Source organism: Camellia sinensis, unplaced genomic scaffold (assembly GCF_055761805.1).
Source record: "Camellia sinensis isolate YWXY unplaced genomic scaffold, ASM5576180v1 Unanchor4, whole genome shotgun sequence".
Classification (NCBI taxonomy): Eukaryota; Viridiplantae; Streptophyta; class Magnoliopsida; order Ericales; family Theaceae; genus Camellia; species Camellia sinensis.
The window spans coordinates 10,230,749-10,281,595 of NW_028129277.1; the positions used below are offsets into that span (position 1 = coordinate 10,230,749).

At 36.6% G+C, this 50,847-nt stretch overlaps 1 protein-coding gene across 1 annotated transcript; it reads right to left on the bottom strand.

Moving 5' to 3' along the window:
* Nucleotides 1-30,533: 30,533 nt before the first annotated feature.
* LOC145816761 (uncharacterized) lies at nt 30,534-32,592 on the bottom strand. The gene is made up of 4 exons (XM_082912713.1): nt 32,175-32,592; nt 31,303-31,834; nt 30,851-31,020; nt 30,534-30,589 (listed from the first exon to the last, which is right to left on the bottom strand). Exons 1-4 carry the CDS (start codon nt 32,590-32,592, stop codon nt 30,534-30,536), a joined length of 1,176 nt encoding a protein of 391 aa, XP_082768839.1.
* Nucleotides 32,593-50,847: the final 18,255 nt, after the last annotated feature.

Consider the following 50,847-nt stretch of genomic DNA (forward strand, 5'->3'; position numbering starts at 1 on the left):
TGAAACCCTTGAATGAAGCGGTTGTATTCGAACCCTAGGTGGTTTGGTGTAAGGAGGAAATGGGCAAGGACTTATTTTAACGTCTCTTTTGAGGTCATCGATTGGCGCTATGCGGTATGTAACCATTGGTAGGCATCTGGGGTAAGGTCTGCAAAGCAGAATCTGCGTCCGATTCTCGAGATTGGCAGAATGAAATCTATTTGGGGGATTTCTAGACTACTAACAACTAACCTTGTAACTTGTGTTATTTACTTGAATGTCATGTTCCTTTCCCCTATTGTTGAAATTGCCAATGTGTATTAGATTGGGAAAAAGGGACGGGTGTGTATGCATTTACTGGGCATTCAACGCTCACGGCGTATCATGCCAGGTACTAAAGAGGAGCTTGCAGCAGAAAATAATGAGCCAGAAGCCTTCGAAGACTTTTGGCTGTCCTAGAGAAGTTGGAATTTTTCTGTCTTTTGTATAGTCCATCTGAACTTTCATTTTTGGGATGTAATATTGATGGAACTAATTTTTGTAACTAAGTTCATTTTGTATCTATTCTCTTATTATTATTATAAGATTTCCCTTCTTTTTTTTAAGCCAATATAGTTCCCTATGTTGCTTATGAAACCTTGGATCAATGCCTTTTATGATCTGTCAAAAGGGTAGTGCGCTACTTGAGAAAGCTAGACTTAGAAGGGAGGCTAATTTGACTCCAGCAATTTGGGATCTTACTTTGTCATTGGCCATGTGACTCATTAGTGACTTTCCTTTGACTACAACACTTAGTATAGATTTTGAGGCGTCACAACTTGGTATCAGAGCCTAGGTTCAACCCTTAGCCCGCACAACCCGATACATAACTCTAGAATCCCTTACCCCTATACACTAGTGTATTTTACTATCACACTATTATATCTATTAAAAGAGACTAACAATTAAAGCCTTTTCCCTCCACCATAGGATGTCATCAAAAATTCGTCAAACAATCAACACTAGCCTCGACACATGGGGAGCCTTTTGCATGCAAGGTAGGAGGGCCCTGTCCGTCAATACCTACTTTAGCTGACGACGATGCGAATTTGCCATCAAGGAGATACGGAAAGTGGAGACGGACTACTCTTACTATACGAAGGAGCAAAAGAGATCCTTGGTTCGACACCATCTGTAGTACTTGAGTTACGTAGCAAAGAGCACAGTTCTTTCAATTACATGCAAATGGTCCTACAAAATGATGAATTCATCTTCCTACATGGATTAACTTCTTGAATTAAGGATAAGAATCTTACTAAGAGCTTGAATTTGGCCTTGACTAAGCTTATTCTCTACAATCTCTCTTGTCTTCTCTTGAATTCTTTTCCTCTCTCTCTACAATGTCGAATTCTCTCAATTTTTAATGTCCAAAATGAAAGCATGTTTAGCATATATATAGGGTGATTAGTGTTAAGCTAATTAAGTTTGATTAAGACTAATAATTTGGCTTAAGTCTAAGCAATTATACTTAATCTATTCTAATTATTTTGATCCGAATCAAATTTTAATTAAACATTCTATAAAGTTCTAAATATTCCAACTAACCTATTGGTTTAAGCAATTTTAGTTTCTGAGTCCGTTTGGGCTTTCAATTTTGAGTTCTATATTGACATTTAAACAAATAGTTTATCAACAAACATATAATCATCAAATAAACACATAATTATGCAATTTATACCTAATAAAATATTATGGAAAAATAGTACAAAGGTTGGGGTCATTACAAATAGGGTGGAGAAATCAACGAATAATGGAGTATTTGAGGTTTTAAGCAAGAACTAAAGAGAGAAAATAAAGAATTAGGGTTTGGAAGGTTTTAGAGAGAGAGAGGAATGAAAAAGTGATCCAAAAATCCTTTTTTCTAAACTAATATACGGACAGACCACTCGAGCGACTAAAACACCGCTCAAGCGTCAGACACAATAAGTGAAACCACTCGAGCGACCAAAACACCACTCGAGCGCACAATGACCCCTTTCCAGAAGTTTTGTAGATTGCAGAAGATCACTCGTGCACAAGAAAGACCACTCAAGCAAGCAACACCATATTCCTAGAAGTTTGGCAAACTTCCAAAAATACTAGCAGATCTCAAAGACCGCTTGAGTGAAGAAACAAAAATCTGGACAACATGTCATGACCTGAACTTGTCCCTATAGATTAAGATCATAACCGGCCAATAATCATAAGATTACCTACAACCTCAGATAGAAATCAAATCATGATTAATAATAGGGCGCCAAAAGCGGAAGCAAAATGTAAATCATTGTCCAATGTGTTTGTGCATAAATGGCATGGAACAAAAACTTTTTAATCATATTAATAATAACTCACACATTCATACAAAAACATCATACATGTCTAGGAACATTCATAACATAGTCTTCCAAGCCAAAAACTTATATACATAAACGGTCATATGTGATTGACAAAAGCAACCCAAGAACAAAACAAAAGAGTAAAAGCAAAGCACCTTGCGTGAGACATCCCGGGTTGACTCCACAAAACTTGGTTGTCTCACAAGATCACTAAGGCTAAGGCTAGACATCCCACTGCTTACCTACATACATATGGATAAAGAGTAAGCTAACGCCAAGTGAATAATACCAGAGAAAAGAGGTTATATGAATGAGACTCTTAAATAGGTAAATCATACTCATGAGCAGCACATGTAGATCATTATCAAAACAAAACAACCTCAGGTCCATTCCATTATGTTCAAGGCATATCAAAGGAGCAAAACGACCTGGGGTCCAAACATTTATTCATAAACTGACCTCAGGACTAATGGATCCATAAACAAATGACCATCCAATCCTTCAAAACACATGTACAAAATGACCTCGTGTAACGATCCCAAAATGCGTATAAGAAATTATCTTTATTTAATTACGGGTTCATGTGTTTTAATTTAATTATATCTGTTTGAATTGAGGAATTATTTGTTGAGTCACGACTTTGAAACTAAAATTGCCAACTTTCATGGGTTCAGAAACCGAAATACAGTACATGGATATATTAATGGGAATTTTTAGAGCTATTTGGGAAAGTTCATTCAAAATTTATTTCGTCTGATTCTGTAATGGCCCCAAAATGCGTATAAGAAATCATCTTTATTTAGCTATGAGATGATGTGTTTTACTTTAATTATATCTTTTGGAATTAAAGCATTATCTGTTGAGTTACGGATTTAAAATTGAAATTACCGACCTTCAGGTGTTCAGAAATCAAATTGAGTACTTGGGTAGGTTAATGGGAATTTTTATGACTATTTGGGAAAAATTAATTTGAAATTTAATTCATCTAATTCGTTAATGCACGCGTAGGTGGTTAACTTTGTACTGCAAATTGAAGGCCTTAGAGGTTTCAGAAACCAGAATAGGGGGCATATTGATGATCGGCGTAATTTTTAGAGTCATCTGAAAAGTTTAATTGAAATTTAATTTCGTGCGATTCGTAAGGCCACGTTTGGCTCTCCCTTGTGTTAAGCTTGTGTGTGTTGTATATTGATATATAGAGATGTGCCATATGAGTTGGGAACTCATCTCTTTGGGAGTCAAAAACAAAATATCTAAAGAGAGAGTAAGGAAACCGTGAAAGGGAGAGAGGGAAGAGAGTCAAACTTTCTCAACATCCATGGAGGCTTGTAAGAGGATTGAAGAGAATTGAAGGAAAAGAAAGAAGATCACCCATGGAACATGGGGGGAATTGAAGAGAGCTAAGAGGTAGACAAAGATTGAGCTAGGTATGATAATCTATCTTGAAATCTTGTGTTTAAAGTATCAATTTGGTGAAATCATAAAGATCTTGGAAGATTTAAAACCATTTGGGGTTAAGGTTTTGCCTATGTCTTTGCTTGAGCTAATTTGAGGAATTAGAAATTGAGTTCTCTAATTTTGTTTATGAGTGGAGCTCAAGCTCTTGGATATCATGAAATAAACTTTAGATTATGCAAGAATCAAGTGAATTTATGGGTTGTGGGTTGTGTGTTTTAAGAACCTTGAAGATCATGAAAGATTAGGCATTAATCTTGAACTTTGAGACAAAGATTGAATTGCTTGAAATGAAATTACACTTGGTTGATGTTATTTTATCATGTTATGGGGCAATTTTACATGTTTTTGAGTGATTTATATTAGGAACCAAGCTTAGAAATGGATAAATCAAGTATTGGAGCAAAAAAACCCATTTTCGAATTGTTTGGTTCTGCCCAGACCGCACGAGCGGACATGAAGAAGAAAAAAGAGGTTTCCATTCTGCTTTTGACCGCACGAGCGGCCGATTTTCTCCACTCGAGCGGAATTGGGCCGCACGAACGGCCAAAGTGGGCGCACTAGCAGCCCCCCCTGTTTCAGCATATACCTTGTAACTTTGAACAAGCATATCTTTTGCTTCCGGACTCCGTTTTGAGTGATTCTTGAGTCTAAAATCAAGCTCCAGAAGTCTATTTTCCAATGGCGGTGGTCTCACCCCCAAATTCTAAGTACAGATATAGTTATGCTCAAATTAGTGATGACTGTTCACTTTTGTTTACTGGATTCGTACCGTTTCTTCGTCTGAACCTTCCTCCTATCGATTCCTCCTATCTTTTAAGGCGTGGGTTATATCTATGGAGGACTAATAAGTCTAGAACCGCCATAGCTATTGAGTGAGGAATAAAAAGAGATTAGTTTTATTCTCATAATTTGTTATGTGCATTGTGTTTGTAGGTCAAGATGAGGACATCGTTCCACCACTATCAAAGACCTACCACTGTGAGTAATAGTACGGTTGTTACTAACGCCTTAGCCTTGTAAGTGATTACACTAACAGTTATGTCAGTTGGAAATCAATGTGAATGTTGAAAGATTTACATACGTCGGTATGACTTTGGAATCATTTTGTTCTGTCAATAACGAACATTAACTCTATGTTATCTATAAATGAACTATGTCGTCTTTTAAGAATAAAGGGAACTTATGTTCATTTTAGAATGATGAAATTTGGGTGAATTTAAGATCATTCTGGGTTGCCACTAATGAATCAAGATTATTCTGTTATATGACACATGAACTTGAGATCGTTCAGATCCTATGACATAAATGCAAAGGTCTAATGTTATCATATAACCCACGTCAGAATGTGAAGTGTTCTATCCTCATGAAATGCAATGGAATGGCATGTATGCTCTCTATTAATGGTATATTCGCTCTTGATCCTCGTTAATGTTTATGTTCTGCTATTTACGAGACAACTATGCTGATAGTTAATATGCACATTCTGTTATCTGCAAGTTAGTGGCATTAATTCATGATGAACAAGTGAAATGTGGGTACATTATGAAACTACAATATTTAAGTACCTTTGGAATCGCCCAATCTGTTAATGGTTGCTGTTAGCACTTTGTTAAATGTAACTTAATTATGCTAACTCGTTTGAATGATAAAAAGAAACCGTGTGCCTCTATATGACTATAAGACTAGTCTGTTCTGATAATATTTGTGGATATTCCGTTATGATGTTCGATTCGTTTATCTTATGACATGATGAGACTTATTGATTTCTGGTATGGAACAAAGTGCTGTACGAAACTAAGTGCTACACTTTGGTGGGAGCCACCTCTAGAATCCGTGCGAGCCACCTCTTGAGTCCATACATATATGAACTGGGCTTAAATCCGTTCTGTTATTTCTGGGCTTAAAGTCGTTCTGTTATTTCTGGGCCAATGGCCGTTCTGTTATTTCTGGGCCGATGGCCGTTCTGTTATTTCTAGGCCAATGGCCGTCCTGATATTTTTGGGCCTATGGCCATTCTGTATCTGTTAGGCATATGGCCGCTCTGTACATTACTAAGCTTAAAGCCACTCTGTTAAGCAAACCGAACCCATGGCTGTTCTGAAAATAATTACAAAAAGAAGTTAATCATATATCTCTGCAGTTATATGCTCTATCATTCAAGTTAACCATTACATTATTTATATACTATTATTCACTGGGTTTTACTCACTCTGTATTTTGTCTGTTTCTGTAGGTAAGCATCTGGGAGGCCAGTCCTAACCCTTAAGGCTCGTCTCTCTCTTGTCAACCCCAGTGTGTCCAGGCACTTAGATGGAACCATACATTTTGCAAGGTTTCACTAGGTTTTTGGTTTATGTTTTAATTGTCCATCTAAGGTCGAAGTGTATATAATCCTTTTACCTTTCAATATTCTTGTTATGCGCCCAATCTTGAGGGCTGGGTCTGTATATGTATATGTACATAGCCGAATTCTCAGATGCACGTCATTGTATGTTTATCTGCCTCATGTTCTGTTTGCGATCCTGGCATAGTAGTAATAGCTCAATGGATGTTATGTATGTTATTATATGATATTAAATGCTTCCGTTCAGACCCCCTATGATATGTATATCAGATTTAGTGTCCGTTTCCGAACAAGTCATGCCCAAACTTTTAGGGGCGGGTTTGGGGCGTGACAGATTCGTTAAGGTATGTTTGGGTGGTTAACTTTGCACTGCAAATTGAAGGCCTTAGAGGTTTCAGAAACCAAAATGGAGTACATAATTATAATTAGCATGATTTTTAGGATTTCATATGAAGTTTCGTAAAAATCTAATTCATAACGAATTAAATTGGTTTCTTTTAAATATTTTATATATATATATGTATATTTGGCTCAACAAAAAGGAAGAGAAGAGAGAGAGAGATGTTTTGAGGAGGGGTTCTGGAGAAGAATCGAGAGAGAGAGAGAGAGAGAGAGAGAGAGAGAGAGAGAGGAAGAGAGAGAAAGCTTCTAGAGAAAGAGAGAGAGCTCAACATCCATGGAATTTGAAGACAAAATTGAAGAAGAGGAACTTGAAGAGATTTATGAGAAAATCAAGGATTTGAATTGAGTTATGTAAAAATCAACTTAACTTCTTGGGATTAGCCTATTATTTGTGTGAATTCATGACTCAAGATGAAGATTAAACTCCTAATTGAGTTAGGGTTTTGAAGTACAAGCTTAAATGAGCTCTCTTCATGGAATTGAATCTTGATTCCTTAGAGTTGCTTGATTTAAGAGTCAATTTCATTATTTTTGCTTATCTTGAAGTTGATTATGAGAAGTTGAACCTTAATCTTGAGGTTTTGTATGGTTAATTACATATGAAATGAAGATCTATGTGAATATGGAAGAAGTTTGAAAAAGAACTAAATAAGGAGATTGATCTTCCTTACTTGAAGATTCATTGTATTTGTAATGTTTTGATTTAGAAAACAATCAATCTCATGCTTTCCATTAGTTTTACATGATTTTAAGTGATTTGAGTTAAAATCTAGCTTGAAAAATGGAAAAACAAGTGTTAGAACCAACAGAGATTTTCGGACAGTAGATTTTGCCCATAGCCGCATATACGACGGGGCTTCCCGCACGTGTGGTGTAGACACCCTATTTTTGACCGTCCTCAAGACTTGGACATCACCATTTGAACAGTCGGTGATCATCCATGTTTGTGTTCGTCCTGAGTTCTCGGAGGTCTCGGCCACGTGCCTTGCCTCAAGACCTCTCGACTTGCCTGTTTTGTGTTTGGTTTTGCACCAAACACTTGTTGTTTGCTTCTGAGGGCAAGGAATGGCTTGTTGGCCATCCCCACACCTCACCGGCCATGGCTTGAGGCCACCGGCCATGTTTTGTTTTCACCGGCCATTGGTAATGGCCGGCCAACACTATTTATGGTCAGCCGACCATTGTTTTGGTCAATTTGTCATTTTTGGCTGGCCGATCACTGTTCATCTGCCTTTGGCAGATATTTTATGCCAGCTGTGATAGCTGGCATCCACAATGCACCCCTTCCATACACGTGTATGGAGGGATTTCTCTATTGCTTAGCTTGTTTTGTAAGCTTTGCAAGAGTGAATCTTTATAAAGGGAGAGCTTCTCCTCCCTCCTCAAGGGTTCCAAAAAGTTCCAGAGAGGGTCTGAGATTAGGGTTTAGGATTTGTATCTCTCTATCTCTATATCTCCCTCTATTTCACTCTTGTGTGTGTATAAGGTGTATTTGTTCTTAGTTTTGCACTAGGACACCTAGTATCACACCTTACCTTGGTTGTTGAGGTGCCAAAGGGTTGTTCTTGAAGTTTTTGAGTGGATTTAAGCTTGGAAAGGCTGCTGGAGCCTTGTTCTTGAAGGTGGTCTACAATGGTGAGATTCTTGCTCTTTATTCCCCATTTTTGCATAAACTTTTTGCCTATGTTGCATCTGTTTTTGAGCTTAGTCTATAATTGATAAAAGTTCTGATTTCACTTTCTTAAAATAGTTGTTTGAGGTTATTTTGGTGTTTAGGGTTGTTTACCCCCCCTTAGGCCTTGTTTGGCCTCCTTTTTGTGCTATTTTTGGTGAGCTTCGGGACCACCTTGTATTGGCCTCCTCACCATTGAAATCCAAAGGGATTTTAGTGGTGAGGATAGTGTTTTGAAGTCCTAAGAAGGAGAGGGCCATTCCCTCTCCTTGTTGTCTTCAAAACTTGTCATTTTAGCCTCATGTGTGAGCACCTTTCTTAAGTTCATGTTGGCCATGTCTTAGCTGGTATTTGTGGTTATTTTTCCATGTTATATCTCTGTTTCAAGTTGGTTTAGACACACCATGCATGCTTTGCATACTTGTCTTGTAATGCCATGAAATTGCCTTAACATGCTTTGTGCTTTGAGCCTTGTTTATAGCATGATTTTGGCTTAGCTTTGTGAAGATTTTATGCATATTTCGATATGCTTGAGGTTTGATTTTGGTTATTTGGGTCGTCCATGACCTGCTCTATATAGCTATCATGCAACCTAGCTTGTAGGCTTTGAGTATTGGATCCTCTAGCATGCTTTACCTGCACTTTTTCAGTGGTTTGGAACCACTTATCATGTCATTTCAGTCCATACAGCATGCTTGTATACTTGCATTTATGGCTCCTTTGATGCTTCAAAAGGTTTATGTTTTATGCTCCGTGTTTGGACCTTTATGCATGCCTTTAGACTTAGGCCATTTAGATACCATCTAAGTGTGTTTTGGGCCTTGTCTCGACCTACATTGGGACTGTTTTGAGTTCCCTCGACCCTTTGGGACTCGCCTTGCATAGCCATGGTTTGATCCCTTAGATTAGCCTTAGGCCTTGGGCCTGGTTGTATGCTATGGTTGCCTTGTTTAATTGGTTTGGCACCTTTTCTAACATGATTTCAGAGCTTGCTATTCTTGCCATATGTCCATGTTCATCCCTTTTAAGTGTGCTTAAAAGTCCCTCTTTGTGCTTAAGTGTTGGACCATGTCCGCATGCATGTTTGTATGTAAATTTGCCTTCATTTTCATAGCATTTTGGCTACTTATTTAGACATGGTTGAGGCTTGTCCATATTAGTTTAAGTCCACTATTTGCATGTTGTTCAAATGTTGTTACATTGCTTCATGCTTGCATGTTTTGGTTGCATAGTGTTTTGCATGCTCATTGCTTGCATTATTGATACATGTTTAGCTATTGCATTTTGTTGCATTGCTTGAGCTATATGGCATGTTGTTGCATGCTTAGGTTGTAATGCATTTGGCATGCATTCTCTCTTTTAGTTGCCTAATATGTTGTTGCATGTTTTGCCATTGATATGTTGTTACATGCTTGCATGTGTGCATGTTTGCCCTCATGTTCATATTGCATGCTTAGCTTGCATTCTTAGGTTGCATTTAGCATGCATGCCTTGTCTCTTGAATCACCATGATAGAGGTTGGGCCCCTTAGGTGTTTGTGTGCATTTCATTTGACATCAAAATGCACAACTTGACACCTCAGACCATCATGCATTGAAATGCACGATTGGTGGTCCGAGAGTCGAGGACCAAACTCCCTTGAGTTCATAACATGATAGGGAGGGTGGTGGTACAAACATTTGCTTGAAAATGCATTGCCATGCCTAGTTTGCCCTCTGCTGCTGTCAAAACAGGATTCTGCAGGAAGATATGGTCGACCGACCATATTGAGTGCCGGCCGACTAAATATATTTGGCCGAGAGCCATACCAATGGTCGATGACCAGTTTCCCCTGGCCGGTGGTGTTTCCTCTTGGTCGGTGACCTTCCACAGTGATCAAAAAGTGATTCTGGAGCATCATTGAGACTTACACAATTTTCAGAGGAGCTGAGCAGGGTAAATAGAGGCAGCTTGTGCATGGTGGTGGATTTCCGAGCAAAGCCGAGCACGCATGTATTGGACCCTCTTCCTGAGACTGTTTTATCGCTTTATTAGCTTAGTTAATTTGCTTAACTAGTTAAGTGGTCTGTAACTATTTAATTAGCTTGTTAGTTAGTTAAATTTGTATTATTTTTGTGGTCCCTCCGAGAGAGGGCGAATTGTGTAATAAGCGTGCGTGTGTGTGATGCATGTCTTCCAACCCCCACTTCTTTCTCCCTTTTACTTACCTGCTTTGATGGTTAGTATTAGGGCATATTTTAATTAGCATCCCTATGCTATGCATGTGTGCATTCATTCATCAGTACTGCATGCACTAGGCTCGGCGCATCATGCTAAATGCATAGTATTTCAAATCTAACTTGAATACATGTTATCTGTTGCAATGCACATGCCATCCATAGATTAGCCGAGCCTATTCTAGCTGCATTTTGCCTGCGATGCATTAGCCATCTTAACATGGACTTGGATCATACATTTGATTACTAACATGTTCCTTGATTTGGCTTGGAGTACTAGGTGAGTGTTTATGCTTTAGCATCTCGCATGAATGTGAATGTTAACATGAAAGTATGCTTGCCATGAGGCTAACCGCTTAGTTGATTTACTGCCTGAATGCCTGTGGGTAAAGGTTAGATTGTTTGAATTGGAATAATTCATCGAAATCCGTATTTTAGCCTACTTGCAAGTAGCAAACCTCAAACCATTTCCAAACAATGAATATGCGATGCTTTGTTCCAAATTAGGCAATCTAGTCTATACTTTTGTGTTGTGCACGTCACATAGTAATTCTAGGCTAATAACCGGAATAAGAACACATAATGTTTTCAAAACTTGATATCATGGTTGGTAGAGGCCGATCTTTGATCGGGCGAGTGGGGGTGCTCATAGCTGACCTTCCCCAATTGTACCCAAGTTCCCGAGCCGAAGCAACTTTGGTGATGACGGACACGTGGCCTTAGGCAAACGAGTCAGGGTTTCCTAAATTCTCCCATAAAAAATATTTAGGTGGCGACTCTGTATCTGGCAAAGCAGTCCATGTATGGCACTTCTTTCTAAAAATCAGTTTTCCAAACGATTTGCCGGATTTGGACTCTTTGGTGATTTATTAGTCTTGCATTGCACTTTGCAAGATCAGATTAAGAACCGACACAAAACGAGTCCGAACGGTGGAAGAGCACAGGGCCCGAGGGCGCGTCCACATGTGGCAGTCCACTTCCAGCACCTAAATTGATTCTGAAATAAAAGCACATTGTCCAGCACGTGCGGCCCTGTTTCCCGCAGGTGATGGCACCTTTGTTTCGGCCCAACTTCAAATAAGCATATCTCTCTCATCCAAACTCTGTTTTAAGTGATTCTTGAGCCTAAATTTAAGCCCTGGAAGTCTAGTTTCCAATGGTGGTAGTCTTACACCCAAATTTTGATTACACAAAGAGATATGTTCAAATTAGTGAAGGTGGTTCACTTTCTGTCTACTCGTTTCATTCCATTTCTTCTCCTAACCCAGTTTCCTTCCGTTTCTTCCTATTTTCCTTGATATGAATTATGACCCATTGAGGACTAATGATTTTAGAACAAGCATAAATGATTGGTTAAGGCAAAGTAAGGGTTCGGTTTATTTGATTAATCAAAGATTAAGAAAAGTAACTTTGATTAAGAGAATAATTCTATGTTCGATATGTTATGCTATGTAATTTGTAGGTCAAGACAAGGACATCGCCTAACTACTACCAGAAGCCCGTCATTGTCAGTAATAATATATTGTAAAGACATGTTCATTTATATTTATTTTGATACATAACTGTTGTGATGTTCTAGAATTATGTTTTATGCGAATGAATGAGTTAACATGGCCTATGATATGGAATATGGATATGAAATGTGAATTATTTATAATATGATGTGGTAGGCCCAAGGCCGTTCCATTTATCCGTTCCGTTTATGCTATGACACGATATGAATTGTTCAATCTTTAAGACCTATTGATTTCTGGTATGGAACAAAGTGCTGTACGGAATTAAGTGCTACAGTGGGAGTCACCTCTACAGTCCGTACGAGCCACCTCTTGGGTCCATACATACATGAATTGGGCCCAAGGAGAGGTGGAGACATGTCAATGTTCCATCTACTCCATGATCAGATACAGTGATACGATATGATATGTTTGGACCTAAGGTCGTTTTGATATATGATTGGACTCGAGGCCGTTGTGATATATATGGGCCCAAGGCCGTTTTGATATATGATTGGGCCCAAGGCCGTTTTGATATATGTGGGCCTGAGGCCGTTCTGTTACATGATGGGCCTAGGGCCGTTTTGTAAATATGATTATGAATAATGTTGTGAATGATGTAATTTTTAAAGAGTATTGTGTTGTACTTCTTTTAAATATAGATTATTCACTTGATTCTCTTTACTTTATTATTACTCATTGAGCTTTGCTCACTCCTTATTTTATATGTATGTAGGTGATCAACCCAGGAACCAACCTTAGGTCCACCTCAGAAGTTCTTTTGTGAACCTGCTATGTCAAGCCACCCAAGATACGCCTTTGTGCCGAGGCTTTAACCTTGTATTGTTAGAATTTTGTATTTTATTGAATTTATGTATATGAGTGTGAGATATGTATAAGCCTTGTTATTGTATATGTAAATATGGAAAGTGTAGTCTAATGTTTTAATTATTCTAGTCGTCATGTATGCACAAGCTCAAAGGACATTATTAGTTTATTTTTTTTTATTTTGCTTCTGCTTTAGGCTCCAATATGATTTTAATATTGTGAAATTTTGTTTTGAGGCCTAAGTATAGGCCTTTCATGGACCAAACTTTCAGGGGCGGGTTTGGGTCGCGACACCTCAGGTTCATCATTTCCAAATTCTTACTCGTGCTCACGTTTGTAGTCATGGTCATGTTCACATTCGTATTCATATTCAAAATGACCTTTGGTCTAATCAATTCCATGGTCATTTTGATAATCATGATCGTGTTCACATTTGTATTCATATTCAAAATGACTTTTGGTCTAATCATTTCCTTATTCAAAATGACCTTTAGACCATTTAAAAAACATACAAAACGACTTTTAGTCCAATTCATATATAAGATGACCTTAGGTCTATCTTGTCAAACATTCTAAATGGCCTCAGGCCCATTCCGTGTCCTTGTCAAATATACCAAATGGCATTGGGCCCAAGATTCTCATCAAACATACCAAACGGCCTTGGGCCCATTTTTGTATTCGTATTTATCAATCACTTTACAGATTCCTTTACGAATTAGACAGATGGAATACTCATTCATAACATAGATTCACAAGTCCAGAAAACTTACATGTAGGTAGTATTCAGAAAGTAATATACCTGAAAATATCTTTACTAAGATATTACTCACAGTGTTCAGTTGGTTGATTCATCCTTAGAGTTGACCCTACACAATTCATAACACATACAGAAATTAGGTCACAATACGATTCAATCCGTTCTTTAATTCATTTATCTTTCTTAGGCTTCTTCCTAACTATTTAGTTCATATAGGATGCTCATGCTCAGAAATGAAATAGAATGGAAATTGAAACATAAAACAACTTTTCAAAGTTTTTTGAAACAGGGCACTTTGCTCAAGCACAACATTGGTCACTCGAGTGAACCCTTCAATCTGTAAAAGTACAAGATGCTCTCATTTTATGCTTGAGCCAAGACTGAAAATAAAGAGTGGCCGCTCGAGTGGTCTTTTGGTCACTCGAGCTAACCTCCAATGTCTATAAAACTATTGGATGCTTGAAATGTGCGCTCGAGCCATCTTTTGGTAGCTTGAGCGACTATCAAATTTCTAGAATTTCCACAATTCTGTTTGAGGTTCAAACATATGTCCAAGGCTTCAAATTCATGCATGACTCACTCAAATATGCAAGAACGCTCCCAAATACATATATTTGAAGCTAACTTCAACCCATAGTTCAAAACTCCATGAATTCAACAAGATTCAAACCTTTAACTTTATGTTTGAAAAATCCATGTTTTATATCTTGCATTCACAAGCTTCACAACTTAAAATTGAACTTCAAAACATAACAATTCATCTATGCATGTGTCAAACAATTCTCAATTCAACATAGATTATATGGTTCATGCTCTACAATGAGATTTCATAACAAATTCATGCATGCATGTGCAAATTGATATCAAATTCATCAAACTTAGCTTGATTCATGTGCTTAACTTCATAATCTTCTTGAATTCATATAGCTATGGACTAAAACTCATGAATTGAGGTTCAATCTCTTACCTTTGAACTTCAATGAGCCTAGGGTTCAATCTTTTACCTATGAACTTCAATGAGCCTAGGTGTAGCAAATTCTTGTGCCTAGCTTCACTATCATCAATTTCTAAGTTCTCCTCTTTTCTCCTTTGAATTATCACTTCACTCTCTCGCTTTCTCTCTCTGTCTCTCTCTCTCTCTAGTGTATATTTTCAGCCAAATATTGAAGATGAGCTCAAGTTATGAGCCTAGGCACTAAGTTAACACATATATATAGTGAATGATTATCTTAAGCTAATTAACTAAGGTTTAGTCTAATTAATTAAGGCTCATTATTGAATTCAATCTAATTAATTTGATCTGAATCAATTTTTATTTCACCGTAGGCTCTAAACATTATGCTAATCACAATGGCACAGTCAATTTGGTTTTTGTCGCGTCTACGGTCCTTAATTTCAGTTTATTACAGAATACCGAACATATTTTCCTATGATGAACATATATGAATTCACAAACATACATATTTACATGATTAGCATCCAAGATCACATAAAGCATATAATCACAAGTATAATTATGACTTAATAGTATAATATGGAACATGGTTGTCCCATTCTTCTCCCCTTTTAGGAAGTTTGGTCCTCCAAACTTATGTTATCTCAATTCAGAAACAGATGTAGGTAACGTTGTCGCATCTTATCTTCTTTATCCCATGAGGTTTTCCTTCCATAATGCTCTTTCCATTCCACTTTCACCATTGGAATGGATTTGTTTCTCAGTTGTTTCACTTGCTAGTCAATGATTTGTTCTGGCTATTCTTCATATTCCATATTTTCGTCAAGAGCTATCCGGTGGTAATCAATGACATGAAATGGATCACAGAGATAACCTCTCAACATTGATATATGGAACACGTTATGCATTTGTTCCATGCTCGGCGGTAAAGCAACTCTGTAAGCAACTAGACCGAGCCTCTACAGAATTTGAAACGGCCTAATGTAACGGGGTGACAACTTACCTTTCTTGCCAAATCTTGACTGGCCCTTTATTGGAATTACACAGATGAATACATGGTCGCCAACTTCATATTCAAGTGGTCTTCTTCTAACATTTGGATAGCTCTATTGTCTGCTCTATGCTATGTTGAGCCTTTGTTGAATAACTTTGACCTTTTTGGTGGTAGATTGCACAATTTTAGGCCCAAGCAAGACCTTATCCCCAACTTCTGTCCAGCAGACTGTTGATCTACATTTTCTACCATATAAGGCTTCATAAGGTGCCATGCCAATGCTGGAGTGATAGTTGTTATTATATGCAAATTCTGCCAATGGTAAGTAATCTTTCGAACTCCCTTGAAATCTAAGGCACACATTCGGAGCATATCTTCCAAAGTTTGTATAATCTGTTCCGATTGCCCATCAGTTTGTGGATGGAATGTGGTGCTAAGTCTCAATTCCATTCCATTGCTCTTTATAGGCTTCTCTAGAATCTAGACACAAATTTTGAATCTCTATCTGACATAATAGACACCAGTACTCTATGTAAATGAACAATTTCATCAATATAAATTGTAGCCAGTCTATATGCATCATAAGTGGTTCGAACAGGAACAAATGTGTAAATTTAGTCAGTCTATCAACTATAACCCAAATACAATTCATACCTCTCGGGGTCCAAGGTAGTCCGACAATAAAGTCCATGGTTATGTGCTCCCACTTCCATTCCGAAATAGGGAGAGATTGAAGTAGACTTGCTAATTTCTGGTGTTCAGCTTTAACTTGCTGACACTAAAGGCACTTGGACACATATTCGGCAATTTCCCGCTTCATATTTGGCCACCAGTAGTTTTGTTTCAAGTCTCGATACATTTTATTGTTACTCGAGTGTATAGAAAATTTTAACTTATCGGCTTCATCTAGAATTCTCTTCTTTAAATAAAAAATGTTCAAAACACACAATCTGTTTTGGAATTTCAGCACTTCAGTTTCAACACTATACCCTAGTTTTGGATTTGCTTCGAATTCATCAATTAACTTCTTGAGGAACTTATCCTTCCTTTGTTTCTGTTTAATCTTGTTACTGATCGCCGACTGAACTGCAATGGTGGCCATCAATCCACTTTGTTCAGTAAGTAGACAAGCCAAATTCCTCGTTGATTTTCTACTTAAAGCATCGGTAACTATATTGGCTTTCCTTGGGTGATACTAAATATGAATATCAAAGTCTTTGATCAATTCCAACCACCTTCGCTGCTGCATATTCAGTTCTTTTTAAGTAAAGAAGTACTTTAAACTTTTGTGATCGGTGTAAATTTCACACTTTGCCCAATACAAGTAATGGCACCAGATTTTTAGAGCAAACACAACTGTAGCCAATTCCACGTCATGCATTGGGTAGTTCTTTTCATGTGGTCTCAATTGTCTGGAGGCATAGGCAATTATTCTCCCACTCTGCACTAACGCACAACCAAGACCCTTGTAAGAAGCATCACTAAATATTACAAAAGTTTATGTACCTGAAAGTAATGTCAACACTGGTGTCGTAATCAATCTCATTTTTAGTTCTTGGAAGGTAAATTCCCTTTCATCATTCCACTCAAACAATTGCCCTTTTCTAGTTAGTTGGGTAAGTGGTATAGCTAATTTTGAAAAGTCCTTTACAAACAGTCTATAGTACCTAGCTAAGCCCATGAAACTGCGGACTTCCGTTACATTCGTCGGTGTAACCCAGTTCACAATTGCCTCTATCTTCTGTGGGTCTACAAAAATCCCGTCTCTGTTGATGACAGGCCCTAAGAAGACAACCTCATCCAACCAAAATTTACATTTCTTTAGTTTAACAAATAATTTTTTTTCTCTAAGTGTTTGCAAGACAATTCTCAAATGTTGTTCATGTTCAGTTCTACTCTTTGAATATATCAGAATATCATCAATAAAAACCAGGACAAACTCATCAAGGTAGGATTTAAAAATTCGGTTCATAAGATCCATAAATGCTGCAGATGCATTAGTCACTCCAAATGGCATTACAAGAAATTCGTACTGACCATACCTTGTTCGAAATGCAGTCTTTTCAACATCCTCTGCGTTTACCTTTAACTGGTGGTATTCGGATCTCAAATCGATCTTTGATAACACTTGTGATCCCTGCAACTGATCAAAGAATTCATCAATACGGGGTAGGGGATATTTGTTCTTGATTGTTACCTTGTTCAATTCTCGGTAGTCAATGCACAAACGTAAAGTCACGTCTTTCTTCTTTACAAATAAAACCGGTGCGCCCCATAGTGAAGTGCTCAGTCGGATAAACCCTTTATCAAGCAAGTCTTGCAACTGTTCTTTTAATTCTTTGATTTCAATGGTAGACATTCTGTAAGAAGTTTTTGAGATAGGTTGGGTGCTTGGTGCAACATCAATGGTAAACTCTATTTCTCTGTCAACTAATTTTCCTGGCAATTCATTTGGGAACACATCCGTAAATTCTCTAACAACAAGAATACTGTCTAGTTTAACATTCATTGATTGCTCAGTCATCACACTACACAGATAACCCTAGCACCCTTTCCTAATCAGTTTACATGCTTTTATTGCTGAAATTAGATAAGGTGGGGATATTACACCATTGCCAATAAACTCAAATTCGTCATGTCCTAGTGGTCTAAACATAACTCGTTTTGTTACACAATCGAAGACGGCACAATATTTAGACAACCAATCCATACCCAGAATCACATCAAAATGTCTAATGTCTAAGGGTAAAAAATCCACATATAAAGTGGCACTACTAATACGCATATCACAAATATGATACACAAATGTACATAGCATAGATTCCCTGGATGGAGTAGATACACACATTAGATAAGGTAATGAGTCTAGAGGTCTATTCAATCTAGATGCAAATGTAGTAGACACAAAGGAATGTGTTGATCCAAAATCAATTAACACAAAAGCATCTTGATTACATATAGAAATAATACTTGAGACAACGGCTTCTATGTTTCGCCTGTCACATGGGATGAATGCAAAGACTCTTCCTTGTCTCATTATGTCTCTGGTAGTAGCAGGCCTTGTAGTATTCCTCGGTATTGGGATTGATCCAATCGAGCTAGCAGCTGGTTTTCCACTTCTTTGTTGTTCAATACAATCCCTTGCCATGTGTCCCACTTTACCACATTTAAAACAAGCCCCAAAAATAAGATAACAAACCTCACGGTGTTTCTTACCACACTGATTACATGTTGGTGCCGTATCTCTGGGGCAACCCAAAGTGCTTGAAGATCCCATATTCTGCTTTTTCGACGATCCCTTCTTTGAGAAAAAACCTTCTCTCTTATTTTTCCAGTCAGTTAGTGATTTACTCTGATTAGCCATATTAGTTTCTGACATTAAAGTCCAATCTAACACATCAACGTAAGTATGCAGTTTCAATACATTCACTCTTCCTTGAATATTATTGCAGAGATTGCCCTCAAACTTTCTTTCCTTCTTATAGTCGGTGTCGACCATATATGGTGTGAATCTGGCCAATTCTATAAACTTTGCCTCATAGTCTGCCATAGTCATATTGCCTTGTTTAAGGCCCTCAAATTTAGACACTTTTCTATCACTAACGCATTACAGAAAGTATTTATCTTAAAAGAAGTCAAGAAACCGCGTCCAATCTATGCCCTTGTCATCACGAATCAACATCCACCACCTTCTGGCTTCATCTTCCAGTGTAAAGGTGGCTAATTGTACTTTTTATGCTTTAAGGCATGGAAACACTTCAAACAATTTCTCAATACCAAGGACCCAAGCCTCAGCCTTCAACGGTCCTCATCTCCCGTGGAATAGTGATGGTTTTATTTTCTTAAGCTCTTTGGTAAGAGCTATTATTTGGTCATCGCTTTGCAAGTCTTGCACAGGTTGTACCGGAGGTGGGGGTGGTGGTTGTTGCCACTGTTGTTGCCATTGTTGTTGTAGCCTCAGTGTTTCTGTCATATCCTGTATCAGTCTTTCCATTCGGTCTAGCCTGGCAGTAGAAGATTCTTTTATTTCATCGGATCTTGTTCTCACTATTATCTGATGAGACTTGCATTATATTTTACACAAAAACAATGTACACAATATACATAGACAGAAGAAGCATGCATATACAGTCAAGCAACAGTTCATATATCATGTAGTCACATATTTCATAACACTTTAGCATATTCTTAGTGCATTCAAGCATATATTTATCACACGAATGCAACTTAAGTCATTTCTAGACACTCTACTGCTCATTTGGATAAGTGTGTGAGTTATTAACTCGTGCTTTGATACCACTCTGCCATGACCTGAAGCCGTCCCTATAGATTAAGATCATAACCGACCAATAATCATGAGATTGTATATGGCCTCAGATAGAAATCAAATCATGATTAATAATATAAGGCCAAAAACGGAAGCAAAATTGAAATCATTGTCCAATGAGCTTGTGCATAAATGGTATGGAACAAAACTTTTCACTCATATTAATAATAACTCACACATTCATACAAAAACAACATCATACATGTCCAAGAACATTCATAACATAGTCTTCCAAGCCAAAAACTTATATACATAAATGGTCATACGTAACTGACAAAAGCAACCCAAGGACAAAACAAAAGAGTAAAAACAAAGCCTGTTGCGTGAGGCATCCCGAGTTGACTCCACAAAACTTGGTTCTCTCTTAAGATTACTAGTGCTGGGGCTAGACTTCCCGTTGCTCACCTACATACATATAGATAAAGAGTGAGCTAATACCCAGTGAATAATACCAGAGTAAAGAGGTTATATGAATGGAACTCTTAAACAGGTAAATCATATTGATGAGCAGCACATGTAGATCATTATCAAAACAAAGCGACCTCAGGTCCATTCCATTATACTCAAGGCATATCAAAGGGGTAAAATGACCTTGGGTCCAAACATTTATTCATAAATTGACCTCAGGACTAATGGATCCATATACAAATTCAATCCTTCAAAACACATATACAAAATGACTTTGGGTTCATCATTTCCAAATTTTTACTCGTGCACACATTTGTAGTCATGATCATGTTCACATTCGTATTCATATTCAAAACGACATTTGGTCCAATCAATTCCGAGGTCATTTTGATAACCATGATTATGTTCACATTCGTATTCATATTCAAAACAACCATTGGTCGAATCATTTCCATATTCAAAATGACCTTTGGACCATTTAAAAAACATACAAAATTACTTTCAGTCCAATTCATATATAAGATGACCTTAGGTCTATCTTGTCAAACATTCTAAATGGCCTTAGGCCCATTCTGTGTCCTTGTCAAATATACCAAATGGCCTTGGGCCCATTTTTGTATTCGTATTTATCAATCACTTTATAGATTCCTTACGAATTAGACAGATGGAATACTCATTCATAACATAAATTCAAAAGTCCCGAAAACTTACACGTAGGTAGTATTCAGAAAGTAATATACATGAAAATATCTTTATTAAGATATTACTCACAGTGTTCAGTTGGTTGATTCGTCTTCAGAGTTGACCTTACACAATTCATAACACATACAGAAGTTGGGTCACAATACGATTCAATCTGTTCTTTAATTCGTTTATCTTTCTTAGGCTTCTTTCTAACTCTTTAGTTCATGTAGGATGCTCAATGTGTGCCTAAGAATGTTCATAAATGAAATAGAATGGAAATTGAAACATAAAATAACTTTTCAAAGTTTCCTGAAACAAGGCATTTCACTAGAGCGCAACATTGGTTGCTCGATTGAACCCCTCAGTCTGCAAATGTACTGGATGCTCTAATTTTACGCTCGAGCCACCTTCTTGGTCACTCAAGCCAAGGCTGAAAATAAGGGGTGGTCGCTCAAGCGGTGTTTTGGTCACTCGAGCCAACCTCCAATGTCTGCAAAACTACTGGATGCTCAAAATGTGCACTCGAGCCAAGTTTTGGTCACTCGAGCGGTCTGTCGAATTTTTGAAATTTCCATAATTCTGTTTGAGCTTCAAACATATATCTAAGGCTTCAAATTCATGCATGACTCACTCAAATATGCAAGAACGCTCCCAAATACATATATTTGAAGCTAACTTCAACCCATAGTTCAAAACTCCATGAATTCAACAAGATTCAAACCTTTAACTTTATGTTTGAAAAATCCATGTTTTATATCTTGCATTCACAAGCTTCACAACTTAAAATTGAACTTCAAAACATAACAATTCATCTATGCATGTGTCAAACAATTCTCAATTCAACATAGATTATATGGTTCATGCTCTACAATGAGATTTCATAACAATTTCATGCATGCATGTGCAAATTGATATCAAATTCAACAAACTTAGCTTGATTCATGTGCTTAACTTCATAATCTTATTGAATTTATGTAGCTATGGACTAAAACTCATGAATTGAGGTTCAATCTCTTACCTTTGAACTTCAATGAGCCTAGGTGTAGCAAATTCTTGTGCCTAGCTTCACTATCCTTCAATTTCTTGAGCAATTCTCCAAGTTCTCCACTTTTCTCCTTTGAATTCTCACTTCTGTCTCTCTATAGTGTATATTTTCAGCCAAATATTGAAGATGAGCTCAAGTTATGAGCCTAGGCACTAAGTTAACACATATATAGTGAGTGATTAGCTTAAGTTGATTAACTAAGGATTAGTCTAATTAATTAAGGCTCATTATTTAATTCAATTTAATTAATTTGATTCGAATTAGTTTTTAATTAAATTTCACCGTAGGCTCTAAACATTATGCTAATCACAATCATACAGTCAATTTTGGTTTCTATCGCCTCTACGGCCCTCAATTTCAGTTTATTACAAAATCCCAAACATATTTTCCTATGATGAACAGATATGAATTCACAAACCTACATGATCACATGATTAGCATCCAAGATCACATAAAGCATATAATCACAAGTATAATTATGACTTAAGAGTGTAATATGGAACAGGGTTGTCACACAATAACTCTTTTGAAAAACTAATTCCTAACATGTTTCAACCCAACAATAACTCCCTAACAATCAAACTCAACTATCAATAAGAGCAAGAGGTTGTAAACAATAGTTGAAGATATGGAATTCCGGATTTAAGAACATGAAAATGGTCGATTCTAAATTAGAATCGTTATAGGGCTAAAGTTACAAAGGTTACAAACCCTTATGTGCATAACATATCTAAATAAATATGTATATAATGCTCCAATATGAGGATTCAAACTAGATGGGTCACAAAATGAATATGGGTGTTGGGTCACAACCCGATCCAAGCCCAATTTCAAAAACGTGTAGACATCTCATTTTTGACCACCCTTAAGACTTGGGCGCCACCGATTGATCACCCAATGATGAATTTTCACACTTGTCCAAATGCTTGATTTCCTCAGCAAGAAACCTCAGTTTTGAGCCTCAGAAACCTACATACCTTGTACCTTGTTTTGGAGCAAAACAGCAGTTTTTCAAGCCTAACCATCTAGGGGCCTGCAGACCCACTAGTGGCCTACCATCCACTATTAGTGGCCTGCTGGCCACTTGTGTAAAAACTCAAATCTTTTTTTCAACTGTGCCAGCTGTCTCCACAGATGCATGCACTGTACCAGCTGTGTCTGTATGGATATTTTCGAGATAGTCTCATATATTTCTATATATAGATGACTCCCTCTCAAAAATTAGGGTTAAAAAAATTTGTAGAGCAAAGTTTTGAAAAATATTTCTCTCTCTACATTTCTCTATCTCCCTTGCAACTTCTATACCCTTTGCCTAGACACTCTAAACAAAATTTTGAGGGTTCTTTGCTGAGGTTATTGAGCTTGCATTTTAGCTCCTGAGGGTGTGGAATTGGTGGTTTATAATTCAAAAAGGTTACTCATCTTCAAGAGGTATAATTCCTAGCTTCTTTCCTCTATTTGTTCACTATCTTTTCTTACTATTTTGAGGCCATTTTTCACCTGTGTTGATGGGCTGAAATTTGTGGTTTAAGGACCTTAATGGTAAAAGGGTTGACCACCCTTCTTTGAACCTTGCTTCCTAGGCCTTTACCCTTGTGTTTTCCATCTTTTCATAAACTCTTTTTGAGCTTTTTATCATTGATTTTCAGAGTTTTTCTGAGGCTAAAATGTGGTTTTGAAGTCCCAAAAATAGAGGGGTTAGCCTCCCCTCCTTTGGCTTGTTTGCTAGCTTAATTACTCCATTATTTTAGCTTGCTTTTGTAGATATTTTTACCTTAATTTTACTGTTGTTTTAGCTTATTTTAGGATTGTTTTAAGTTGTTCATATCATTTATGCTTCGTATTGTATGCTTGTAGTGTAATAGCCCTCATAGGTTTGGTGTTTTAGGCATTAGACACCAACCAATTTGAGTTGATCGCAATTATTTCAAGCTTTCCATACTTGTGTTCATCTCTAATCATCTCTGTGCTTCTCTCATTTCTTGGCTTCTTCTTTGCTTGAGAGTCGTTTCAAGCTAATTGTTTGTTTAAGCTTGAGATAGAGATTGTTGTGCTTAATAATTTAATGTCTTCGAAGGTTCATTACCAACGACGTGACATCTCTCTCAAGTCCAAAACAACCCTTTGTTTGACACTTTTTTCCATTAGTGGACTTAATCTTCATTCTGGGACTAAAAGGCTTAAGGAATGGGAAGGTAATTAAAAGAGGTATTAAAATTGGAATAAAATTGAGCAAGATAATAAAATGGCATGGGTTCAATTGGACGTTAATTGAACCCATTGAGTGTTGAGTCATTTCATACTTACTGGTGATGAAAATGGTTCAAGAGTCAATGTCAACTACTTCCCTTGATCAATTCCAAGATAGGAAGGGGTGCATGTTTGTCTTTAGTTTCATTTATTGAGATTGTATCCCTTGATTCTTAGGCCATCATGCAATGAATTTACATCGATTAATGGTTTGTGAATCAAACTTACGCCTCCTTTGAGCTATTTAATGATAAGGAGAGGCAGGGTGGACAGACATCTCCTGAAAATGCTCTGTTTGTGCTCTGTTTATTATCTGTTGCAGCAAGGCAGTACCACAAATTAGTGCACGACTGTCCACCACTTCTAGCCTACCGGCCACCTTTTCTAGGTAGGCAATACTACTTTTTTTTCATAAAGCAGAGTAGAGGCTGAGGTGCAAAACAGCACAGAGACATTTTTGGGAGAGCAAATCATGTGCATGCATAAGCCATTCTTTTATTTCTCGGGGCTTGTGAACTTGCGGACTTGTAATATTTAAATACTTAGTTAGAATAGCTAATTAACTTGGTGTTGTAATTAATTAGATTAATTAATTTTGTGTTGTAATTATTTGATTAGTTAGAATAGTTAGTTAAATTCGAGGTAGTTAGCTAGCTTAGCTAACTCATTCATTTGGACCTTCCTACGCGAAGGCAAATTGTAATAATGTGTATGTCTTCCAAACCCCATTTCTTTCTCCCTTTTAGTTACTTACTTATGATGGATAGTATATTAAATCATGTTTTATTTAGCATTTTCTTACATCATGTTTCATTTAGCACTTTCCATGATTTGCATCCATTTGTCTTGCATGCATAAAGTTTGGCTCATCATTCTAACAAGCATTGTCGTTTATTACTTCCTTGAATACGTGCGCCATTGCATATTTTTAAAATAATTCACATGTCATGCTAGTAGCCGAGCCTATTAATTGCATATTGCATACATTGTATTAGTCATTTTGCATCCGTAGGGTCATGCATATTTTCTAACTATTTTGTTTCTTTTGGCTTGCCTTGGAGTACGAGGTGAGCATTTATTGCTTTAGCATATTGCATGCGTGTGATTGTTGCTATATCAAGCATGAATACCATGAGACTAAGTGCTTAATTAATATAACTCTTCAATGCTTGTGGATGAAGGCTAATTGCTTAAATTGAAATAATTTGGAGTAATGTATATATAAGATCACTTTTTCAAGTGGTACATATTCAAACCTAGTTTCAAACATACATGAAATCAGAGTGTTCCAATTTTTACAAGTTAGTCTATACTTGTGTGTGACACATAGTAATGTTAGCCTAATCATCAAAACAAAAGCATATAATGTAAGTAAAAATCACATCATGATTAGTAGAGTCCGATCTTTGATCAAGCGAGTGGGGTGTTCACTTCATGACCTTCCCCTCTCGTTCCTAAGTTCCTAAGCTGAGACAATCTTGGTGATGACGGACATATGGCCTTTGGCACAAGTCACGAGTTTCCTAAATTTTCCAAAAATATTTAGGTGGCGACTCTGTATCTGGCAAAGTAGTTCATTTTTGGCATTTTTTATTCAAAATCGATTTTTCAAAAGATTTGCCGAATTTAGACTCTTTTGTGTTTATCTATTGCACATTGCACTTGTGAGATCAGATTCAGAACCACGGGAGTTCGAATTATAGGGCTATCGTATCCAAAAAGAGCATGAAAAATAAGCTACAACATGCACAAGCTAAGCCCAACACAACCTACCCAACCCACGTTCAAGCTCAAGACTAAATCCAAGTCTAAATCCATACCCAGCACATGTTCATGCACAAGCCTAGGCTTGTCCAGACTAAGACTAAGTCCAAGTCCAAGTCCAAGCCCAACTTTAATTGATGTCCACTTTACGAGACAATTTCTCATTCAAAACTCAATGGTTTCGACTCATGCTTTTTGTATTGTAATCTTGTCACATAAGATAATATAAACCCACCTGGACCCACCTCAACCAGTAATTGGGTCCCACTTTAATTTAGCATTATAGCTGTCGAAAAACCATTATTTTCCCAAAGATTTCACCTCTAAGGGGATGAAACCCAAGCTTGAAGCTCCAAAAAAAGGAGGAAAGTAAGAAAGAGAGAGTGATAGTGAAAGAGAGAGGAGTGAGAAAAAGTGAGGAGAGAGAGAAAGAGTTTATATTTATAGTGGAGGGACAAAATGGGTTGTTGGGCCCAAGATAATGTAAAATATAAAGTCAGAAGGTCTTAGTAAGGATTTATTTTTAGTGTGCAAAACGACCTCCAAATTTTGGCACCGTTGCCAGGGACTATTAGCACGGTTGTTTAGATTTTGAAAATTAATTTTTAAATTAATTCTTAGTTTAGGATTTTGTGTATATAATTTTTGTTTTAGTATTTTAAAGTGGCAAGTGCAGATTATTCAAGTGATTGCAGGCGAAGGACTTGTAGTTGGTTGTGATCGGGGATTCGAGATTAAAAAAAACATTCGGGAAAGTACTGTAAGTGTAAACTTATTTGCAAGTAGTTTGAATTTTTCACACTAAAAAAAAGTAGATTATTTTGGAAATCCTGTTGGAGGGTTTAGAATCCAATATAAGAAATCATTGGAAACTTTACCCAATTATTGGCAACCAACGATGAGTCCTTCAGCATGTATGATTTTCCATCCAAAATTTTTGAAGGCACGCTTGAGTTGATTCTTGAATTGTTTGGATTGCTTCCCAAATTTTATGGCTTAGACTCAGAAAATCTATGTGACCATGTTGAAAATTTTGAAGAGGTTTTTGCTACTTTGCACAATTTACATGTTAGCGATGAAGTACCTATGGTTAGATTGTTCCCAGCCTCTTTAAAGGACAAGGCTAAGTATTGGTTTTAGGGGGACTTACTAGCCGGTCCCATTGAAACAAATTAATACCCACCAAGTCCTGCCCTATTTTAGTTTCCAATTTTACCCCTCAATGTCACACCACATATGTGAAGCAAAGAAGATATCACAAGCTCTCCCCTATGCGCGTGGCACACACGCTCCTTCTCAATTGTTCTGATTTGGAAACTATTCTGAGGCGATTTGCGATTTGAAAATCGAAACAAACGAAGAGATTTTCCCTAAATCTCTCATCGTTTCCAAAGAAATCACCTCTATTTCGATCTATATTCTGATTCTAAACAGATGCCCAGCAAATCTTCCACCGTTTCGATCTATATTCCCTGTTTAGTTCGTCTTCAACAAACATGCGAATCAAATGTGAGTCGTATTCATCTTCCGTTCTTTTTTTATAATTATAATTAAGTGATATTCAACTTCATAATAATCACATCTTCATGTTCATTTGCTATACAATAACAGATTTGCTTATTTTGCCCAATTGAGTGAGAAAATTTGCTATAAGAATGATAGATTTGCTTAATTTTCTTAATTGAGTGATAAAATTTGTTATAATGATGAATTTGATTCCCTTCTTCTTTCATAACTATAATTGAGTTATAAAATTTGACTTGAAACTATTTTCAATGTGTATCATACAATATTAATTTATGATTGATATTCAACTTCATAATAATCACATCTTTATGTTCATTTGCTATACAATGATGGATTTGCTTACTTTTGCTAATTCAGTGATAAAATTTGTTATACAATAACAGATTTGCTTACTTTGCCCAATTCAGTGAGAAAATTTGCTATAAGAATGATAGGTTTGCTTAATTTTCCTAATTTAGTGATAAAATTTGTTATAATGATGGATTTGCTTCTCTTCTTTTTTCATAACTATAATTGAGTAATAAAATTTGACTTGAAGCTATTTTCAATGTGTATTATACAGTATTAATTTATGAGTGATATTCAACTTCATAATAATCACATCATCATGTTCATTTGCTATACAATGATGGATTTGCTTACTTTTGCTAATTCAGTGATAAAATTTGATATACAATGACAGATTTGCTTACTTTGCCCAATTCAGTGATAAAATTTGCTATAAAAATAATAGATTTGCTTAATTTTCCTAATTGAGTGATAAAATTTGTTATAATGATAGATTTGCCTCCCTTCTTCTCTTATAACTATAATTGAGTAATACAATTCGACTTGAAGCTATTTTCAATTTGTACCATACAGTATTAATTTATGAGCGATATTCAACTTCATAATAATCACATCTTCATGTTCATTTCCTATACAATGATAGATTTGCTTACTTTTGCTAATCCAGTGATAAAATTTGTTATACAATGCCAGATTTGCTTACTTTACCCAAATCAGTGAGAAAATTTTCTATAAGAATGATAGATTTGCTTAATTTTCCTAATTGAGTGATAAAAGTTGTTATAATGATGGATTTGCTTCCCTTCTTCTTCAACAAACATGCGAATCAAACGTGAGTCGTATTCATCTTCCGTTCTTCTTTTATAACTATAATTAAGTGATATTCAACTTCATAATAATCACATCTTCATGTTCATTTGCTATACAACAACAGATTTGCTTATTTTGCCCAATTCAGTGAGAAAATTTGCTATAAGAATGATAGATTTGCTTAATTTTCTTAATTGAGTGATAAAATTTGTTATAATTATGGATTTGATTCCCTTCTTCTTTCATAACTATAATTAAGTGATAAAATTCAACTTGAAACTATTTTCAATGTGTATCATACAATATTAATTTATTAGTGATATTCAACTTCATAATAATCATATCTTCATGTTCATTTGCCATACAATGATGGATTTGTTTACTTTTGCTAATTCAGTGATAAAATTTGCTATACAATGATAGATTTGCTTACTTTGCCTAATTCAGTGATAAAATTTGCAATAAGAATGATAGATTTGCTTAATTTTCCTAATTGAGTGATAACATTTGCTATACAATGACGAATTTCCTTACTTTGCCTAATTCAGTGATAAAAATTGTTATAACAATGATAGATTTGCTTAATTTGCCTAATTCGGAAGGAGTTATCAACAGCCCACAATAAGAAGACAATTCGTAAGTTGATCAATAACAAAACACTCCTATAAAAAAAAATGCAACGAAACCAAATTATAATATTTTGTTTTCAAAATGTTTTTGCAGGATTGATTGTGGAATCATTGTTTGCTATATCATAAGGCAATATGTTTCTAGCAACAACATAATGTCTACTTTTTTCAAAGAAGAATGCAATCAATTGAGAGCCGATATATTAACTATCTTCTTGACTGACCAACAAACTGCTCAACAACAGTTTATCATCAGGTCTTGAATAAGATCATATTTCTTCATAAATAACTGGTTCTTGGAGTTAAATGTTAAAATGTATGTACGGTTTGTTTTTTTGGATTTGCTGTTAGAACTTTATCTCCACTCCATATACCCAGAATGACATGTTCTTACATTCATTCCCAAACTTGAAAATATCTACAAATTGCAACAGTGTTTTAATTCTCAATTTGGACAATGTCATAGTGTTTGTATTTTAATTTTCAATTTAGATAAATTGTTTATTATTTTTTATATTGTTTTGTTTACTTGAATTAGGAAAAAAGAATGTGAGAGAGAGAGAGAGAGAGAGTTGCTGATTTTTGTTAGTTTGAACAGTGATAAATTTATCAGTGTAAAAAAAAATGTCATGTTAGTAAATGAAGGGATCCAAACTTGTTATTAAGTATAAAGTAAGACTTATATCAAAGCCAGATCTAGAAAAAATATAGCTAAAAAAGACTGAATTTTCATTTAGTGTATTGTCTGTAATTTTAACATTGTAACAACTAAGCATTATAATATTCATTGAAGTAAAGTACGAACCAAAATGATCAAAATATATATAACACTGTAACAACCAAACAAGTCAAATGTATGAAGTATTCACATTCTAACAACTAAATGAATCAATGTTTCCTTGTTATTACATTGTAACAAACAAACAAGCAAAATGTATTCTTTTCTTCCAAATCTGTTGATTAGTGTAACAAACAAATAAACAAAATATTTTCTTTTCTTCCAGATCTGTTGATTATTGCGGAGGCAAGTAATCAATGTTTTAATTGCATAGTGGCAATAATGTAGCACAGATTGGGAAACTTAGTCCCAAACTACCTACAATTGATTTTTCTTGAGTTTAAGCCACTGATAAATTTATCACTGTAAAAAAGAACATTTGGTTGGATATGACAGTGATAAATTTATCAACCACTAACATAAATGTAATAAACCATCAACTCTTTCCATACAGTCAGTTATAAATTTATCATTCTTAAAAATAACAAAATTCAGCAACCCCATTAATGCTTGATTGTTTCCTTCAGACAATGGTAAATTTATCACTCTTAAAAAAACATAATCCACCAACTCATTCAAACCAACCAGCGATAAATTTACCACTGTATAAAACACCAAAAACATCAACTACATTTAACCAAAATCAAAGAATATAAATCTGTGATACTTAATCTTGTAAAAATATCAACAAAAAATATAATTTTCGTTCAAAAAATTCCTCAATCATCCAATGCAACTACCGAAATGATGTATCTTTCAAAAAATACTCAAACATTCAATACAAGTAACACCTCTCAACTCTCAACAAAAGTAATTCAACTAAAATCAATACAACTAAAGCAAGCTTCTTTACATGTCTTTCGATTATGAGTTCCCATCTTTCCATACCTATTGCACCTAATTCTCTTGATCCGCCCTTCAAAGGTATTTTCTCTGTTCTTGAATGTCCAACCGGTTTCTTACAAAGAGGAGGTAAAGCAACGTCATCATCAAGAACTACATTTGGCTTCCACATACTAGGAACTGAATAGATAGAATGCGAATAAGAATCACAATAACTACGAACATGGTAGTAATCATCAAGAAAACAATTCAGATCCTTCTCACTCCTCTTTATAGCATAAAAACCATGTTTGCAAGGAAAAGAATCAATTTCCAACAATCGAAAAAAACAAGACTATTTCCCAATATCAACCATAACTGAATGATCCAATTAGATTTCATGAATATCATCACTACATTTCTTAACTATCCATGCATTTGTATCATTAAAAGCTTCTTCCAACTTTTTCTCTGCAGAAGGACAAACAATACGATTCCACTTATTTCCAACTTCTCACCTTTTTGAAAAGTGCTCCATTAGTTTCACCCGTATAGCATCAACAAGATTAGTTGAAAACAAATGGTGCTTATCCCTAATCCATGAATTAAAAGATTCTGCAGCATTTGTGCACATTTCACCACACCTCTTGCCTTGAAAATAAGCGTTATACCAATACTCATTAGGCAAATCCTCAAGAAACTTCTGAACATTACGACCACAACGACCTTTAAATTCTTCAAATAGCTCATTAAACAACTCAATAGTAATAGCATATGCACATCTACCAAAAGGAGTGAGCAAATACTCTTTAGATTCGCGACTCTTCATTGACAAATAAGTCTTCAAGTTTGTTTTCAAATGCATTGGACAAAAAGAATGAGAAGAAAACAAAAAGACCTTAGCTAAAGCTTTCAGCAAACCTCCATGTCGATCAGTAACAAACGTATTATCCCTTCCCGAAGTCAAAATAACAAATAACTTTGACAAGAACCAATGACAATTGTCATAACGTTCACTATCAACAATGGCAAAATATAATGGATATAAACCTACAAACAAAATATATACACATTATTTGTAACAAATAAAAAGGATTACAAAACAAAAGCAAAACGCAAAGTATATAACATATAGCACCAACCATAGATAACTTTATCACTGTATTACTACAACAATTCAATAAAAACATACAACATATAGAATCAATGCATAATAAATTTATCATTGTATAAATATAAAAATTTAACAAAAGTATACAGCATATAAAGGTATACAGCATAAATTTATCACTAATTGATTGACCATACTCAATAATCAACACTCTCCAGTAACAAAAATGATAAAATTATCATTGTTTTAATAATAATAACAAATAGACACAAAATATACCTTGGTTACTGTCTTTTTCCGTAGCAGCCAATAAACAACCTTTGTGTCTTCCTGTCAAGAAAGTTTCATCAAGTGTCAACACAGGCCGACAATACTTGAAACCATGAATACATGCCTCAAAAGCGAAAAACAAGCATTTGAAATGTCTTCTTTTACTATCAATATCAAATTCCATATAAAAAACACTCCCCGGATTATAATCATTAGCGGTATCAACATACCAACGAATATCGTCAAATAAAGATGAATAGTCACCAAAAACAACATCCCTTGTTTTTTCAACACCCATCCAAGCTCGCCGACAAGAAACTTCTGTTCCATAATAGTCCTTGAAATCACAAAACACCTCACTAACCGATGTCAAAGCCTTATTACGAACCTCACATGAAATTAGCCCACCAATCATACTCGAAGTCATCCTAGTATGTTTAATTGTACGAAAAGAAGATCCACACGTATGAATATCATCAAATGTTTAATAACAAAAGCTTTACTAGAATTTTCCACTCTGGCATGCACGCTCCATAAACATCCCAAATCAGTCCTTCTCTTACAATGAATAGTGACACAATCCTTGTCATTCTTAACAAAATCAAAATCAAAATCGGAATGAATAGAATATTTTGACAATGCATCTCGAAATTCAACAACTCTTTGAGTAAACCTTTGACTCACTCCTTTTATACAATTAACCCACCTATCGGAGAGCAAAGATTTCCGTTGATTTGAATAAAATGAAGGCAAAAAATCAGTTTCACAAACAACATTACTACTACTACCAGCTTCACCATCACAAATCATATAACCTTCACCCAAAGAACAACACTTAACAAAAACATCAATACGATGAATATCACAAGAAAGTGCGAGTCCAACCATAACCTCCAAATCCTCTTCACTTTGTAGACCATAATAAGAATGTACGGGCATTGAATACGATATATTCAAAGAACTACCAACTAACTCACTCCACTTTGCACACAATTTATATACTAAATCCTTGAAATTAAATTCATCATTATACTTGATAACCAATGTCACACCTCTAAATTTGCACATAAGAAATGAAGAATTTTTCATCACTATAAATCTTGCAACAAACAACAATTATATTTTAGCAAATAACTCAAACAACCTAAAGCAAAATCTAATACAGTGATAGAATTATCAACCAACTCAAACACATCCAAAAATCAACAGTGATAAATTTAACAATTAACACTACCTAAGACCAAAAGCATGAACAGTGAGTAAGACTTACACTTATTGGGCATGGTAACTCGATTTGAATCTTACCATTATATTATGCAACTTTTTCATTTCCTATTCCTATACTCGCTGATAAATTTATCAATGTTGAAAAAGTTAATCCAACAATACCCCCAAACTACTCAGTGATAAAATTATCACTGTAGAAAATCACAAACCAACACCTGTGTTCAACCAAAACAATTTCATAACCAAAAAAAAAAAAAAAATTAATATTCAATACATATACATATCTCAAAGATTTCAATATCATGATAAAAATACAAATTCAATCGCAGAAACAACAGAATAACAACAATATCATAAACAAAATCAAAATCACAAACTCAAACTCAACCTAAAAAACACCAAAACATCGAAATTGAAATCAAAATCAAACATACCAGTTGAGCTCCATCCACAAAATCGCAAATCACAAAATCTAACTATACACCAAACGCGAAATCACAAAACTCGAAGATTCACAGATTTATAAAAAGCAAATCACAAATCGAGCTCCCTCCATGAGATCGCAAATCACAAAATCCAAATATACACCAAGCGCGAAATCACAAATCACGAAGCTCCACAATAATGCATTAACAAATCACGAAGTTCCACAGAAATCCAAATCACAAACCCAAACCCAAACTCACATTACAGTATTTTCATGGCAAAAATCAAATAGAAACGTGCCAAAATAGGGGAAAACAAAACAGGGGTAAAACAGGTACAAAAAAAGACTCCAGGACTGTAGACGTCCCCGAACGCCCCGGGAGGAACGAGCTCCCGTTCCGTTCATTTGGGGGTCACTAAAGCTCAGGACTCTCAAATTCGTCACGGTTCTAAGTCTGAACCAAAGAGTCCAAATCTGGCAAATCGTTTTGAGAAAACAGATTTTGAAAGAAGTGCCAAACATGGACTGCTTTGCCAGATACAGAGTCGCCACCTAAATATTTTTTTAATAGGAAATTTAGGAAACCCTGACTCGGTGCCAAAGGCCACGTGTCCGTCATCACCAAAGTTGCCTCGGCTCGGGAACTTGGGTACGATTGGGGAAGGTCACTTCGTGAGCACCCCCGCTCGCCCGATCAAAGATCGGCCTCTACTAACCGTGATATCTATTTTTGAAAAATTTGTGTGTTCTTATTCCGGTTATTAGCCTAGGTTACTATGTGATGCGCACAGCATACAAGTATAGACTGAGTTATCTGAATTGGAACAACACATTTCATGTTTGTTTATTTGAAAGATGGTTTGCTACTCGCAAGTAGGCTTAAAATGCAGATTTTGCCACCCTCGGGTGGGCTTAGAAAAGATGGTTTTGCCACTATCTAGTGGGCTTAAAACACACAGTGAATGATTTATTCCAATCTAAGTAACCCAACCTTCACCCACAGGCATTCAGGCAGTTATATCACATAAGCATATAGCCTCATGGTAAGCATGCTATTCATGGCAGTCACTCACACGCATGCAAGGATGCTAAAGCATAAAACTCACCGAGTACTCCAAGCTAAAAAAAAAGAAGTTTATTAGAAATCATGCATGATCCTAAATATACAAAAATGCCTAATGCAACACATGCAAAAATGCAAACTATAGCAGGCTCGGCTATTCTAAACATGGCATATGAAATGCTACAACTAACATGTATTCAATTTGAAATTGAAAGTACAATGCAGTTAGTATGATGCGCCGAGCCCGGTGCATGCAAAACAGATGAATGAATGCAAACATGCTATCATACTGTATGCTAATTGAAATATGCCCTAATCTAACCATCATAAGCGGATAAATAAAAGGGAGAAAGACGTGGGGTTGGAAGACATACAACACACACACGCACACTTATTACAGTTATGCCCTCGCGCAGAGGGTCTGAATAAATAATACAGTCCCGAATAAAAAAAGTACAGTCCAAATAATATACAAATTCATAATTAATTAACAAATTAACTAAGAAAAACTGTAAAACTGGCGTGCAAGCCAAGGACTGCCTTGCTCCTGATGAATGATGCATGTCTGGGCTGCCTTGCGCGGAAATCCACTGGGATGCCCCAATTAGCCTCTGTTTACACCTTTTCTTGAAATGCGCACCAAACTCCAAAAAGTTGCTGATTCTTCATTTTGCTGCAACAGAGAGTAGGAAAGGGGCATAGCAATGTATTTTCACAAATATATGCATGCCTCGATCCTCGTGCCACCAATCACGCATATCGAGGCATGATGGCCGAGGAGTCGAATTGCACAATTTAATATGGGATGAATGCACATGAAAACACAACAAAACCTAACTCCATCATGGGTAATCCGGAGTGTCGGTGACTGGGAATTGAGACACGTTCTGTCACTCGGAGTACAAAACGCACCTCGTTTCCCGTGCCCGGGCTGACTCCTATCCCGAACACGATGCAATATGCATGACATGCATGAATGCAACTAAGATACAGCCTAGCATGCACAATGCTATGAAAATGAGATGTCTTAAAATGCGTGCACACGGGCACGCAAACCGAGGAAATGCATAAATGCGATCTAAGATACAACCTAGTATGCACTATGCTGTGAAAATGAGATGCCTCGAAATGCGTGCACACGGGTACGCAAACCGAGAAAATGACATACGCAATGCAAATGACATGGAAATATGATATGGGCTTACACTAACATGAGAGAGCCTCGGCCGATGGATGAAAATGAAGTGCCTCGAAACGCGTACACACGGGTACGCAAACCGAGGCAATGGCATACGCAATGCAATATGGCTAAAATGGCATATAGAATGCAACATGGACTTACACTAACATGAGAGAGCCTCAGCCACACTCACATAAGAGGCCGATGGGTGAAAATGAAGTGCCTCGAAATGCGTGCACACGGGCACGCAAACCGAGGCGATGACATGTGCAATGCAATGGCATGGAAATGGCATATAGAATGCAACATGGACTTATACTAACATGAGAGAGCCTCAGCCACACTCACATAAGAGGCCGATGGGTGAAAAGAAAGTGCCTCGAAACGCGTGCACACGGGCACGCAAATCGAGGCAATGGCATATGCAATGCAAATGACATGAAAATATGATATGGGCTTATACCAACATGAGAGAGCCTCAACCACACTCACATAGGATGCCGATGGATGAAAAGAAAGTGTCTCGAAATACGTGCACACGGGTACGCAAATCGAGGCAATGGCATATGCAATGCAAATGACATGAAAATATGATATGGGCTTATACCAACATGAGAGAGCCTCAGCCACACTCACATAGGATGCCGATGGATGAAAAGGAAGTGCCTCGAAGTGCGTGCACATGGGCACGCAAACCGAGGCAATGGCATACGCAATGCAATGGCATGGAAAATGATATGCAAACATGCTAATGGAATTTCAGCACTGAAATGTGGGGAAAACAGCCCCGAAATAAGGCGAAAACACACCCGATGCACGGAATCTCTCCTGAAATGCAAAATTAGGCACATAGAATGAACTACAGCTATACAAAGCATGCATAATTGGTACATGGAATGAAAATACAGAAACAAGGCAGCCCCAAAATTAGCATTTTACCAGTACAAATCATGGCCAATCAGCAAACACAGATATGGCAACAATGGCATGCAAAAATGGCCCTAAATATGAGGTTCTGAAGCAACTCACAGCTACTGACCTCAAATAGGTTAGGGCCCTTCAACAACATTGAAGAGGGGCCCAAAATAAGCACATTTACAAAACTGTAAAAACCCTAAAAACAAACATAGATATGGCTAAGCTCTTATGCAAGAAAAGGGGCCAAAAGGTGGCCAAAGAGACAAGTGGTATATGCACAGCCCAAACTGAAAAATTCCCTTCTACAACATCGGAGAGGGACCAAAAATATGCATATTTACAGAACTGTAAAAACCCCAAAAACAAATATAGATATGGCTAAGCTCTTATGCAAGAAATGGGCCAAAAGATGGCCAAAGCACAAAGTATACTAAATATTCATCAAACTGCCAAAGACCCTTAATGAAACATGAAGAATGGGCCAAAATAAGACTATTTTTAGTACTATAAAAAGGCCAAAAACAGAAGCATAATAGGCTGCCAAAACATGCAAAAATGGGACCCAAAAGAGAATATAAAGGCAAGTATAGCATGGAGGTCCCAAACAGTGTTGAACCCTTCTTCAATGTTGAAGAGGGGCTCAAAATAAGCCTATTTTTAGTTCTGTAAAACGCCCAAAAATGGAAGCATAATGGGCTGCCAAAGCATGCAAGAAAATAGCATTCAAGGAAGATATTGAAGCAAGTGCAAGATGGGGGGCTCAAACAGGGTTGAACCCTTAATAAAAAGTGAAAAAGAGCTCAAAAGAAGGCCACTTTCAGTTAGGGCCGGAGCTCAAAACAATAAGCATATATGGCTAAGGAATGTTGCAAAAATAGGCTTAAAAAGAAGGAAATGGCAACTCACCCTTGTAGACCGATCTTTGATTGCTTCTTGGACCAAGTTGCAGCACCTTTAGCCTCTGAGAAGCCCTCCTTGATGCTGGAAATGGAGTGGTGGTGATGGTGTTAGGTGGTAGTGAAGAAAATGGGATGAAACTTGGGTGTTTTAGGATAGAAATGAGAAAATGAGAGGAGATCTAATGCAAGAGGCTCAAAGGATTTTTTTCTAACCCCTAATACAAATGCTGGCCCCTGGTTATATGGAACAAAAAGAGGGAGTAAAGGTGGGGAAAAGGTGGGGGAAAAGGAGGCAAGTTTTCCCCCAAAAAATATCTCCCGGATTGAGATATTTTCTGGGGGATACAGCTATATAGCTGTAAAGTGTGTATTGCAAGGAACATGGCCGGCCACCTTTTGGAGCTGCAGGTGGCCGGCCGGCCACCCCCCCTAGCCGGCCGGCTAGGGGTCAAAAAGGTCAACTTGCTTTAGTGGCCGGCCACCACAAAAAGGTGGCCTCCCAGGTCCCCTCATCACAACCCTGTGGTTCGAATTTGGAAACTCTAAAACAGAAGAGAGAGCAAGCCATTTTTAAGAGGGGTTCAAAAGGGTCAAATGGAATTTCTGGCCGGCCAAATAATATTAGGATCCTCCCATGTGAGTACAACACAAATATGTGGTTTGGGGTTGAAGGAAGTGGCCCCAAGGTGTTCAACATTGGCTCGGAAGTGCGAAAAACGGGTGTCGGAGGACGAAAATGGAATATAACTGGTTGCCAAGATAATTGCTGGCCTCCCACCCTCCAGTGACCTTCCTGGTGATGAAACAAAGGCACCTGCCAAAAATGAACGAAAACCGATGCAAAACGAATGCTCGGGGGCCAAAACACGCAGTTAGGGGTCCCGAAAATGGGCTGCCAAGCACCGAAAGTGGCGTTCGGCCACGAAGTGGGTTTCTCAGACCCCAGTGTCCCTCAAAAGGGAGCAAATAAGAAGTATGCCAAAAAACCGGGGCAAACGGAGATGGTTAGGCGGTCCTGAACCGAGGCACACGGCCAACGATTCCGAAAAACCGAAAACCGGGCTCCGAAATGGGCAAAATGGCCTACGGCCACAAAATGTAGCCCACGGCCACTGAGAGATGGTCTACGGGACCTCTCTCTCCCCTCAGGACAAGAAACAGAGAAAACCGAGTCTGGTTCGCAAACCGAGGCAAGGCACAGCAGAGGGTTCGGAAGTCCGGAGGCAGGGCTCGCAGCCGCGACTCTGAGACTTCTGAACAAGCACAACATGCAATATCACCGAGTGCTCAACTGGTGACGTCTGAGTCTTAAGGTTGGTCAAAAATGGGGTGTCTACAAGGACCTATTGGTGCACAACATCAATATTCAGGACTAAGAATGGAATAACTATAAAAAGTAGGACCGGCCAGTAAAAAACCCTTGGTTTTATTCATTGAGCCCAAGATCAATTGAAACATGGCAAGAAATATGAAAACAATTTTTTTTTTATTCACCCAAAGAAAACAAATTTTGAAATTTTTTTATCCCACATAAGAGACTCTTCTTCTTAAGTGACAAATTGTGAACTTTTATCAAATAGAAAGTGAGCCTTTTTCACAATGCTGGGAGAGATTTAAATATGTGGTAATTTGTTGCCCATGTCATACTTACAAAACTTTGTGTCTCATTCATTTATTTTTTGAGGGTTTAAATTTTGAAATGCGCCATTTTGTAGAGATGATGTGCAATAGTAAATTTTTAGATAACCACTAGTGAAGAGGCTTAGACTTATTTTGATCACTTATCTAAAAATTCACAATCTTAGGATCATGATGTGTTTGATAAATTCAATTCACAAGCCATGGAAGTTGAAAAATTAGAGCCACTATTGGCTAGTGAAAGGAGGCAAGAAATTTGTGACACTTGTGAGATGATGAGGTACACAACAAACGATTGCTTAAATGTTCCAAATTTTAATGAGATGTCCACAAGTCAAGCAAGTCCCATAAATATTCATGACGTTAGTTTGGGTAATTCGTTGGGCTTTAGTTGTAGAGATGAGTTTAATGTCACAAATATTGAATAGTTTAGTGTTAAGACAAGTGACCTTGGGTGGGATTTTATTTTTGGGATTAATCTTCTTGAGTTCCCTCATGGAGTTTGTCTTCACACTTTATTTTTCATGCACATGGTTTCCTCATATGTTGATTGTACCTATTTTCCAACAAAACTGGTTCAATGGATTCCACCCAGAAAGCAGAAGCTATTAGTTGGGTCGAGTAATCTATGTTTGAATGATCCATATCTCATTTATCATAAGAAGAGAAAAAAAATGAGAATGTAAGTTGTTGTGTCACTTGTATTTTATTTTATATATTTTATTTCATTTTTTATATACTTCTGATTTTTTTTTCTTAGTTTTAGATTTTATTTTCAGTTTCAGTTTTTAGTTTTTTTTTTTATTTTTTTCCCTTCTATTTTCTTAGATGTTGGTTACTAATTTTTTGTAGGTGCACTACGCTTCCAGTTGGAAGGAGGCTCTCTCTCTTTCCCCTTTATATCTATGTGTGCTTGTTAAAGCCTTAAGGTGATATCTTTCCTCCCCTGTGTGCTATTCAATTATTTTGTTGTCTCATTAAGGGCAACGTGACATTTAAGTTGGGGGGAAAGGTTTTGTCCTTGAATTGAAACATTTGAAAAAATTCCACGTTGAGATAGATGCCTTACTCCTACTTTTAAAGTTGAATGATTGCCTAATCTAAGTAGTTGATGTGAAATATTGAATGATTGAGACCAACAATTTGCATTCATTGACTGAGTTAAATTTTGGAGTAGTTTCATGAGTTAAGTGATGCTACATTAGTTCTTTCTACTCATGCTTAATAGAGAGTATATCACTTATTTACCTTGAAATCACTTGAGCACATAAGCACAGTTGTGTAGCCTTAAGATTTGAGACTGATATGCATGTTATTGATATTATGTAATGAATTGGATGATCCACAGGATAAATGACCTTGGCTTGATAGCACAAATAAAAAATAAAAAATATGACTAGTTTGAGTTTGTAATCTTTTTAACTGAAGTTATTAAGCCTGTTGAGGCGTTTTCACACCTAGTGCTTTAAAACCATTTGATTTGGGAGTCATTGGCCCAACACTTGCTATATAGGTTAATTAGAAAGCTTAAAAGACCTAGACACTACACAGTCAAAAAAACAAAAAAACAAAACAAGTGACTAGTTTAGGTTCATAACCTTTTTAACTCAAGTTATTAAACCTGTTAGGGTGTCTCTACACCTAGTGCCCTAAAGCCATTTGGTTTGAGAGTCATTAGCCTAAAACTTGCTACATGGATTAATTAGAAAGTTTAAGGGACTTAGATATGGCATAATCAGGGAAGAAAAAAAAAAGAAAAAGGGAAAGGAAAAAAATTATGCATCAAAGTCAAGCCATTTGTTGCATTATTTTAAGGGATGCCTAATGAATTGTGGCATATTGGTGCTATGTCTATTAAGGATTATGTTGGGGGGGCATATTTTTGTGTGAATATTCACTATACATTAAGGGACCATGTAATGATTTTCTACAAAATACAAGTATATTGAACTTGAGTAATATTGCTTCAAAGTGAGGTGTTTGACTGGTTAAAATTCATGAAAGATAACTATGGGTCTTAACTATTTGATATTCTATATTGACGCATGACAAGGTATCTATTTGAATTCGAAAGTTAAAGTAGGGTAGTCTATCTTTTGTGAAGTAACCATCATGCTTGAATTTTGTGGGTAGATTCACTGCAAACTTTCACGAGACTTCACTCGTCCACTTGGATAACCTTTGGGTTTAAAAAGCTTGTTGCATAGACTAAATGCAATCGTAATCCCTACGAAAATGGCTTAGATAGATTTTATTGTATTTTTCTTTTACTTTGCTCAGTGACTAGCAAAGTATAAGTTGGGCGGTGTGATAAGTGCCAAAATATGTACATATCCCCTAAACTACACTAGTTAATTCCATATCAATTGTTATTTAATGATTTTAATGAATTTGTATGTTGTGCAGGTTATATGGTCCTTTGTGATGAAAAGTATATTTTATGTTCTTTTTAAGCCCATTCCAACCCAAATACTTATGTGAGTATAAAAGGATGACCTAGCCTTCATAAAAGGGACACTTCACCTATCAAAAGGGGCCACAAAAGGTAAGAGGGTGGAAATCCAAGATTCCAAGGATGGAGTTCTCCACATACATGGCGTTCTTCACCTTCTCCATGGGCAACTAATATTTTTCTTTGGGATTGAGATGAAGCCCTAATCAAGTAACTTGTATTAATATATTGTGATTTTATTTCAATTTGGTTTGGATAATCATTATATAACTTTCAAATATTATTTATTCAAATAGAGTTTTAATCTAATGAATGCATTCGATTTCTGTGATTGAGAATATATTATTATGCAATTGTTTTATTCGTTTGTATATACAAATCACGGGATGAGTCATGCTTAGGAGAGATGAATCGTGTTACAACCCTAGTTTAGTGTAGATGATTCGTACCGATAGAAGATGATTCGTGCTTGCAATTTGATTATACTCATCCTCTTGACGATGGCATCAAGGCTTGTAGGCACAATATATCACTATTATCCGAATAATTGATTTACTGTAATTCAATATATTAATTACTTGTTATGAGATTAGAGATGAATTTGAAACCCCAAACTATTTTCTACCTAAATTCCACCTCAATCTTTCTTTTTGTTTAATAATTGTTTGTAGTTAATTTTAGATTAAAATCAAAATATTCATTTGATTCGAATTAACGAAGAATTGATTTTCTAATATTTAAATAACTTAACATTTTAGTCCATGTGGATTGATACTCGGACTAAACCACTATTCCATTAAATTAAGGTCTTGGTAAGGATTTATTTTTGGCATGCAAAGCAACCCACTAGAGACATATAGCTTGTTTTGGGAACAGGGCTATCTATTAGACACATAGTGTACCTTGTAATATTTATAAATCTGCAATGGTAACAATTTAAATTCTATTTTTTGTAAAGATTAGCTTAGTGGCCGTTTCGTTATAAATAAATAATAGAAGTTCCGATGTATATTTTGGTACTCTATTTAAATAATTATTTTCGCTCACGCTTGTTCATTTGATTTGCTCGGTAATCGGCCTTGGGTAACCACAATTACCGGGAGCAGGTCTTAGGTAAATCCACTTGACTTAGAAATTAATAGATTTAGAAACATAATGCCAAAAGGGCGATGTAGAGTATCCAACACATTCCCTCTTCGTAACAGTAAACCCTCCGAACCCATCTCTAATTTTTGAAGACTAGAATGGAAGTTACCATTAAGCCCAAACTCGCATGTTTTCCAAACAAGTTTTTCAAAGTTAAAACTAATATTATTTTTTCTTAAAAATAATTTTGGGTGACCTAACACACTTGAACTCTATGTTAGGTGGTGACTCCAAATTTTCACTTATGGCCTGAATCACAGTTACCGAATTGTATTCCTTTTGTTGCATGAAGTCTTGATTTACCTATCCTCACATTGAGGGTCAAAAATTCAGGTGCAACACATATTAATGTATAATTGAATTTAGTTATGCTAAATTCACAAGCATGCAAGAATAAGAATAAATTATAGTACACCTGCAAGTGCCATCATCATAATATTATCCAGATGCCCATATTTCGTCGTCGACATAATACCGTAAGGCAATTATTGTCAAACGGAATAATCTCAATAGATTATATAAAATCTAAAGAGAATATTGCGGATCCGTTAACAAAAGGTTTGACAAAAGAGCTAGTGTATAGTTCATCGAAGGGGATGGGATTAAAGCCTATTACATAAGAGTCGTCATAATGGTAACCCTACTTATATGACTGGAGATCCCAAGAACTAAGTTCAAAGGGACAACTAAGTTATGTATGGCTCACCAGAAATCACCAAGGGATTAAAAATTCCCTACCCATTCCTATGGTGAGAGTGATATCTGCAACATATGTTGTATACAGGGGTATAAGGATAAGTTTTGCTTTTAATGATTACTTATATCTTGATTAAAGGTATAAAATCAAGACGAGTATAAGGAGATACTCACAATAAGAATCACCTATATGAGTGTCGAACTGGGGCCGGTTCTATGAGAATGAAGAGGCTAAATTCTCTAGAAACACTTATGAAAACCAGACGCGTTCAAGGCCAAAATGAACACAACAGTGAGAACCACGATGTGTTAGAAGATATTTTGTGTGAAATCTATTGTCTTGGCTTACACAAATTGCTGAACAATTCAAGGCATCGCGTCCATTGGTTAGCCAGTAAGTCTGATAGGTTATCACTAGGGAAGGTTCAAGGCCGAAAACTACCTATCCTGATGCAAGATATTTTCGACTTATACTCTTTCGTAAAAGTCTGCATATTGTTGCATTTCCATTGTCATCAAATTCCATTCATGTGGGGGATTGTTGGAAATGGTAGAAAAATTCTGGGTAAAACCAGAATTTTTTCTCAAGTTTGGTCTATTTTTTAGGTGGGCCCCGAGCATCGATTTACTCGGGTCAAAGTGGTAACGCGTTCTATGCCGCGTTGTGATTCACGTGGTATATTTGGTTGCTCAAAACCATTACCGAGTGAATGGGAAATTGAAGCCAAAGTGTGCTCTATGGAAATGGAGTTATGGTGGAAATTCCTTAAGGTTGTAAATTGGCTTGTCCCACATTGATTTGGTGGGAAGTTTTGAAAGGGTTTATAAGGCTTAGGGTGAGATACTTGGGGTGTGCCCCAAGGGGTACCCAAGTGTTTTAGAGGGAGAGGTTATGGGCAAAATGGGCTAGACCCATTGGACCCAAAAATCACCTCGGGGGGGCTGGGCTTGGCTTGGCTTGGCTTGTGCGTGGTGTGTGGTTGGGCTTCTAATCTTTTTGGGCCAAAAACATTTGAATTTAATTTTATTTTTTTGATAAAATAAAATCTAGAATTCAAAATAAACTGATTTGGATTTTCTGTACATCCAAACAGGGCCCTTCCCGTTTTCAAACAGAATTAAACTGGTTTGGATTTATTGCTCATCCAAACAAAGCCCTTCCCGTTTTTTATCTGTTTGATTTATTAACCCAACAGATTCAAATCTGTTTAAATTTGAAACTAACAGGTTTCATACCTGTTCAATTCAAAACCAAGAGTCACCTTTACATCTATAAATAGACTAGCCTCCCATTTGGATTTCACTCCAATTTTCGTACTCCATCCTCTGCTTTAAATCTCTGCATTTTGCTGCATTTTATTTCTGAAAGAAAGAGTGTAAACACTTAGTGTGTTCGTAAGACAAACAATTTATAGTGCTGCTATTGTTTGTGGTAAGATCATTTCATCCTGGGAGATAGACGTCCAAATTCTGAAAGCACCGTGGAGAGGACGAATCTGTCTTAAGGACACAGTGTTAAACACTGGACTTGATCAAAAAAGTTATTCAAATAAATTAACCAAGTAAGTTGTTTAATTTTATTCTGTTTTTTATTTGTTTATTTAATCAGATTTTATTTATTTTTATTTCGAGTTTGATTTTTGTAATCAAACAAATTCTCTCTTTTTCTTTATTTCTTTATATTCTTGTTGTTGTTTTGTATACAACATGTTAGTAATGGGCGCCCATGTGGCATGACCATTAAATTTGAATTTGAATCCTTATCCAAATAGGTTTTGAATTTGAAATCAAACCTATTTAGGATAACCACTCAAGATACAGATATTATCAGTTTTAACTGATATGGATAGATATAATAATATATTATATATCTGATATATGGTTATGGGTAATCAAGTGAGAAACAACGTATAGTCTGTTTCTACCCATATACTGACTCTCTCCCAAAAACACAACGATCAAGCCATTTTGCACTGTGGTTTGTGTGGGTGATATTCAATATTGTAATATCACTTCACTGCTGGCTTGATTGACTAGATTCAGGAAGCACGTGATTTATCCACGAGATTTTAGATCAATCAAAAGGTATGATCTGATTATTTTATTCCGCTGCATGTTTTTGTGTTTTTGATTTACATTGGTATCAGAGCCATTGATGGATATTTTCGTGCTTTCTTTTATCATGTGTATATTTATAAAAGATGTGGAGATCCAAAATATTTCATTTTTATGATCATTGATGTCATTTTTAAGAGCATAAATGATTTTATTTTGGAAAATGGAGTCTAGCAGTACAAAAATGGGACCAGAAAACACCCTGGAAGGCGGCGCATGGTATGCACGCGCCACCTGACGCCGTGAGCTGCAGCCACGCGCTCCCACGCGCTGTCACGCGCCATCACGCGCGCGTCAGCGGCGCTGTCCACGCGCACGCCGTCCGCGCCTCGCACGCGCGCCGCGTGCTGGAGCCGACGCCGAGCCGCGTTTGAGCCGTGCGTCGAGCCGCTCCGAGCCGGTGCTGCGCCACGCCGCGTTGAGCCAACTCGCGCCGAATTGCGCTGAGCGGCGCCGAGCCGAGCCGAGCCGTTTTTCCAGCCTGGCTTGGTTCTAAGGCTCTGTTTGTTTGTTTTTTAATTCTGAATTGCGTTAATTGGCCATAATTTATTCGTTATAGCTTTGTTTTAAGCATGGTTGGTACCATTAGACTCAGAATTAATTTTTCTACATTCTGTAAAATTTTGAAAATTTTACGAAAATATAAAATATTTTTTCTGTGTTAATAATTCATGTTTTATGCTTTAAAATGCTTCTGGTGTTGCATGATTAAATTTCTGGGGCTGAATTTTTTATTGTAGACTATTGATGTAGTTTACTATTTACTGGTATAGTAATAGCATTTTATCAGATTCTGGAATATTTATTTCTGATTTTATGTGTGTTTATTAGTTATTTAAAATTCCAAAAAATTCCAAAAAATACCAGAAAATTCCAGAAAATTTCAGGATGATGTACTTTCTGTTATGGTATAATTTAAATATTTAATACAGCATATTTTTTTAGAGTTTGTAATATGTTGTAATTAGAGGAGCATGATTATTTATTTATTTATTTATTAGAATTCCATTATTAAATAAATATAGCATGAGTTATTTGTAAATTTACATTAAGATGCTATTGTATGGAATTTATCATGCTTTGTATATGCCATAGTCAGTGGGAGGTTATTCGGTTGAGAGAAATCTTTGTAGATTAACTCCCGAAAACTAATATTTTGCGCATAAATTAAATTAAATTTTGGATAATTGTCACCTGTGGCGCAAGAGATGATTACGAGCATAGCGGATTTTCGATCTTGCGACTTGTGTAATATTGTCACTATTTAATTTAGATTTTTGCGGCAAAATTATATTATGCTAATCAAATTAATCCCAATGCGAATTTCTCTCTAAATTGATTTAACTTATGGAAGTTAATTTGATTGACCTAGACTTAGTAGAGATGTTCAAATGTGAACAAACTAATCCCATTCTTTAGATGAGCAAAAGTCTTGGAGACTTTAGGTCAAACCTTAATTGAGCCAAAGTAAGGAAACATGACTCAAAGTCGTCGTGGTTTTGGTGCCTTGTTTAGCACAATAAAAACTAATGTGTGCGCTATGGTTAGCGGCATACTACGTAGTTTTTGGTTGGCGAGTTTTGGAGTTATGAAATTAGTAAGCCCTCAATAGATCAGTATATGATCTTGACTAATGAGCTGCACGGATTGACTTTGTAATTTGATTTGTAAATAATGTTACATCATTGGATGAAGTAACATTCAAGAGTCATGTCATCCTAGTAATGCGAGCTTAAATAAATTAGTCATTAAGTGTAAGACGAGTAGCCAGTATGAGCAGTGTTTTGCTCTCTACCCAATTATTGGGAGTTGGATGGAGCAAAATTTCATGCACTATAATAGTGTGCGTTGAAATATCACGTGAAGTTAAAAGATTAGCGCTTAGAAGCTGCAAAAATCTATTAACACTAAGTGAAAAGATTAGCGCTTAGTAGCTGCAAAATCTATTAACACTAAGTTAAAAGATTAGCGCTTAGTGGCTGCAAAATCTATTAGCATTGCCAACTTGTCTAAGTCTGGACACTTACTGTTTCCACACTTGAGTGTGAGACATGAGGAGGGGCTTCTTTGTATAATTCCTTAGCTAGGCTAACGTTTTTTTAATAACGTTTAACACTAAGCGCAAACGTTGCGGCATAGTGATGAAAAGGTCAAGGCCGACAAGGTTGTTATGACTCTAAGAATTTGACGCATCACTTGTGAGAGCATTGTGTTGAATTAGACTCTTTAGCCTAATTCGCGCTTAAGTTACTTTGGAGCTGTCATAGTTGATAGCTTATTCTCTCCTTCTTGTGGATAGTAGAATTAATTGCAAGTAACTATGAAGCGAGAAATAGATATGGCAAGAGGAGTATCGTCATCTTTCAACTAGATGCAGTAAAGTGTATGGAGAATAAAATTGACTTGAAAGTGCAGGGGATTAGCACTTACTAGTTAAATTTGCAACTTAGGCACACTTGATATCTCCATGACATCCCTTTTATGATCTAGTGAATATGACTTAGTCGTGAGTCATTACCCAGTTGGGCCTAAACCTTTAAAACATGTCTTTGAGAACTCACACATTAAGATGATTGGAATTAGTTTATGACATTGGTCATGAACCGGTGGCTTATTATACTTAATCACATTAATGAGATGATGACACGATGGTTTGAGTAGGCCTTCTTGGGCCCACTCGCTTATGACATCCTACTCTTATATGAATGTGTAACTTTGTTCGCAATGGGTGCGCACAAGTAAGTAGGAAAGCCGTAGAAGGTCATTTGTATTGGCCTATTTAGTCCACTATGATCTTTGTGACTAGATATGTGTAAGGGTATGATAGCTAAGCCTCAATCTCGACACATTTATAGATTACGATACGCATCTGAGTCAAGACTATTTGATCTCCCATAAGTCAAAAGTTTTGAGATGATTTTTGACATTGCACATATGAGGTCGAGATCAATTAGATAAGAGCTTTTGTGCTTTTAATTTTTGACCAAGGTAGCGAGTATCTATTTGAGTTATAGTTTTTGAAAACTCTGTGAAGAGAAATGGATGCTTAGAATTGATTATTCCTAGTACTCAACAACACACAGGTGTAGTAGAGATAAGGAATTAAATATTGTTAATGTTAGGTGGATAATGGCGCAAAATGTTTTCCAATTGGGAATTGCACTAGTTTGTTGCCTATATCCCTAACTAAGTGCCCTCCATATCAGATTTTACACTCCATTTTGAGTAATGGGTTAGCAGAGAGCCATCTATGGGCGATCTGTAACCAGTAAGCAGCTTTGTGGTAGTGTAACAAAGTCACATAAAGTTTTCTTAGTAAAGGTGACGTGAATAGAGTTTTTGGAACTCTATAAGATGGAGAATTCTAAGCATAGCGTTTTTATGTAGCCTAGTTGAGAATGGAAAGAAATCTCCAATATCCTAGGGACAGTGGGAGCGATGTGCCTACTAATGGATTACTCCATTAGAGAAGAATACTCTACATTCTTAGTTGCGTGGTAGCAAATGTGAAAATTTTCCACGTCATCACTGGGTGATTGAGAGGGAAACATTCATGATTGCTCCGCAAGATGATAAAGAGCCTAGGATAATGCCAAAGGCTCTAGTCCCATGTTTTTAGAAAGTGGATCAATGTTGCGCAGTTTAAGACAAAGTCTTTGAGGATTAACCATTTTTTATAATTTGGTTGACTTTCCATTATGACGCAAAACTGTTATAAAGTTATGCGTAATTTGGATAGTCATTGTTGAGGCATAAGGCTCGCTAGATACCGAAAAGTCGCACCATTGAGGAAAGTGTAGACCATGAGAAGACTTCCTCCTGGGGAGTGAGGTTATTTTGACTTAGGCTATAATTGACATAAGTTCGGAACATTGATTTGTGGACACTGTGACCCGATTTCTCATTAGAGAATTGGATAAGTAGATCCGTAGGGATTTACCTTCTGCTTTTATGGTGAAAAGTTAGGAGCGCAAAAAGGTTGCTAGTTCCAATAAATCTTTTACAGCCTAAAGCAGTTATCCAAACAGTGGTTCTTAGATTTCGTCAAGCCATGATAGGGCAACGATGATCGATGAAGACCACTGAGGCATGATCAATGGTCCAAAAGAAGTTTTTCCTTACTTAGTCATTATGAGCCAGGAATTTATAAGGTTGTCGCCACCTAGGGTGGGCAGTCCTCCATTTTAGATATGATGGACATGGGTGATGTAATTCATATGCTCGGATGTACAATCCTTAGGGATTGTTTTAGGAAAATTCTCGGTTTGTCTTCGATGACTTACATAAGGAATATCCTAGAACGATTCTAGATGCAAAATTGCAAACCCATTGACTTACCTATCGGTAAAAGCCAAAGCCTTAGCTATTGAGTGAATCCTCAGATTGTCTTTGGGAGAAACAGATGACCTATATTCCTTGATCTTTTCTTTGTTGTGGGAGCCTAAAGTACGCTATGTGGGCGTATTCGGCATGATAAGTTTTATCTTTGATAAATGGTTAACTGAGTTGTTTAGACATTGACCTTGCTCATTAGACTGTGGATAAAATGCTTTATTAGAAGCATATTAATTTGCTCCTTGTAAAATTCAATGCGCTAGTTGGGCGCATCTGCGCTAGTTGGGCGCATTAAGAATGAACGCAAATTGGTCACCAAAAAATATCTTTAGAGAGGTTATTGCGCAAGAGGTAGTGATCTTAAATCATTTCATGTGAGACGCACATGGTGGATTCCGTTGTATATACTTATCGCAAGAGGTGCTGATAAGGCTTATGTTTGGAATCTATGATTGCGCAAGCTGTGGTCAATTTTTTTTAAATCGATCACTTATTTTGAGATGATGGGATGTTGACACTATTATGGTTTGTGTCATAATGATTAGCAGATGATGATGTCAGCAGGCAAGATTGGCTCACTCACACG

Coding starts and splice junctions, on each gene's coding strand:
- LOC145816761 (XM_082912713.1), bottom strand. CDS start 32,592: ATGACTTCGAGTATGATTGGTGGGCTAATTTCATGTGAGGTTCGTAAT. Junction 31,835..32,174: donor GGAAAAAGACAGTAACCAAG/GTATATTTTGTG, acceptor TTTTGTTTGTAG/GTTTATATCCATTATATTTT. Junction 30,590..30,850: donor AAGAGAATTAGGTGCAATAG/GTATGGAAAGAT, acceptor GGTTAAATGTAG/TTGATGTTTTTGGTGTTTTA.